Source organism: Bos indicus, chromosome 9 (assembly GCF_029378745.1).
Source record: "Bos indicus isolate NIAB-ARS_2022 breed Sahiwal x Tharparkar chromosome 9, NIAB-ARS_B.indTharparkar_mat_pri_1.0, whole genome shotgun sequence".
In the NCBI taxonomy this organism is placed as follows: Eukaryota; Metazoa; Chordata; class Mammalia; order Artiodactyla; family Bovidae; genus Bos; species Bos indicus.
The window spans coordinates 95,770,877-95,828,840 of NC_091768.1; the positions used below are offsets into that span (position 1 = coordinate 95,770,877).

General features: G+C 42.6%; 1 protein-coding gene and 1 pseudogene across 4 annotated transcripts; one reads left to right on the forward strand and one right to left on the reverse strand.

Annotated features, from left to right (window-relative positions):
* Positions 1 to 6,147: 6,147 nt before the first annotated feature.
* Positions 6,148 to 47,654, reverse strand: RSPH3 (radial spoke head 3). Of its 4 annotated transcripts, none has more exons than XR_011568557.1 (10): positions 46,721 to 47,654; positions 44,183 to 44,270; positions 41,374 to 41,515; positions 38,852 to 38,997; positions 37,595 to 37,798; positions 33,045 to 33,207; positions 32,256 to 32,342; positions 31,369 to 31,728; positions 7,401 to 7,524; positions 6,148 to 6,316 (listed from the first exon to the last, which is right to left on the reverse strand). XR_011568557.1 is itself a non-coding variant. In XM_070796465.1 (9 exons), the coding sequence occupies exons 1-8, from the start codon at positions 47,395 to 47,397 to the stop codon at positions 31,415 to 31,417; spliced, it is 1,821 nt and encodes a 606-aa protein (XP_070652566.1). In that variant the 5' UTR covers positions 47,398 to 47,654; the 3' UTR covers positions 6,148 to 6,316; positions 31,369 to 31,414. The 4 variants fall into 4 exon arrangements, 2 of the variants coding, with proteins under 2 accessions (XP_070652566.1, XP_019826825.2); XR_011568558.1 differs by having other exon boundaries at positions 7,079 to 7,524; XM_070796465.1 differs by lacking the exon at positions 7,401 to 7,524.
* A 124-nt stretch (positions 47,655 to 47,778) lies between these two features.
* LOC109564091 (small ribosomal subunit protein uS8-like) lies at positions 47,779 to 57,560 on the forward strand (annotated as a pseudogene).
* The last annotated feature ends 404 nt before the right edge of the window (positions 57,561 to 57,964 follow it).

The following is a 57,964-nucleotide window of genomic DNA, read 5'->3' on the forward strand; positions in this document are numbered from 1 at the left end:
ATTATCAATATTTAGCCATAAACAAATTTTGCCATTTGAAACAACATGGATGGACCTAAGAATAATGCTAAGTGAAATAACTCAGATGAAGACAAATACCTTATGAGTTATATGTAGAGTCTAAAAACAAAACAAAAATAAAAACCAAGCTCATACATACAGACAAAAGGTTAGTGGTTTCTAGGTGCAGGTGGGAGGGAGGTGTTGGACAAAATGGATGAAGGGCATCAAAAGTTACAAACTTTCAGTTATGAAATAATTAATGGGGATGTAATAAACAATCTGGCCACTACAGTGAACAATATTATATTGCATAATTGAAGGTTGCAGAGTGTGCTGTGTGCTCAGTCATGTCCAACTCTTTGCAACCCCATGGACTGTAGCCCACCAGGTTCCTCTGTCCATGGAATTCTCCAGGCAAGAATACTGGAGTGGCTTGCCATTTCCTCCTCCAGGGGACCTTCCCAACCCAGGGAACAAACCCACATTTCTTGCGTCTCCTGCATTGGCAGGCAGATTCTTTACCACTCCACCACCTGAGAAGCCTGGCTGCCGAGAGAGTAGACCTTCAAAGTTATCAGTACAAGAAAAAAATTCTGTAAGTACATTTGGTAAGACATTGACTAGATTTATTGTGATGATCATTCCTCAATATATACAATTATCAAATCATGTTGTGCAGGTGAAACTAATAAAATGTCATGTGTCAGTTATACCTCAATAAAAAAAGAAATTTAACACTGATACAGTTTCGTCTAAAATCTATATTCAGATTTTCCTACTGATGTCTTTGCTTGAATCTTTTATACTTTTCCCTTATCTCAGACCCATCCGGGGTCACATCTTGCGTTTCATTGTTACATCTCTTTTAGTTTTCATTATTTTGAAATGTTGCCTCCACTTCCGTTTTCATAACATTGGCAAACTTTGACTAGTATGAGGCACTTGTACAGGTTTCTCAATTTGAGTTTGACTGTTTGATTAGCATAAGGTTACGTTTATTTGGCAGAAATACTGGAGAACTAACTGATCTTGTGTCCTCCTCAGGGCATCGCTGAGGAGGCACAAAATTTCAAAGTCACACTTTCAGTGATGTTTCTTTTGGTCACGTGGTGAGAGCAGAACTGGCTAGATTTCTCCTGTGCTCTGGTTATTTCTGAATGAGTGCCAGACATTATGCATGAAAGTTGTGGTGAAAACTGGAGATGCTGTATTGATGTTATTTTCCTACAGAGAAGATTTGCTTTTGCTTTTGGCCAACAGCTGGGCTGGGGTACATCACTGGATTCTTGTCAGAGCTGGAGAAGGCTTCCCACTTCTTTCACATCTTAGCTCTAAAGGAACCCACTGCCTTGGGAGAGCTCCGATGACTTCAAATCTACGTTTATGTTTTGTTCAGATTTTCTAATTGTCCTTGGTAGGAGTGCTGGTCCAAAAACAATCCAGTTTTGTTAAAAACGATGATCAATCTCACCTAAATTACACTGGCTGCCTGGGAAATCCAAGGTAAGTTCACCTTATGTAGTGAATGCACTTAAAAAGGTAATGGTGCATCAAACACAATGAAAAACCAGTGGACATATGAAAACTGAGCTTCTGAAACTTAAAATTTAAGTGAAATATTCTTCAGGGGAAGCAAACGCATTTTATTTGACCTTTTATATACCTTTATTAATTTATTTGACTGCCACTACCTAATTAATAAAGATACATAAATCAGGGATTTTGTCTGCACACTGGAATTGCATTTCATAAGTGTGGACTGTTCTTTTACTTTTCTCATGAAGCAGAAAACCCACAATTACTTTTTTTTTTAATCCAATGAGAGTGTTTCTTGTTCTAAGCTTTAGCAGCATTAAATTAACTGTGAGTCAGGAGAGAGAAAAAAAAATAGCCCTCGTTTTTTTGTGTGTCCTGTTAAGAGCTCAGTACCTGTACGGTATAAAATTCATAAAAGTTTAGATTTTCCTGTATAGTAAAACCATTGGATTTTCCAGGAAAACCCCCTTTAAAAATACTGTGTCATATTGTCTGACCACCCAGCGGAGAATGCGATCATGGAGGGTACGTAATCTTTTTTTTTTTTTTTTGAGTTTTCCTCCATGTATTATAGCTGATTATAGTCAATAGCATTTTGCATTAACAATTCAGAAGGACAAAATGTGATTTTCCATTAGTATTCAGAGTCCTCCGCTGACATCATTGCCCAAGAATGTGCTCTGCCACTAATGACAGGAGAAGGACAGGCAGTTGGGAGTGTTCAAACCTCGTCTAAAGAATGGACTGAAAACCTCATTTATATTTCTGCACTTCACTTTTGGTTTCAGTTACTAATACAAGAGCAGCAACCTTCTTTACCAAAAGTCTATTGACTATTTTTATTCCGTACCAGAAACAGCAAGAACTCAAACTTTTTTCTTTAATGGTACATTTATAAAATTTCTGTAAAACAAAGTCAAGGATTAGACTGTCTTATTGGTAGGTCAGTAAAATTGATTCTATTATTTTTTAAATCTGGAGAGGCTCAAGTATTTATCAGAGCTTTATTGCATCATTTCAGAACCCTTGGTCCCAAGGATTCAATGCTGGCAGCAGTAAGGCTCAGTTATCTGTGTTCCTTAAGCTGCCACGCCCCGGGACCCTTTGTCTAACATCCTAGGTCCTTAGTCTATGATCTCTGTGATGAAGCGAGTAACTTACGCTAGTTCTTTTGTTAACCTTGCTCTGTACACAAAATTGAATTCAACTGAATAATCCATCTGAGGCTTCCTTCTCAGAATCTCCGAGGCTCTGCTAATGGGTTCAGGGTTGAACAGCTTATGGCGTCAGCCTAGCTGCTCTGCTTCCGGGCACTGTTGGGTCCTCCGGAGGCAGTCTCTGGGGTCTGAAACAGCTAATGTGTCGGTCTTAGCACCCTGTTCCCAGGGAGTGTTTGGTGCAGTCTTAAGTGACCATCAGAACATTTTAGCAGGCAGTTTATAGCATCTCTTAACACTGGTTCTTGAGTCAGTGAACCCACTGAAACTGATGAAAGAACATGGGTGAAATACGATGTCTCCTCTCACTAAGCTCCAGGGAGTATCGGGTTGTGGGTAATGCCATCAACACCCACAATATTTCTGAACACCATAAAGAATGCTTTCCTACACCTGCTTATCTCCTAAACAGCACAGTGCCTCAAAGAACTAACCTCCTCTCCCTTTCTAAGTGCCATTAGTTTCAGCTATTTAAAGTGTAGTTTGGATTTTACAAAGAGTCTTTCCATTTGTTTGACCCCAGATGGACAATACTGCCAAATTAAAACTCTTTCCACTGTTACTTCATTTCTCTGGGCTAGACATTGGCTAAATCCCTGTCTGGACCCTGCTTCTGGTGTTGCTGGGCACGCTGGCATACTCTCTTCTGCAGGAAAACAAAACTGAAGTAGTCCAAGCTCGGGAACGGAAGGGAGGGACCCTGTCTGTCTTGTTCATCCTTGTACCTCACAAACCCAGGAGGGTGATAAATGTCTGCTGAAGGAATGAATGAATGAATGAGGAAGAGATATTAGTGTTCTCTGACAAATCCTAACATATCCTAGAGGTTTTTTTTTTTTAATTTTATTTTATTTTTAAACTTTACAATATTGTATTAGTTTTGCCAAATATCGAAATGAATCCGCCACAGGTATACCCGCATTCCCCATCCTGAACCCTCCTCCCTCCTCCCCCCACCACCCTCCCTCTGGGTCGTCCCAGTGCACCAGCCCCAAGCATCCAGTATCGTGCATCGAACCTGGACTGGCGACTCGTTTCATACATGATATTATACATGTTTCAATGCTATTCTCCCAAATCTCCCCACCCTCTCCCTCTCCCACAGTGTCCATAAGACTGATCTATACATCAGTGTCTCTTTTGCTGTCTCGTACACAGGGTTATTGTTACCATCTTTCTAAATTCCATATATATGTGTTAGTATACTGTATTGGTGTTTTTCTTTCTGGCTTACTTCACTCTGTATAATAGGTTCCAGTTTTATCCATCTCATTATTCTAGAGGTTTTTATTGACTCATATTCTCCCCTTTGCTCACCCAGGCAGTAACTTAAAATGTAAACTCAGTTTTGCGTCATTTGGAAGCTCTTGGAGTGTAGGGACTCTATTAAAAAAATTTTTTTTCCCCCTGTTCTTTGGTTGCATGAAGCATGTGGGATCCTAGTTCCTCAACCTGAGACCAAACCCTTGCCCCTTGCGGTAGAAGCATGGTGTCCCAATCACGGGTCAGCCAGGGAAGTCCCAAGATTCTATTTTTAAAAGTACTGTATGGGCTTCCCTCGTTGCTCAGTTGGTAAAGAATGCGCCTGCAATGCAGGAGACCCCAGTTTGATCCCTGGGTTGGGAAGATCCGCTGGAGAAGGGATAGGCTACCCACTCCAGTATGCTTGGGCTTCCCTTGTGGCTCAGCTGGTAAAGAATCTGCCTGCAATGTGGGAGACCTGGATTTGACCCCTGGGTTTGGAAGATCCCCTGGAGAAGGGAAGGGTACCCACTCCAGTACTCTGGCCTGGAGAATTCCATGGACTGTATAGTCCATGGGGTCCCAAAGAGTTGGACTCGACTCTCGACTCTTTCACTTCACTTCACATGCTGCATGGAGTATGTCCCGGGGCTTATGGATCAGCTTTAAGAGAACATTTTAAGAGGTTTTCAGTCAATAAGTTACAAGTCAGGATTTTGAGACCACACTGCGCTTATTGTGAAGATTTCCCATCCTGCGAGGTTTATCACAGTTTACGGTATATTATCAACCTAAACCATAAGCCACCGTTAATTAAATTACATTGTCAACCAAAGCCAGTTACAGGACATGAAAGCACTGTAAGAATTATGTGTGTGTGTGTGTGTGTGTGTGTGTGTGTAATCACATCAAGTAACTGATCAGTTAAAACAGATAACTCCAATTTAAACTTGAAACGTTACTACTTCATTGATTTTTATTATGTAATGCTATTTTAATATTGTAGTATTCACTCTGGCCAATAGTCCCTGAAAATAAACCCCTATGTTCTTTAAACCTAAATACCAGATACCTAGATACTGCCTAAATTTCTGAGTAAAAGGCAATAGATGGTTTTTACATAATTTTATAAGTTGCTTTTGCCACTCACGAAAGTAAGCAGGATACAATTTGGTTATGGTCATTTAATTATAAGACAGACATATTTCTGGCATTTTCCCCCAGTGGGCCCGGACTCTCACCCACGCTTCTAACCGAACACTCTGTACCAGGTGGCTAAGGAGGGCGGCTGGGGTCAGTGAAACCGTATCCCCTCAGCACTGTGTTTATGGCCCACACCCCTCGCCCCCCTCAGCCTCTGTTCCTTGGGGGCTGAGAGGCTGGCCAGCATGGTGAGGGTCCAGCCATGCCGTAATTCACTGGCTCCAACTCTACTTTTTCTGGAACACTGGGAAGTACATTCTGGGTCAAACGAGACTAAAGAAACCACCGCTGAGGCAAGAGCCCAGGGAAGAAACAATGCTGAGAGGTTTTCAACTTTTCAGCAGGGCATGTGGCTGTACATCCCACTAACTTTCGGGAGCTTTAAAAAAAACGATACCCAGGCCCCGCCCAGACCAGCTGAATCACAATGTACATTCACTGAAGAAAGTGCAGTTTGAAAACGTGCTTTGAGGTGTATCTCAGAATGATCATAGTGGAATGATCATAGCGTTGCTGATAGAGGCGGGGGTTGGGGGGGGCGGTGGCGGGGGGGACAGAATTTTATTTGTTTCCAGGAGATTCGGAGTTAGGGTAGCCACTTTCTCTGATTGCTCACCATTGTGTTCGTCATCACAAAGAAAGAGCCTGATACACAGTAGGGACTGGATAAATATTTGCTGAATAAATAAATGACACAGTAGAAAGATTAACTCTGTTTTCTCCCCGTGGTACAGCCGTGCACTCTCAATTCTTCCCTCAAATGTGCAGCTGAATCCTCTCTGATCATTCTACAAATAAGCTGTCATCTGTCTGACAGGCCATACTTATGCCTTTTCTTATTGAATGCTATCTTTTTACGTTGGCTTTTTGTTTACAAGGGAAAGGAGTAGATAGTGGTTTCTGTTTTTTTTCTGACTCACTAGAGAAAACAACAGTGTCAAGAAAAGGTTTTATGAATAATTTATATTGAAGAAATGAACCAACCACAAAATAGAAATGTTCATATTTTCATTTATCCCTTCTTCCTCCATCCAAAAAATGAAAACAGATGATTCAAAATGTTGTGGCCAAAATCTTCTTGATGCAAAGGATGAAGAGTGATCTTGGATAAAGATCTGTGAAATTACATACACATATTATATACAAACACATAAAAATCACACTTAATATAAGACAGTTCTCTCATTGAAAAAACCCAGAACCCTCATCCAACAATATGATTTTCCATGGGGCCCATTTTTCAGAAGGAAGCATGACCCAACTGACAGAGTCCAGAGGAGACTGTTAGCTGACACGGCCCCCAATAGAAAAAAATGCATGATGCTTTAAGAATTTACATGAACGTTATATTAAAGGAATGACCAACACTTTATACGTGAATAATGCTGAAGCATCTGTAACACTGTGATCTCTAGATCTACTGAAATTATCTTATAATTTATGTAGCTATACCACCTAAACATATTTTACTTACTTGGACTTTGTTAGGAATCATTTTAGCATGCATACTACACAAGAAAGGAAGAGTATTAGAAAAGAACAGACTTGTGTATTTATGAGTCCTCTGTACAGTCTGTTCTTAAGGTGCCTTAGACAGCTTTTGTTTGCCATTAAACTTTAAAAAAATTTCCTAAATTGAAGAAGTAAGATTTTTAAAAAATTGACTAGAAGTAAGATGAGTCATTTCATTTCAGGGATATTTTGTTGTCCGTAGTAACTGAAGAAGGGGAGCCTGAACTTTAAAAAAAAAAATTAAACAATAACTTTTCATTAGAATTGGGGGCATGTTTGTTTACCAATATCTCTAGGGAAAAAAACCCCATGCATAGCAACTTATTGGACATGCCAAGAAAAAAGAAAACAAGCAGCACACGCACACATTAACCACGCTGCCCCCTCCGGACTTCTCGGAAGACGCTGTTCCAGTGTCGCGCCAACTGCTACTCCATTGTCTTCGTTTACGTGGGCGAGCTCTGTCATTAAGTAAATCCCATGTGCAATGTGAAGACAGTCACTTTTTTAAAGTGATGCAAACTTTTTGAGCTTCTATATGGTTTAAATATGGCCAGAAAAGTAGCACTGGATGAAAATGCAGCTGCTAATACACCTTTTTTTTAAAAAGCAACAGCAAGTCTCTCTGGAAAGTCAGCAGGTAAACTGAGTTTCTAGAGGTGGCTTCCTATTCGCTAGTGCACTTACACGGTTAACTGTGGAGCTGGAACTGCCCGGCCTAGCGGAGGCGGTGTGGGGAGGGGCCTCTGGAGCCAGCCGGCTGGGTGTGAGTCTGGGCCAAATCCCTCAGCGTCAGTGGTCTTACTTCCCCCTGGATCAAGGGAACAATGACAGGACTCACTGGGTCTGGGGCGCCTGGGGGCTGCAGCTCCATGCTCAGCGTGGCTCTGAGTCTTACCCACCAGCTCTTAGTCTCCATGCTGACAAAGCCTCACATGCTCTTGGCTGTCTTTTTCTTGGAGCACTTGGGACCCTTAAATGTCTGTTACAAATGTCTATGACTGCAGCAGCCAGGAGTGGGCTGTGAAGAAAGCTGAGCGCCGAAGAATTGATGCTTTTGAACTGTGGTGTTGGAGAAGACTCTTGAGAGTCCCCTGGACTCCAAGGAGATCCAACCGGTCCATCCTAAAGGAGATCAGTCCTGAATATTCATTGGAAGGACTGATGCTGAAGCGGAAACTCCAATACTTTGGCCACCTCATGCAAAGAGCTGACTCATTGGAAAAGACTCTGATGCTGGGAGGGATTGGGGGCAGGAGGAGAAGGGGACGACAGAGGATGAGATGGCTGGATGGCATCACTGACTCAATGGATGTGAGTCTGAGTGAACTCCAGGAGTTGGTGATGGACAGGGAGGCCTGGCGTGCTGCGATTCATGGGGTCGCAGAGTCGGACACAACTGAGTGACTGAACTGAACTGAACTGATGCTGTGGCTGGAGCCCTGTTGCACGGTTTGTCCAAGCCCTGCAAAAAAGGCTCCTTGGAGAATGTTCAGGAGGCTCCAGGGAAATGACATTTGTACTGACTTTAAAAGTGGGCACTGGCAGGAGGATCGTGATGAAAGTGGGGGAGGATTTTTGAGACAGTTCTTTTCCATCCACCACTGCCCACGAGGAGTAAATGAGATGTGACGTAAGTAAGTGAGCGTGATGCTGGCATTTCACAGTCACCAGCAATTCAGAAGAGGCTTTGATAGACCATCCAGCTGAAGCCCTTGGTGGACAGATGAAGAGAGTGAAATGAGAGACCCGGAGGGCTTTCCCCTTCCTCGGCCACCAAGCAGGGGCCAGGACAAGAGCCAGCGCTCCTGACGGGGCCTCGTACTGCTCGTTTATTCAACAGATACCTACTGAGCACCCACTCACTGCCTGCAAGGCTGTCTGGACAACTTGGGATGGTCCAGGGAGCAACCACTGACCTGGTGCTTGCTGGCGCCAGCATTTTCTACATTATAATGGGTGAAGTTCTTCCATAGTGATTGAAGGTGGAAAAAGAAAAGGCATCCTATGAATCTGACAAAATGTGAAAAATAAAATAAGTGTCATAAGTGTACAAAATTCTCCTGGAGAGGACTTGATGGTGGCCAGCATTATGCCAACAGCAGGACAGCAGGCATGGCAATTATCAGTGCACTCTAGAGCACTGGTTTGTCTTGGCTTTTAGACAGTTTACTCAGGCCATCTCTGCAGTGTGAGGAATTGTGAAAATTTACTCATCTGACTTCTCTTCCACTAACGACATTTACTGTGTGTATTTGCTTCCTATTGCTGCCGTAACAGATGACCATGTAGCAACTCCAGAACAGCACACGTTTATTATCTCAGTTCTGAGGCATTGGCAGGGCTGGTTCCTACTGGAGGCTCCACAGAAGCAAATTATTTATTTTTTTCCCAGCTTTTAGAGGCTGTCCACATTCCTTGGCTTGTGGCCGCTCATCACTACTTCTATTGTCACATCACTTCTCTGACTCTGCTCAATACTGCTAATTACTAGAGAAATGCAAATCAAAACTACAGTGAGGTACCCCCTCACACCACTCAGGATGGCCATCACTGAAAAGTCTACAAACAACAAATGCTGGGGAGATCGTGGAGAAAAGGGAGCCCTCCTATCCTATTGGTGGGAATGTCGATCGGTAGATAACAGTATGTGCTGCTGCTAAGTCGCTTCAGTTGTGTCCGACTCTGTGCGACCCCATAGACAGCAGCCCACCAGGCTCCCCCATCCCTGGGATTCTCCAAGCAAGAAAGATAACAGTATGAAGTTGTTTCAAAAAACTAAAAATAGAATTGCCATATGATCTAGCAATCCCACTCCTGGGCATATATTCAGACAAAACTATAATTTGAAAAGATATATGCGCCTCTATTTTTGTACTAATTATGATAGCCAAGACATGGAGACAACCTAGATGTCCATTGACAGATGAATGGATATAGGAGAAGTGGTACATATACACAACGGAATATTACTCAGCCACGAAAACAATGAAAGAATGCCATTTGTGGCTACATGGATAGACCTAGAAATGATCATATGAGCGCAGTAAGTCAGAGAGAAACACAAGTGTCATCTGAAATCACTCACAGGGAAATCTAAAACGTGACGCAAGTGAACCTTCTATGACACAGAAGCAGACTCACAGAACAAACTTATGGCTGCCAAAGGAGATGGGGGAGAGATAAATTAGGAGTTTGGGATTAAAATGTACACACTACTATTTATGAAACAGATAACCAACAAGGACCTACTGTCTAGAACAGGGAACTATACTCAATATCTTGCAGTTACCTATAATGGAAGAGAAGGTAATAAAAGAATATATGTACACGTGCATAACTTAATCATCTTGTTGTACACCTGAAACTAACACAACATAGTAAATCAAGTATATTTCAAAAAAATTTTTTAAAACTCCATTTCAATTTTCTGATAGATTAAAAAAAAAAACACAGGTAACTGGATATATCTCTTTGAAGATAAATATCAAGAGCTCTCTCAAAAAAGTTGATTCAGTTCAGCATTGTGCAACATGGTTTGGATTCTGTCATTACAAAAAACTTTTAAAAGAACTCTTCCTAAAGGAATCAGAATAAAAGATGTGAAGTCACTGCCTGATACCTTCTACTGATTACAGTGGCTTCCGTTACAATTCAGGCACCTGCTGAAACCCTGCCGGCAGGGCAAACCCTTGGTAAACTACCCAATTCACCAAGGCAAGCCGGCAACCTGGTTTACGTCTGCTTAGAAACGCAATCCTCTATAAATGCATGTGTTTGCATTCCCTTTGTGTTACGTTTAGAGAAAGAGAAATGATTGTGAAATGGAACAAAAGAACCTACACAGGCTGGCAGTGTCTGAGAAGTTGACCTTCATAGCAGGTAATGAATACCTTCTACTCCTACACAGTGTAAGCGGATTATTGAGCAAGCTGGTCTCGAGGCGGGGCAGGCAGAACACAAGCTCATTCTCCTTCCACTGGCTGGCTAAGCCCACTCTGTGGACTCTTGTATGAAAAGCTTCTTGGATGAAATCTTGGGCAGATTTTAGACCTTTTCTGGTCACTCTTAATATACTTAAACCTCCAGAATAATTAACAATTGGGACTTCCCAAGGGCTTCGCTGATAGCTCAGTTCTGGTTCAATTCCTGGGTCAGGAAGATCCTCTGGAGAAGGGATAGGCTCCCCACTCCAGTGTTCTTGGGCTTCCCTTGTGGCTCAGCTGGTGAAGAATCCATCTGCAATGTGGGAGACCTGGGTTTGATCCCTGGGTTGAGAAGATCCCCTGGAGAAGGGAAAGGCTACCCACTCCAGTATTCTGGCCTGGAGAATTCCATGGACTGTACAGGCCATGGGGTGGAAAAGAGTCAACATGACTGAGTGACTTTCACTTTGGTGGTCCAGCGGTTAAGATTCCGAGCTCCCAATGCAGGGGGCCTGGGTTCAAACCCTGGTCAGAGGACTAAGATCCTACACGTCACAGCTAAGTCCTGGTGCAGCAAAAACAAAAGAAAGACAAGTTTAAGAAAGTTTAATAATTGAGTCGTGCTGTTGTTCAATCGCTAAGTTGTGTCCAACTCTCATCTGGGAGGAAGCGCTTTCCCTTCTGAGACTCAGCCAGCTTCAGGTTTGGTGGTCTGCGGGCTGGGGCTGGTGTGCCAGGCTCTTCCTCTCTTTTCCCAATTTCCCCAACTTGCCGTGAATGCCTGTTTCTGACTCCTCAGCGCTGGGTCAGGGCGAGGGCGGCCCTGCCAAGGCAGGCAGCTGTGGCCTGCCATAAGGGGGCCCCTTGGACCATGAGTGTAAGACCTTGGCTCTTTCTTTCAAAGAGAGCTTTTGGGAGTTCCTCAAAGACCCCGAGAGGGAGGTGGCTGCGGTTCCTGTGACCTGCACACTGATGAAACAGTGTGTGCGCTGACCTCAGCCACCAGGAAGGCTCTGAGGGATGGCAGGGAGGTGCCACCTGCAGCGGCGGCTGGCGCTTCCGCCTGCAGGATGCTCGGCGCCCGAGGGCACTTCCGCCCGCAGGATGCTCAAGTCACCGGGCTGTTGGTCAGCAGGGCAGACGGGCACACGGGGCAGGTAGGTCCTGCCCTGAAATGTCCTGAAGGGACTCTGAACGCACCTGTCATTTCTGACAGGCCGTGTAAATCCATTCTTGCCGGGAGCCGGCATATTGCATATTGAGTGCATATTGCATATTGAGTGCAGCACTTTTCAGGATCTGGAATAGCTCAACTGGAATTCTATCACTGCCGGTAGCCAGCGTGAGGAACTCCGTCCATGACAAAGGTCATGAGGAAGGAGGCTCGGCATACGCAAAGGCGGGATCGAGCTTCAGGAGTCCCCCTGGAAATACTCGAGCATATACCCCCAAAACCAGAGTCTGCCTACTTTCTGCTTTGTGCTTTCACCTACACCTCTGACTTTACGGGGGGCTGTCCCCCACTACCTCTCTGAAAAAAGAGTTAGCTTACAGCTCCAGTTAATAATTCCTGGGTGTGACAGTGTTTAACCTACAAACTCCTTTGGAAATCCTCTAGCCTGCCTGAATAGGTTTTTCCGGCCTCATGTGATTGCTCAGAGCCTCCCAACTGTGAGAGGCAGGAGATGTTCTAAACTGTCTAAACACAGATTCTTTTGAGTAGTTAAAAGATTGATTAGAAATTGTATTGGTGAAGGGATTTTCACTTGTTGGGCCAATGTTTGCTGCTAAGTCTCCATATCCCTTACCTGCTGTGTCCCTGGCAGTGTATTGGTTAATATAATTGGTGTAAATAGTAGCTTTAATGTTTGTAACCTGGGACCCTTGAGTTAATTCTTTTTCTTGTTGTAGCCCACCACACCTTTGCTCTGTAGGAATGCAACTTTATCTAATGCTTTTGGAGGGTGGCTCCTGACCAATCACCTTTAGAGAAAAATAAGTTTTCTGAAGAAAAGGTCTTAAAATGTTAACAGGCCTCCGGGCCAGAAGATGATGCAAATCACCTAAGCTTTTGCATATGATAAGTTTGCAGGAAGAAAGCCTGGTTTGCTGCAAGACTCTACCCCTTCCCCCATTATCCTCTGTGCATAACTTAAGGTATAAAAACTACTTTGAAAAATAAAGTGCGGGCCTTGTTCACCAAAACTTGGTCTCACCATGTCGTTCTTTCTCTTACCTTCTGGCTGAATTATTCAGCCTCTTTTCTACACTGAATTTCCTCACTGAGCTATCCTTATTTCAGCCTCTTTTCTTCACTGAATTTTACTGAGCTATCCTCATTCTATTACTCTTTATATCCTTAATTAACATTTGATTAAGCAATTGTTTCCTGATCCTCGCCGACGCCGTCCCCGCTTCGAATACCCTGGATCAGCCGGGGCTGGTCCCCGGCACATTCTTTATTATTTGGTGACACTTCTTTAAAGTTTGCTACAAACTCTTCAGTTCAGTTCAGTTGCTCAGTCATGTCCAGCTCTTTGCGACCCCATGGAGGGGTAGCACGCCAGGCTTCCCTGTCCATCACCAACTCCTGAAGCTTGATGAAACTCATGTCCATCCAGTCGGTGATGTCATCCAACCATCTCATCTGCTGTCATTCCCTTCTCCTCCCACCTTCAGTCTTTCCCAGCATCAGGGACTTTTCCAGTGAGTCAGTTCTTCCCATCAGGTGGCCAGAGTATTGGAGCTTCAGCTTCAGCATCAGTCCTTCCAATGAATTATATTCAGGGTTGATTTCCTTTAGGATGGACTGGTTTGATCTCCTTGCAGTCCAAGGGACTCTCAAGAGTCCTCTCCAACACCACAGTTCAAAAGCACCACAGTTCAAAAGCACCACAGTTCATAAGTGCTTCAAAGGCAATTAATTCCAACTCTGGGGATCACATGTCAAACTCCTACGTGGTTCCCTGGGAGTGTCTTTACTGCCTAGACACTGCACAGCGCACCTGTCGCCCCCACAGGAGCCTCCCTCTGAGGTACTTGGCTCCCTGCAACCTTGAAGGGCGGTGGCAGCCCCTCTGAGCCCTGCACTGGGTGCCTCTCCTCTCCAGGCACCTCCTGCCTCCTCCTCAGCGGCCTCAGCTGAACCCCTGAGAAAGGACCCTGTTCTCCATTCTGCGGGGTGATTGTATTAGAGAGAACACAGATACCCAACCACATGGATGATTCAGTTTACCTTTAAAGCACGGAACCCCTTAGTTTTATCCAACAAGGTAACTAACAAAAATGAGGTGCTTAATTAACTTAACCGCCAAAATTATTTCTGAAATGAGTTTTTGAGGTGATGTTAGTAACAGCAACTGAAATAGTACATCTTAATGATTCATCTTATTTTAAAAAGGGATCAGATATTAGAAATTTAGGGGGGGAAAACCAGAGTCATGGGAGGCATGAAAACTAGGTTGATAAAAAAATATCACTAGTTGGGAGTAAAAAAAGAAAAATCACTAGCTATATGGAAAAGCGAACACGGCACGGGTTATTCGGGCAAGCACTGTTTATACACTACAAGCGTGATGGCCGTGTGGAGGTGAACTAACTACTGGCAAACCAGGGGGATCAGAAAAACACAGAAAACAATGAAACAAACTGAGCTTGATGTAATAGCTTTGTTCAAGTTTAAGCCAGACGAATGCTGACTCGGTTTTGTCCATGCGGTGGACACTGGTTGATGCCCACAAGGTGGACAACGAAAATTCAAACACAAAGCACATCTTGGTCCTCGGGCAGCTCAGTCTGGTGGTTGAAACTGGCCGATGAACAGTGGTCATGCTGTGTACCTGGGGCTAGGTCTGGGGTAGGACTACCACCAGCAATGGACCTCAGTTCTTGGGGCTGAGCAGGCCAGGCTCCATCTGCCAGGAAGACAGCGGTGCCACGGGGGTGCTGGAGAGCAATGCTGCTGACCGTGGTGAGTCTGTCCTCACGGCATCGCTATGATTGCCGCCAGGGAAAGCGGCCACTGACCAACTGACCCCCAGGAGCACACGTGGCATCGTCCAGACCGTCATTCTTCAGCCCCAGGGTGAGTGAGCTATCTTCCTGGGATGCTGGAGTAGGTCGGTGGGAGCTCGGAGACACCACAGTTTCTCAGGTGGCTTCATTCTTGACTGGGGGTAACTGAACCGACAATGATACCGGTCTGTCAGCTGTGTTTGGTCAAAGAGCCAGTGAGATTTCCCAAGGCACAGAGATTCAGCAGACTGGCTGCCTCCTTGGCCGGGGGGCTCTAGATAAGAGGACCGTGCCTGACTTTCTGCTGGCTTGCCAGTGCATCGTGTTGTATGTGGTTCAACACAGATGGTGAGTTAGAAGCGTCAGTCTCTCATATACAAGGATGAGAAGGATGGCTGTTTACAGTGATAGGCCTGGCTACATCAATTTGTGGGCTTGTGCAAAATAAAAATGTGGGGTCCTTGTTCAAAAATTATTAAAAATGTCAAGATAGTGACAACAGAACATTAAATCAAGCTTGAGCCCCATAAAAGCTGTGGGACACAGGGCCACATCCGTGATGTTGGCTCTGATCTTGTGACCTCTTCTCTTCCCTGGATCGGACCTGATGGCCGCTAGTCTGTTCTGCATTGCCTTTTCAGAGTCCGTCAAGGCCTGGCCTCTTGGTCCTCATGGGTGAAAAGTGAAGTGAAAGTGAAGGTCTCTCAGTCGTGTCTGACTCTTTGAGACCCCATGGACTATACAGTTCATGGAATTTTCTAGGCCAGAATACTAGAGTGGGTAGCCTTTCCCTTCTCCGGGGGGATCTTCCTGACTCAGGGATTGAACCCAGGTCTCCCACGTTGCAGGCAGATTCTTTACCAGCTGAGCCACAAGGGAAGCCCAAGAATACTGGAGTGGGTAGCTTATCCCTTCTCCAGCGGATCTTCCCAACCCAGGGATTGAACCGGGGTCTCCTGCATTGCAGACGGATTCTTTACCAACTGAGCTATGAGGGAAGCCCCCATGGGTGAAAGGGTATGAGATACTGATGGAACAGGGCTTCCCAGGTGGCTTAGCAGTAAAGAATCTTCTGCCAATGCAGGAAATGTGGGTCCGATCCTTGGGTTGGGAGGATCCCTTGAAGCAGGAAATGACAACCTACTCCAGTATTCTTGCCTGGAAAAATCCCATGGACAGGGGAGCCTAGCGGGCTACAGTCCATGGAGTTGCAAAGAGTCAGACATGACTGAGCACGCACGCACTGCTTCCTTACTGCCTACTGATGGAACAAGGAATGGGACAGCCTATGGATGAAGGAAGGTGGACCGTGAAGTAGGGGTCTACTGTCCAGGTCTCTTCCTCGGCAGCACTGGCCTTTCAGAGCTGGAGCTGCCTTTCCATGGAACAGGACCACTGCGGTGTTCCATCTGCTGTAAGGAAATGGATCATCGCCAAGTGCTTAAGGCTGTGTAGTCAGGCCTGATGGAATGCTGAGTGGCAGATCACAGCTGGAAATCATGGGTCCCCCATGTTACTCAGCTGCCATTACCACGCCTGGTTCCTAGACCCTGACCGTGCTAGAAGAGGGCTTGGGACTCACCCTGTTGTGCAGCTGATCATTGGGGCTGAGGGTTCTCTCCTGGAGTCAAATTCTAGCTCTGCTCAGCCCCAGTCAGCGCTGCCCCCTGCCCCCCACAACCTCACTATGATGGAGAATGGGGAAGTGGCTCGTCCCTGCTCCTGTTTCTAAGGTTTCCTCCCATGAGTACTATTCAGGCCTGGTACGTGCGCTATCACTGGCATCCCAAGGAAGGCCGAGTGGGAACACTTAAGCTGAGAACTGAAGGATGAGAAGTTTGCTAAACGGGCAAATGGTGTGTCTGTGTGTATGTCCGTGTGTGTGTCTGTGTGTGTGTGGTGCAGTTGTTGGAGGAGGTTCATAGGCAAGATGAACAACAGGTGCAAAAGCAGAGAAGCCAACCAGAGGAAATAAAAATCAGGAAACCGTTAGTAATTTGGTTTGGTGAGAACAAAGGGTACGTGTACGAGAGTCACAGGAAACGTGCTTGGAGAGTCAGGGGCCAGATCACAGACAGCTTAAGGAGTCTGGACTTTATACTTTGTACACAGTGGTAAGACAATGAAGGATTTTCAGGAAGAAAGTGATACAATCAGATCTAAAGTTCTGATGGACTGCCAGAGTAAACGTGAGAGGACGGTAAGACTGGAGGCAGGTGGCTGCAATGGTCTAGAAGACAACAGAAGAGGGAACCTTGCTGAATCGAAGGACTCCACGTACGATTAAGCCAAGGAGACCCTGAAGCCACAGGATCACGGGGCCACAAGACAGGAACAGCCTGGATATTTATTTTGTTTTGCTAGGGAGCTTCTCAGGAGAGTCACCATCCCAGGAATATCTGAACTGGGTTTTACATGAGAGTAACATAAAATTTTGTTGTGCTTAAGCCATCGAGATTTTTGCATTTCTTTACAAGTATTTTTTCAGCTTTAAGCCCATATTGACACACGGAAGTCAGGAAATCAATGGTGGGTAGCACTATTAATTCAATATAGTGAAGACAGAAAGGAAACAGTTCAGAAAATGATGATGGATTTGTTTAACGATGTCTTGAATTTGAGACGCCAGTGTGATGGCAAAATGAAACTTGAAACAACTCTCCAAGGGTTTCTGCCCATCTTGACAGCAAGGCATGAACTGCCCTTTGTCTCATAATTTCTTTTCAGGGATGTTTGTACAGCAAACAATCTTTGAAGAAAACCTGAATAATCTCTGAAGAAAAAGACAGTGTCTCCCTCTGGAGCCAAGAGCAGGCACGCTTGCTGCCCACTACGAAAGACTGGAGCTCTCTGAGCTCAGGGTTCCTCTCTCCTAAGGCCACTCACCGCATGGGCAAGTTCCGTCCGGTCTTCTTCACTTTGCCTTGAGGCAACGAGGGCTCCAGAACCAGCACAAAAATGCTGATATTCCGGGTACTGCTACCACTGTGAGTTACACATAACCCCATGTCTCTGACTCAGGAGTCTTACGTCAAAATTTACCAGCACTCATGAATCTCTGGAGGCTAACTCGATAACTTGGAAGTAGATAAAATCTGAGGCTCTTCATAGTTCTGGACAGAGAGGTCCAGAGATGGTTAGAGATAACAGATTTAGAGCCCAGGGCTGAGTCTCACCAGAGTGTGGGGGCGTTGAGTAGTGGGCAATGATGAGATTACCTAGGATTGGCGGTGTTGGGCGGGGTGCAGTTTCTGAGCCCTAAGTGAGAGACAAGAAAGATGAGAAAGAAGAGAACCTGACTACTAATGGAGAACACTGACAACAGAGAAAGGAAGGAAGAAGGGCACACGGAGCAGACCAAGACACAGACAGCTTCGGAGAAACAGCTTCGGCTTCACCCAGGAGGGCTGAGGAATGTTAATTACTGCGAAAGTCAGTGAGATAAGCAGGTCTGGATCTGAAACTTGAGAAGTCACTGGAGACTTTCGAATGACCAGCTTCAGGGGAGTGATGAAGACAAAATCCAGACTACCAAGCAAGGGTTTGAAAACAGTAGGAGGTTTAAGAATGGAAGGACAACGCAGTCCATGTTTCAAGAAGCAGGTGTGAAGGGGACTTCTCTGGTGGCTCAGGGTTGTAAAGAATCTGACTGCCAACGTAGGAAACACGGGTTCGATCCCTGATTTGGGAAGACCCCATATGCTGAGGAGTGACTTTAAGTCTGTGCGCCACAACTACTGAGCCTGTGCTCTGGAGCCTGGGGGCTGAAACTACCGAAGCCCATGTGCCCTAGAGCCTGTGTTCCCTGAGAAAAGCGACAGCGACGAGAAGCCTGAGCACCGCAACTAGAGAGCAGCCCCCACTCACTGCAGCTGGAGAAAAGCCTCTGCAGCAATGAAGACCCACCACGGCCAAACATAAATACATAAAATTATTATTTAAAATAAAGTCATGCCCACTGCCTAGACAGCCACATCCCATTAAAAAAAAGAGATGTGTAAAGGAGAGAGGATTATACTAGTGAGGTGTCTAAGGTTTTAAAAAATGCCTCTGATATGATTTTATACATACCTATAATACACACACACACACGACTATACCTTAATCCTGGTAAATCTAAGCTTTTCCATCCTTTTAAACTGTACAAATCAGTGCAACAATGACCACTACTTAAATTTTAGAACATTTTCCTTACTTAATACCCATTAGCAGGTATTTCAGTTACACCCTCTTCAGCCTCTGGCAACTGGACATTTCATATAAATAAACTGATATAATGTGATTTATGTCTGGGTTCTTTCCATAGTATAATTTATTTTCAAGGTTCATCCATGTCATAGCACATAAATAGCACTTCATTCTTTTTACTGCCAAATAATATTGCATTGTTAGGACAGCCTAGTTTTTATTTATTCTTTGATGGGCATTTAGATTCTTCCTATGTTTTGACTTTTCTGAATAATGTTGCTATGAACATTCATGCACACATTTCTGTATGGATGTGTTTTTATTTCTCCTGGGTGGAGAAATGGAATACCTAGGAGTGGAACTGCGGGATAAACATGTAATTGTATTCTTGCTGGGAGACTCCCATGGACAGAGGAGCCTGGTGGGCTAGTCCATAGGGTCTCACAGAGTTGGACATAACTGAAGTGACTTATGTAACTGTATGTTTAACATTTTAAGAAACTGACAAACTGTTTTCCAAAGTGGCTGTACCATCTTACAATCCGATCAGTAGTGAATGAGATTTCTCCTTCCAACTTCTCTTCCAATCCTCATCATCTTTTGCTGCTGACTTTGATTTTAACCATCTTAGTAGTGGGTATGAAGCTGTGCAATAATGTGACTTTGATTTGTATTTCCTTGTGGACTAATGATGTGGAATACATTTCATGTGCTCATTGGCCATTTGTTTAAAAAAATATCTATTCAAATCCTGGGCTGATTTTAAAATTGGGTTGTTGTTTTATTGTTGTTTGGGAAAAACCTGAATGAACTTTTTGGCCAACTCAGTATTTAAGTCTTTAATTTCTTTCATCAGTTTTGTTGTTTTCATTATGTACGTTTTACACCTCTTTGATTAAATTAGTACTTAAGTATTTTATCCAACCAGTCCATCCTAAAAGGAGATTAGTCCTGGGTGTTCATTGGAAGGACTGATGCTGAGGCTGAAACTCCAATACTTTGGCCACCTGATTCGAAGAGCTGACTCATTTGAAAAGACCCTGATGCTGGGAAAGATTGAGGGCAGGAGAAGGGGACGACAGAGGATGAGATGGTTGGATGGCATCACTGATGCAATGGACATGGGTTTGGGTGGACTCCGGGAGCTGGTGATGGACAGGGAGGCCTGGCGTGCTGCAGTTCATGGGGTCGCAAAGAGTCAGACACGACTGAGCGACTGAACTGAACTAAGTATTTTATCTCTTTTGGTGCTATTATAAATAAAATTACTTTAATTTCCTTTCAGACTGTTAACTGTCAATATGTAGAAATATAACTGACTTTTGCATACTATTGATTTTATAGGCTGAAAACTTGTTGAACTCTGTTAATTCTAGTATTCTTTTTGTCCATTTTTAAAGTTTCTATACACAAGGCTTCCCCCGTGGCACCATGGTAAAGACTGTACCTGCCAGGACACGTGGGAGATGCAGGTTTGATCCCTGGGTTGGGAAGATCCCCTGGAAGAGGAAATGCCAATCCACTCCGGTAGTCATGCCTGGGAGATCCCATGGACAGAGGAGCCTGGTAGGCTACAGTCTGTGAGGTCTCAGAGTCAGACATGACTGAGGACGCATGAATGAATACACAAGGCATTGTCTTCTGCAGTTAAGAGTTTTACTTTTCCTTTCCAATCCGGATGTTAGATGCATTTATTTTTCCTGCCAAACTGCCATTGCCAGAACTTCCAGTACAATGCTGAATAGAAGTGGCAACAATAGATATTTTTGTTTCTGATCTTAGGGGGAAAAAGCATTCAGTCTTTCACATTAGGTTATGATGTTAGCTGTGGGGTTTTCCTAAATGCCTCTTATAGGGCTGAGGGAGGTCTCTGCTATTCCCAGCGTGGTTGGCTTGTTGCTGTTCAGTTGCTCAGGCACATCCAACTCTTTGCGACCCCATGAACTACAGCACGCCAGGCCTCCCTGTCCATCACCACCTTCCGGTGCTTGCTCAAACTCATGTCCATCAAGTCGGTGATGCCATCCAACCATCTGATCCTGTGTCATCCCCTTCTCCTCCTGCCTTCAATCTTTCCCAGCATCAGGGTCTTTTCCAATGAGTTGGCTCTTCACATCAGGTGGCCAAAGTATTGGAGTTTCAGCTTTAGCATCTGTCCTTCCAATGAATATTCAGGACTGATTTCCTTTAGGATGGACTGGTTTGATCTCCTTGCTGTCCAAGGAACTCTCAAGAGTCTTCTCCAGTACCACTGTTCAAAAGCATCAGTTCTTTGGTGCTCAGCCTTCTTTATGGTCCAATCCTCGCATAATGCCCACTGTGTTTTGACCCTTCAATATTGTATTGGCTTTTCTGGGTCTTTTGCTTCTCCACATCATCAGTTTGTTGATATCTGTAAGCTCATTAGCTGGGATTTTGATTGGGATTGCACTGAATCTATAGATCAAGTTGGGAAGAACTGACATTTTGACAATCTTGAGTCGCCCTATTCATCAACATGAAATGTTTCTCCACTTAGTTTGATTTCATTCATCAGTTTTGTAGTTTTCCTCATATAAATCTTATACACATTTTGTTAGACTTATAACTAAGTATTTCATTTTGGGGAGGTTCTAATGTTAGTGATTTTAATTTTAAATTCCTTTGTCAATTGCTGGTATATAGAAAAGCGATGAATGTTTATATTAATCTTCCATTTTGCCACCTTACTACTAGTTTCAGGAATCTTTTTGGTGATTCTTTGGGATTTTCTACATCGACAATCATGTCGTCTGAAAACAAATAGTTTTATTTCTTCATTGTCAATCTATATACTTGTTATTTCCTTGGTTTACTGCATTACCTGGGACTCAGTATATTGAAAAGGAACGGTCAGAGGACATCCTTGCTTTATAACTGATCCTAGTGGGAAAGCTTCTAGTTTGTCACCATGGTGTTAGCCCTAACGTGACTTTGTTTTGCTGCAGATTTTTCCAACTAGGTTCATGAGAGATACTGGTCTATAATTTTCTTGCAAGGTCTAATTTTGGTATTTAATGTTGGTCTTATAGAGTAGGTTAGGAAGTATTCCTTCTATTTTTATCATGTGAAAGAAACTGTAGAGAATGGGTATAATTTGTTAAATGGTGTCTGGTAGAATTCCCCAGAGAACTCATGTGGACCTGGTGTTTTCTGTTTTGTAAGGTTGTTAATTCAATATATTTAATAAAGACTGCAGATGGTGATTGCAGCCATGAAATTAAAAGACGCTTACTCCTTGGAAGGAAAGTTATGACCAACCTAGATAGCATATTCAAAAGCAAAGATATTACTTTGCCAACAAAGGTCCATCTAGTCAAGGCTATGGTTTTTCCAGTGGTCGTGTATGGATATGAAAGTTGGACCGTGAAGAAAGCTGAGCACCAAAAAATTGATGCTTTTGAACTGTGTTGTTGGAGAATACTCTTGAGAGTCCCTTGGACTGCAAGGAGCTCCAACCAGTCCATCCTAAAGGAGATCAGTCCTGGGTGTTCATTGGAAGGACTGATGCTGATGCTGAAACTCCGATACTTTGGCCACTTCATGAGAAGAGCTGACTCATTGGAAAAGACCCTGATGCTGGGAGGGATTGGGGGCAGGAGGAGGAAGGGGACAACAGAGGATAAGATGGCTGGATGGCATCACAGACTCGATGGACATGAGTTTGAGTGAAGTCTGGGAGTTGGTGATGGACAGGGAGGCCTGGTGTGCTGCAATTCATGGGGTTGCAAAGAGTCAGACACGACTGAGCGACTGAACTGAACTGAACTGAATAGATATAGGCTTATTCAGATTGCCTACTTCCTCCTGCATTTTTAAGAACAGTTTTGTTGGATATAAAATTCCTGAATGGCATCTTTTTTCTTTTAGCACTTTTGAGTATATCATTTCATTGCCTTCTGACCTCTATGGTGTCTGAATAAAAATAAGTTGATAATATTGAGGAGTCTTTGTATATGATGAGCTATTCTTGTCTTGCTGCTGTTGAGGCCCAAGGCATGCTGCACCCAAATATGCCTCAGTGGGATACTGATGGTTTTGAATTAAAGTTACTTGAGAAACAGTCAATGAAAAACAAAAAACAAAAAACAAAAAAACAGCATATAAAAAACCCACTGTGCCCCCAACTCCTTACTTCTTAAAGAGTGGGAAATAAATCTCCCATGTGAAGAAGGTATCCTCCCTACACCAGGAGGGTAGAAAGCATCCTTAACAAGACAGTTAGGGATTCAAGGCTAAGAAAGCTGTGTGAAGAAATACTGTTACTTCATTTCTTTGCTGCTCTAAGCACAAGCCCCTTTGTTTTGTTAACATTTACAAATAATTGTTTCGTTGTCTAAAAATGATATTCAAACAATTTGTTTTGGTGACTTTGGGGGTCCTATTTCTATGAGACCTCTGTTCATTGATTTTTTTTTTTTCTCCTGTTAATCTGTCCTGTGGCAATTTAATGATTAGACATTAGAGCAGCCAGAAGAACTCAAGATGGGTGGGGTGGAATATCCCCCTCCCCAACACTGTCTCACAACTGTCTGTCTCTCAGCAATTGTGGATCTCTTTGAGTTTATTATACATGAAATTCACTGAACTTCTTGGGTGTAAATATTAACTTTTTTTTTTTTTGCATCCCATTGACATTTTCAGCCATGGTTTCTTCAAATGTTCTTTTTGTTCCTTTCCTTCCCCCTCTTCTGGGATCTGTACTGTGTACCTGTTGGTATTCTTATAGTGTCTCAGTATAGGGCATGCTTAGTCCCTCCAGTGGCTGAGGTCTCTGAGGCTCTTTTCATTTTTCTTCATTTCAGAGTAGATAATATCAGTTTGATTTAACATTATGGCTTCTTTCTTCTAACAGTTCACATCTGAGACCCTGTGGTTAATTGTTCATTTCAGTTATATTTTTCAACACCAGAATTTCTATTTGGTTCCTTTTTATGATTTCTATCTCTTGATATTCACTTTTTGGTGAGAATCATTCTCATACTTTATTTATACATGGTTTCCTTTAGTTCTTTGTACATATTTACAATTGCTGATTAATGTCTGTCAAGTAGATTCAAAATATGAACTTTCTCAGGGACAGTTTCTATCAACTGTTTTTTTTGTTTTTTTTTTTTTTGCTTCTGCACAGGCCATACTTTATTTTTTGCATGTCTTATATTTTTTGGTTGAAATCCAGACATTTCAGAGAGTCAAAATGTGGTAACTCTGGATATCAGATTCTTGCTCTACCTCTTCAACTTGGGTTTTTTGTTGGTGTTTGTCTGTTTGATGGCCTTCGTGAACAAATTCTGTAAAGCCTGTATTCTTTGCACTGCCCCTGAAGTCTGCTCAGCTAGCTTAGTGGGTAGCTAATGATTAAAGAGATTTCTTAAATGTCCTGAATCAGTAAGTCTTACACTTTGTGCTGAGGGGTTCTCTGTGTGTTAAGACATGGCTCCAATATTTTAGCAGTTTACAACTCTGACTTTGCTCTCAGCTTCTGCTTGTGTAGATCCTCGATGTCAGCCTGAGATGAGAGATGAGGGCCTTCCCAGGTCTTTCCTGGGCTGTAAACAGCCCTACAAAGTACCCTATACTTACAGATTCCTGGGAATATGTTGAAACTTTTCAAAACCCCCTACGGACCTCTCATTCCTCAGATTTCCTTTTCAAGTATTCTGGTCAGCCTCCTGTTTGCTCCAACTCGCATTTCCACCCCGGGTAGCTGTGATGTTAGACTATTGCTGCTGATTGCTGATTTTCTATTTTTAAACAAATGCCCTGCTGCTGGGACTTTCCTCACCAAGCAAGCTCTGAGTCAGGTCAAATAAAGATAAGCCCTTAAAAGAACTTATCCAGGGAGCTGCCAGACAGGTCACATACTGACAGATTTCTGGGGATGTGGCTTTTCTGGGGAGCTCTAGGCATGTTTAGCCCCTCCAGTGGCTGACAGGCTGCTGGTTTTCTCAGTTACCATGGTTTTGAGTCTGTTGGTTTTCAAGGTTATTGTGGAGCTGGGAAGAATGGGATGGGAATAGGGCAAATTTAAATGCCACAAAGCTGACTCTTTGGAGATTCAGCCACTTTTCTTGAATAAATGCTCTTCACTGTTCCAAGCCTTTGGTTAATTTCCAGAATTTTAAAAATGTTATTTTTGACAAAAAAAAATTTTTTTTTTTGGCCTGTGTTCTTGTTGCTTTTATGGAAGAGCTGATTTTCAGAGGTCCCTATGCTACCAATTCCAGAGTCCTTCTTCCATAAACACTAATTTCTGTCCTGTGTTGTAAAGTAATCATGTATTCAAGACCTGCTGGGCGATATTCAACTTTGGCCCCAGACTGCTATGCCTTTTGAGCTATCGATTTTCCCTGCTTTTCCATGTACCTTTTTCCCTAAGAAGTTTTAGCCTACAGTCTTCCCATAGTGGTCCCCATCTCCTTGTTAATATGCTACTTCTAATATGCTGTGGGGCTAAAAAACAGCCACACTGGGTAGCGATGCTGGAATAGCTTTGGATGGTCCATGGCAAAATGGCAACTCAGAAGTCACTTTGGCCTTCTCTCTCTTATGCTCTGAAAACGAGGTTTCTAGACACCTGAATTTAGAGGAAGTGAGTTGGTAATATCCAAATCAGGGGAGACAACGTTTCACAATACTCCTTGCTAAGTTTGATTATATCTATAGTAGTATACCTAATTCTGGGAAACATGTTTTAAGATGACTTTGACCAAACAGAAATTTCAAGGTAATAGTAACCAGGATGGAGAGTGGCCAAGTTCTGAAACTATTCTCTATGAGGAGTAGTTGGAATGACTGGTGGTACTTCATTGGGAGAAAGAAAAATCTGGGGAAAAAAAAGAAAAAAAACAAAAACAAAAACCCAAACTGTTGGAGTATAGGATAGGGCTGGTATGTAAACAAAATTATTCTGTCTCTCTCCACCATAATCATGCCAGTTGATTACAGGTTATAAACCAAAAGGCATAGGTTATAATGGGACAGGGGCTTCCCAGGTGGCACTTTTCCAGGTGGCAGGAGGTAAAGAACCCTCCTGCCAATGCAGGGGACATAAGAGATGTGGGTTTGATCCCTGGGTCGGGAAGATCCTCTGGAGGAGGGAGGGCATGGCGATCCACTCTAGTATTCTTGCTTGGAGGATCCTACGGACAGAGGAGCCTGGTGGGCTACAGTCCGTAAGGTTGCAAACAGTCAGATATGATTGAGGCGACTTAGCACGCATAACGGGACAGATTTTGACTCAGTGTAAAAGAAATTTCTAATAATGAGGATTGTGCAACAATGTACTTGAGTATTTACCATGTCTTGATCCTGGGGAGACAAAACTATGTGAGAATTGCTGTTCTAGGGCAGCTTATATAGGGAAAGCCCCATCCTCAGTGACTAAACAAAGACCAAGTGACCACCTGTTAAGGATACTGTATTGGATAGGAGGCTGGATTATACGACAGCTAAGGTCTATTCTGACACTACCATTTTAAGGGTCTGAGATCTAGGGTGGAGTCCACTGCTACCCCTGTAGAGCTGGCAGATACCTGGGGCAAGATAAAATACTCAGTGTGAGTCTAGCTTCTCCAAGGAGTACAATATATTTTTGAACTCTTTTCTCTACCAAGGTCTCTTTATGGTCATTAAATTATGTTTGAAGTGGGAAGCAGGTTAATTTTGCTTTAGGGATTTACTGACACCTAGTGGTAAAACATAGGTACCAATATAATGTTAGGTATCCAATGCTAAGTCGCTTCAGTCGTGTCGGACTCTGTGCGACCCCATAGACGGCAGCCCACCAGGCTCCCCCGTCCCTGGGATTCTCCAGGCAAGAACACTGGAGTGGGTTGCCATTTCCTTCTCCAATGCATGAAAGTGAAAAGTGAAAGGGAAGTCGCTCAGTCGTGTCCGACTCTTAGCGACCCCCTGGACTGCAGCCTACCAGGCTCCTCTGTCCATGGGATTTTCCAGGCAAGAGTACTGGAGTGGGGTGCCATTGCCTTCTCCAATAGGTATCCAATAGGTATCCAAAATGTTAGAAGACCATCATATATAATCATTATCAAAAATAAAAATATATAACAATAAAATACATAATTTATGTTATAAATGCATATGGTAATAAAAATGTATTAGTATTTCAAATTTTATTTTCAAAAAGAATTTAAAATTCTTTAAATGTTATATTTTTATACTGAAATTTCAAACTTCAATATCTTGACTGATTTTATTTATAAGCAAACCTATAACCATTACTGTATCTTTTGTGTGTGTGCCTGTGTGCTCAGTTGTATCTGACTCTCTGCAGCCTCATAGACTGTAGCCTGGCAGGCTCTTCTCTGCATGGAATTTTCTAGGCAAGAATACTGGAGCAGGTGGCCATTTCCTCCTCCAGGGGTTCTTCCAGACCCAGGGATCGAATCTGCATCTCTTGTGTCTCCTGATTGGCAGGTGGATTCTTTACCACCAGCCGCCACCTGGGAAGCCAGTAATACCATATCTTTTAAGTCATATATTTCATTAATTATATTTTCAAGATTTAAGAAAAACAGAAAGTATTATCTAAATTATCAGTTTATTAAATTTTAATTTGTAAGTTGAAAGCACTAAAACAAAAAGGTAAATAGTTCCAATTCAAAGGGAGAATTATAGACATCAATCCAACAGCATTAACAGTAGTTTTTCATGATAGTGACACCTGATCTATAACATTTTTGTTTGGGTCTCTGACTGTGAACAAACTTGGAAAAGGTTGGTTCTGGTTAGATCTTGGAGCTACGGCAAAAAAACAATAGGTACTAACTGGTCTATGGGGAAATTAAATGCATATTTGGGCTTTTTCAGAATGCCTTTATTTTTAAAATTTTATTTTTTTGGCCACATTGTGTGGTATATGGGATCTTAGTTCTCCAACCAGGGGTGGAACCTATGGCCCTGCACTGGGAGCTTGGAGTCTTAACCACTGGACGGCAAGGGAAGCCCCCAGAATGCTTTTACGCTAAATAAACTGAGATAAATGGCTATGGCTTTTGAGCTCGAGAATACATTAAAATTTATACAAATTTATAGCAATTTATAAAAATTGCTGTGATTCACCTACAAACAAAAGAAAAAAGGAGAATGTATCAGATTTTGCATAGTAAATAAAGCATATGAAAGCTATATCTAAAAGTTGTAGATTAAAAACTTAGCTGATATGATTGATACGTTTTAACAACATTGACAAGTAAATGAAAGTTTTAAGGTGAGAAGAAATGAGCACGATTAACCTTCTGATGATTATACCATAGCGTTTTGCTATGCTATGCCACTTCTCCCACACCCGTTACAAGTTTTAGAGGAATTATCATCTCCAAATACGACTTCTTTCTGCAAGACCTCCGCTCTCCCATCTGCTTTCAAAATAAACCAGTTCTTTTCCCTAACTAAAGGGGCAACCTCCTTGCATGTGGTGAACTCAAGACCAGCTGGTCTGGCTCTGGTGTCTGCTGCTGACCATGCCGTACTGCTGAGTGACTTCCCAGGCCACACCAGCATTCCTCAGCTCTTAGTGTTAGCTGAAGACAGAAAGGACCAGAACTCCTAAGAAGAACATGAGCAAATGTGAGCACAGATAATTCAGTTTCCACTCAATATTTTTCTTTTTCTACAGATAATGTATCACCAGCTTCTCCACGTTTTTTTTCACAGGGACAGTGTCCTAACCTCTTGATTATTTCTGTTTCTCTCTAGGATGGAATAGGCAGTTAAGCTTAACTAGCTTCAGTATGGGGGTCTACAGACTTAGGTTTCTTTAATAAACTGAATTAACTTATGGAATTATGGAACTCAGAATGAGAAGTTTAGCAAAGTATCTGCAAAGTGTTACTGTGAAGGAGGATTAGAATTGTAGAAGATAGTCAACCTTCACTCCATTTTGAAAGCATTCTTAAAATTAAAAAAAAAAAAATTCCTGGTCTTATCACCAAAATTAGTATCTTATAAATCTTAGGATGATCCACCGAGGCTTCCCTGGTGGCTCAGTGGTAAAGAATCCACCTGCCAATGCAGGAGATGGGGATTGGATCCCTGGACTGGGAAGATCCCCTGGAGGAGGGCATGGCAACTCACTCTAGTATTTCCTGCCTGGGAAATCCCATGCAGAGAGAAGCCTGGCGGGCTCCAGTCCAAAGAGTTGGACACAACTGAGCAACTAAACAACAGCAGCAACAAATTTTAGGATAATCACAGACTGTTTAAGAAGATGGAACTAACTCAGCAATGAAAGGGGACAGATTGCATTTTTTAAAATGCTGTTAATTCAATAATTTATTTATTCTTTGTACCTCACAAAAGTGCAAGGTTGTTGAGAAGAAAAGGATAGTAGATTGGAAGGAAGGGGATCTGGGCTCCAGCTTTCATCCCATCACTTGCTAGGCTAGTCACTTTACCGAAAACCCCTTAGAATCCCTGAGCTGTGGTTTGTTCTCTCAGCCCTGCTTCGTTCAGCTCCACCGTGAGGCTGTAACTGCAGCCTCCTCGTGGTGCTCAGCACACAGCAGGCACTCAGTTAACACTTGCTGACTGAACAGACCAATGACTGATTGAAAACGAAAATAGAAACATCGTCACATCTACCTCAGAAGGGCTGCTCTGCCGTTAAAATGACGTAGGGATATAAAACGTGGGCAATTAGTTTGAGAATCATGAGAAGTGCTACCGAGACATACAGCACACTTCTTTTTACAAATGGAGAAAGATGTTCTTATGTATTTTTAATGCCACGTTTAAAAAGAAACTAAGGTAAATGTGTTAATGACTGCAAGCTATTTCAAACCAATACAGCTTATATATTTATAAATATTCTGAGAAAAATAGACTGTATCTATCTGAAGCCTCAGAAGACATCACTGATTAGAGATTAATATAACTTTCAGTTCAGTTCAGTCGCTCAGTCGTGTCTCTTTGCGACCCCATGGACTGCAGCATGCCAGGCCTCCCTGTCCATCACCACCTCCCGGAGCTTGCTCAAACACACGTCCATTGAGTTGGTGATGCCATCCTCTGTTGTTCCCCTTCTCCTCCTGCCTTCAATCTTTCCCAGCATCAGGGTCTTTTCAATGAGGCAGTTCTTTGCATCAGGTGGCCAAAGTATTGGAGCTTCAGCTTCAGCATCAGTCCTTCCAATGAATATTCAGGACTGATTTCCTTTAGGATTGACTAGTTGGATCTCCTTGCAGTCCAAGGGACTCTCAAGAGTGTTCTCCAGCACCACAGTTCAAAAGCATCAATTCTTCGGCACTCAGCTTTCTTTATTGTCCAACTCTCACATCCATATGTGACTAATGGAAAAACCAGAGCTTTGACTAGACGGACCTTTGTTGGCAAAGTAATATCTCTGCTTTTAATACACTACCTAGGTTGGTCATAGCTTTTCTTCCAAGGAGCAAGCGTCTTTTAATTTCATGGCTGCAGTCACCATCTGCAGTGATTTTGGAGCCCAAGAGAATAAAGTCTGTCACTATTTCCATTGTTTCCCCATCTATTTGCCATGAAGTGATACGATCAGATGCCATGATCTTAGTTTTTTGAACGTTGAGTTTTAAGCCAGAGTTTTATATCTCTAATATAACTTTAGAGGCAAAAAATATCTATGATTTTCAATTCACCAAACAAGTTCAGATTAAAAAATCAAATGGCAATTACCTATAATACAGTTGTATCTGACCACATTCAAAAAAAAACATTTATATGTACTGATGTTGAAAAGTCTAAGATAGACTGTTAGGTGAAAATGCAAGGACTATAACCCATATATTGCCAGATGTTCAAATCTTTATCTCCAGAAATATCTTTAAAAAGGCCTGGAGGGTACATAGAATGGATGGATGGATGACACAGGCTATCTGAGGAGGGATCTTTAGCTTCATTGGTATTGCCTGAAATTTTTTAATAGCAGGAATGTGAACAAAGAGATGAGAGCTTTACTTGAATACTGAAGATGGAACAGGTAAGTGTTTAACTTTATACAGACGAGGGTATATTTCTTGGTATTTGCAAGGAGAGAGCACTGTGGCTTTCAGGAACCCAACCTTGAGGGATTCCTGCTTGGGGTAAATTAAACAGTTTTTCTACAGAGAAGAAAAGCTCAGTGGCTAACAGAACTGGTATCTAACATTAAATATCATACTTACTGAAAAAAGAGAAAGAAACTACAAAACTAAAGAAAAATGTATTAAGGATATGTAGTGGTCATGGGACAACTAAGGAAAAATATATTGGTTACATAGTGGTGATGGAAGGAGTAAGGAAACAAATATTAGTTATATATACTGGTAATAGGAAGCTTGAAATTAGACATAACTCTCATTAGAGTTACAGTATAGCTCCTAAAGAGTCTACTATTAAATAAATAAGGTTTCATTTAAAAAATTAGTTTTATTATTTCAACATATTTGATTTGCCCAGTCCATGAGACAAAAAGACACGCTGACTAAACACAACATAATTTCCATGAGCTGAGGGGACTCATGCATCATTACCTGATTGGCTGCAGTGCTGACTGGCTCCATGGCGCTGAGGCTCCCTCTACTGTGACAGCTCCTCCCTCTTGGAGGATTTCCTCATTTCTGTCAGTTCGTCATTTTCTTCTGCGAGCCGCCTCTCCTGGGACGACACTCTCTCCGCGTACCTTGCGTCGTACGGCGTTCTCTGTAGGGAGTCTCTGTCTGGAAGGGGTCTCTGGGCCTGGGATGCACCCTGATCCTGGGATTCAAAACCCACCAGAGGCTCTCTTGTTCCTCCGGGACCACCGAGTCCGTTCTCAGGCCTCACAGAGGCGTGCCTGCCCTCCTTCTGCTCATAGAGATTCAGTCTTCTCTCAACCACCTCACGAATCAACACTGAAAATTGTACGTACAGAAATCACTATGACTTTTCATATTTTAGGAGTTATAACACTTGCTTATAGATGAGTGTAAAATATTCACTAGGCCTTGTCCCTTCCCTGTATCATGACCTTTTATACAAAGTCAGCAATACATACCTTCTGTGCCACTTAATATGAATTCTATTCAATGCCTGTTTTAACAGAATATGATTTATAAAGTAATACAGAAGATGTTAATTCTGATCAAATTATAAAAGAACCAAAAATAATACTGAAGGTAAAAATAGGTACCTTTGTTAAATGGCACCCCACTCCAATACCCTTGCCTGGAAAAATCCATGGATGGAGGAGCCTGGTATGCTACAGCCCATGGGGTCGCAAAGAGTCGGACACGACTGAGCGACTTCACTTCACTTTGTTAATAGAATTGATATACTGAAAATTTAAGAACCAAAACTGTAAAATTAACATCCTTTTTCTGTATGTTCTTTTTACTGGAAAATTTCAGAGATGACTTTTCAATAATATAAAAGAACTTACTGTCAAGCACCGTTCTTCCCACCATGCTGGACTCCATGGTTTTGTCAACTTCATTCATTAGCCATGGGAGGAATCCTATCTCAATATCTGTAATTTAAAAAGTTAATTTCATTAAGTGATTTTTATGAATCATTACAAACGGGAAGAATCTGTGCTTTCCCCTAACGTTACAGATATATCAGCCTTGTTTTCTTATTATAAAATGTCAAACAGACTTGTACAGTATCACTTGTGCTGTCCAGTGTTCTCTCTATGTGGTCTGGTCCATTACGTTTCTATGAAGTATAAATGGTATTCGCAAAATTATGAGGCCTTCCCTGGAGTCAAAGCCTTCAGAACTGACTGTATAGGCACTGCGTGAGATGAAAGGAGCTGGGGTTATGGAGGATATCCATATGGGGATATCCAGTCCATATTTCTTTCTACTCTCCAATGTGGTTTCTCAGTAAACATTCTAAAATCTTTGTAACACACCTCTTATTAGTAACGGTACTTTCTTAAAACAACTATAATTGATTTTAAAATTTGGCCCAGAGATAGAAAGATTCCCTGATAGCTCAGTTGGGAAAGAATCTGCCTTCGAAGCAGGAGATCCTAGTCTGATTCCTGGGTCAGGAAGTTCCGCTGGAGAAGGGACAGGCTACCCACTCCAGTATTCTTGGGCTTCCTGTGTGGCTTAGCTGGGAAAGAAAGATTCCAAGTCAAAATAAAAATGGGCACAACATGAACTCAAACCATTAGCAGGATGCTTATTGTAACAGTTAATCTAACAAAAGACCTCCAACAAACCTCTTTCAACGGGATCATAAAAGTAGCCACCATCCCGAAGGCTGTCAAAAACTGATGGGAGGAGGTCGGCCAGGTAACGCTGTGCAAATGCTCGGGCCGCGATCTTCTGCGAAGTCTCGTTATGCTTGTGAACCACCTGCCATTGCTGCTGCTTCCGACGTTCCTGCCCAGAGGAAAACACCATCACAGGTGGCTGTTCAGCTTTATGTCTTCCCCAGATACCGATTCTTATGAGTGGGAGAATCTGTACTTATATTTGTATCCAAAAATGGACAGCAAGGTGTCTATGATCAGTTCGTATTTTTCACTAAGATTTTAATGAATTTCAACAGCTAAGTAGGTATTGAATTGAGAGGAGATGATGCTTAAGGTAAAATTCATTTCCTGATCCATTTTCAAGTAAAGTAATTTCAGGATATACATGTCTGACTAAAATCAAAGAATAATAATAGTTATCTGTATTTTTAATTAGTATTATAAAGTATTGCTGATATGAAAATTATAGTTGCTTAGACATCTTTGATTAAAAAACTCGGGCCAATAAATTGTCTCATTTATAATGATTCTTTGAATTTGTAAAGTTCTGAAAATTATAAAACCTTTTTGTTGCTGTTGCTATTTATAGATCATATGAAATCTGTGAAGCTAATGAACTACCTTCTCTACTCCCATGCAGAAATGGGAACATTAATATATTTTCTAATTAGTCTACTTTCAAAGTTGAAGTAAATATAAATCTAGATGACTTGTATTCTTTGTTTTTTCATATTTCCTAATCAGATCAGATCAGATCAGTTGCTCAGTCGTGTCCGACTCTTTGTGACCCCATGAACCGCAGCACGCCAGGCCTCCCTGTACATCACCAACTCCCGGACTTCACTCAGACTCACGTCCATCGAGTCAGTGATGCCATCCAGCCATCTCATCCTCTGTCGTCCCCTTCTCCTCCTGCCTCCAATGCCTCCCAGCATCAGAGTCTTTTCCAATGAGTCAACTCTTCGCATGAGGTGGCCAAAGTACTGGAGTTTCAGCTTTAGCATCATTCCTTCCAAAGAAATCCCAGGGCTGATCTCCTTCAGAATGGACTGGTTGGATCTCCTTGCAGTCCAAGGGATTCTTAAGAGTCTTCTCGAACACCACAGTTCAAAAGCATCAATTCTTTGGCACTCAGCCTTCTTCACGGTCCAACTCTCACATCCATACATGACCACTGGAAAAACTATAGCCTTGACTAGACGAACCTTTGTTGGCAAAGTAATGTCTCTGCTTTTGAATATGCTATCTAGGTTGGTCATAACTTTCCTTCCAAGGAGTAAGCATCTTTTGATTTCATGGCTGCAGTCACCATCTGTAGTGATTTTGGAACCTCCCAAAATAAAGTCTGACACTGTTTCCACTGTTTCCCCATCTATTTCCCATGAAGTGGTGGGACTGGATGCCATCATCTTCGTTTTCTGAATGTTTAACTTTAAGTCAACTTTTTCACTCTCCACTTTCACTTTCATCAAGAGGCTTTTGAGTTCCTCTTCACTTTCTGCCATAAGGGTGGTGTCATCTGTATATCTGAGGTTATTGATATTTCTCCCGGCAATCTTGATTCCAACTTGTGTTTCTCCCAGTCCAGCATTTCTCATGATGTACTCTGCATATAAGTTAAATAAACAGGGTGACAATATACAGCCTTGACGAACTCCTTTTCCTATTTGGAACCAGTCTGTTGTTCCATGTCCAGTTCTAACTGTTGCTTCCTAACCTGCATACAAATTTCTCAAGAGGCAGATCAGGTGGTCTGGTATTCCCATGTCTTTCAGAATTTTCCACAGTTTATTGTGATCCACACAGTCAAAGGCTTTGGCATAGTCAGTAAAGCAGAAATAGATGTTTTTCTGGAACTCTCTTGCTTTTTCCATGATCCAGCGGATGTTGGCAATTTGATCTCTGGTTCCTCTGCCTTTTCTAAAACCAGCTTGAACGTCAGGAAGTTCACGGTTCATGTATTGCTGAAGCCTGGCTTGGAGAATTTTGAGCATTACTTTACTAGGGTGTGAGATGAGTGCAATTGTGCGGTAGTTTGAGCATTCTTCGGCATTGCCTTTCTTTGGGATTGGAATGAAAACTGACCTTTTCCAGTCCTGTGGCCACTGCTGAGTTTTCCAAATTTGCTGGCATATTGAGTGCAGCACTTTCACAGCATCATCTTTCAGGATTTGGAATAGCTCAACTGTAATTCTATCACCTCCACTAGCTTTGTTTGTAGTGATGCTTTCTAAGGCCCACTTGACTTCACATTCCAGGATGTCTGGCTCTAGGTCAGTGATCACACCATTGTGATTATCTGGGTCGTGAAGATCTTTTTTGTACAGTTCTTCTGTGTATTCTTGCCACCTCTTCTGAATATCTTCTGCTTCTGTTAGGTCCATACCATTTCTGTCCTTTATCGAGCTCATCTTTGCATGAAATGTTCCTTTGGTACCTCTGATTTTCTTGAAGAGATCCCTAGTCTTTCCCATTCTGTTGTTTTCCTCTATTTCTTTGCATTGATCGCTGAAGAAGGCTTTCTTATCTCTTCTTGCTATTCTTTGGAACTCTGCATTCAGATGCTTATATCTTTCCTTTTCTCCTTTGCTTTTTGCTTCTCTTCTTTTCACAGCTATTTGTAAGTAAGACGGTAGGTGTTCCAAGAGGGAATCAGAGGGCAAACACACTGAAACCATACTCACAGAAAACTAGTCAATCTAATCACACTAGGACCACAGCCTTGTCTAACTCAATGAAACTAAGCCATGCCTGTGGGGCAACCCAAGACGGGTGGGTCATGGTGGAGAGATTTGACAGAATGTGGTCCACTGGAGAAGGGAATGGCAAACCACTTCAGTATTCTTGCCTTGAGAACTCCATGAACAGTATGAAAAGGCAAAATATTTCCTAATAGTAAGTAATATATATTATAAAAAATGAAGAATACAAGTCATTAAGATTTATATTTGCTTAAACTTTGAAAATATTTCCTAATAGTAAGTAAGGGCTTCCCAGGTGGCTCAGTGGTAAAGAATCTAACTGATCGGCAGGAGACGTGGGTTCAATTCCTGGGTCAGGAAGGTCCCCTGGAGGAGGAAATGGCAACCCACTCCAGTACTCTTGCCTGAGATATTCCATGGACAAAGGACCCTGACAGGCTGCAGTCCAAGTAAGACACGACTGAGCACGCACACACCACCAAACAGTAAATAAACAAATTTAACTTTTCTTTGATAAAAACTTCACCAATTATTTCAACAAAGCTGATTTTGTTAGGATTCACCTTATCCTTGTGAATATACAATCGTGCATTTGCACAATCCTTATCAACAGACCCGTGCTCTTTACAAAGTTACTCATTTTGGAGGAAAACTGAAAGTCCATCTGACTAGGTTTGGAGTAGAATGTTCTGACAACTCAGCTATTCGTGTGGGAAGGTAGACTCTGAGCCCTTTCAGGTGTTTGGAAACCCTTTATCATTTATCCACAGACTTGCCTGGTGGCTCAGACAGCGTCTGTCTACAATGCGGGAGACCTGGGTTTGATCCCTGGGTTGGGAAGATCCCCTGGAGAAGGAAACAGCAACCCACTCCAGTACTCTTGCCTGGAAAATCCCATGGACGGAGAATCCTGGTAGGCTACTGTCCGTGGGGTCGCAAAGAGCCGGACAGGACTGAGCGACTTCACTTTCACTTTATCATTTATCATCCAGTGTTTAACGCAGGGTGAGTTATTGCCATCCCCAGACAGATTCTTATTAAACTGTACCGAGCCTAGTGCTTCCTAACCAGAGGTTTGTGGTGTATTTAATGATTGGATTCTACAACTTTTCTTATTAAAGGTTCTAAAAACCTTATAATCTGAAGAAATATTCTGTAAAGACTCAGATAGTAGGTGTATTTGTAAGGGTGTGGAGCAGAGCCAGCCACTGAGAAAAAGACCCAGAATTCTTTCCAGATCCTCTTTCTTACTCGCCATCTACCCAAATACACTCCACTTTTTCCTGCCACCTTTTCTGCCATTGATTTTTGGCAAACTGATGTTATTTCTTCTCCAGGACTCTTGATATTTAAGAGTGCCTTTCATTGGGACATATGTAATTTAAATTGTGACCTGTAGGAATTTTGGGGAACTCTATTTAGGTTGTTGGTGTTATTTAGTCCGACTCTTTGCAACCCCATAGACTGTAGCCTGCCAGGCCTCCTCTCTCCATGGGATTTCCCAGGGAAGAATATTGGAGTGGGCTGCCATTTCCTTCTCTAGGAGTAGAACCTCGGTTGCCTGCACTGGCAGGCAGATTCTTTACTGCTGAGCCACCTGGGAAGTCCATCTCTATTTAGATACATCTATGTAAACTGGAATTTTAAAAACGTAATTGTTCATGAAAGATCGGTGATCTATAGGAGAGACCTGAACAACAAACATGTCTTTTCTAACAAGTTTGCCAAGACCTCTTAGCTCTACATGTGATTTTGAACATAATCTGTTAAGTAACCGAAATCTGTCTGAGAGAGAAAACGAAAATTCTCTACTTTTTCCTCCCGGTGTCGCCTCTCCTGCTCTTCAAGTCGCTGGACTTCAGCAAGCTCGATGTTGCGAAGCTCTTCATATGCGTACTGACTGGCCCGCAGGTTCGCCAACTCTTCTTCTTCCATCACTTCCAGAAGAGACTGCTCGATGGTCTTTCCCACCAAAACTTCTAACATTGGTTTAACTTCAAGATCAAAGTCAAACAGCTTAAACACACAAAACAAATTTAAAATTTTAATCATGGACCAAAGGCTCAATGAAAAAAATATCCCATAAGAGCAGCAATAAATAACAGGATACTACTTGTTGAGGGTCTTCTGTGTGCCAGACAATGAGCTGGTACTTTACCGTTTCTAACCTTCAAGACAGCCCAAAAGGCACAGGGGCTCTTTACAGGCAAAAACTGATAGGAGCAAAGTTATAAAAAGATCTATTCAATCATCAGAATGAACCTTCATTCTCAATGATTTTCCAATAAAACTCTAAACCCAAGGGAAATATCTTTGTCTGTCTTGTTCTCCGTCTTTTCTGCTTGATTTTTATTGGTTGTTTTGATAACAGTTTGGAGAACAAAGGAACAAGAATGATGGATACTTTGGTGATTCATCTCTAGGATTTAGAGGCAAAGATCGTCTTCTGTATAGATTATGAAGACTAATTTTATTTCCTAATTCAATGACAGTACTTTCGAATTCCTTCGCATTTTAAATCTCACTTAAGTCATTATGCACACTGCCTTCTCTTCTTCAGTTTCGTAAACTGGCCTGTATTCATGTATTCCACACTGATATAAAAATTAATTATTTTAGGACTTTTTTCCTAACACAGAGAATTATCTTCATAAAACTTATATAATCAACAAGCAACTAGCAGTGGAACCTTTCACACCAGAGATATTATTTTTCCTCATTTGGTACAAATCTACCTTATGTTCATCCATTAAGCAAGTATGCAAACACACAAAAATTAAATATATAAATATTCTAAACACATTTCTAAAATTTTTTATTTCTGATCAGCAAAGAGGGAAAATCAGATCATGGCATTTAATTTTTTTTTTAAAGACTAAAAAGTAAAAGATCATGATATTTAAAAACATTTCTGGGTAGCTCAGGATAAAACCATACACCATTTGGAAGGAAATGCAGTAAGTATTTAGAATCTTCCTGACTATGAAGTGGTTTGCACTTATGTTAAGGTTTTAATTAAACCTCACTCTTTATAAAGAAGACAGAGAGAAGTCTAATAATGTACTATACCTCTCCTTCTAGAATTTCGGTGGCCACATCTTTGCCAGTTTTGGCAGGAATAAAGAGCGGTGTTGGTGGTTTGTCCAAAAACGCATCTGTCTGGCACTCCATATCAACTTCTACTATGCGGTCGGCAATTTCTTCAAGGTATAGTTCTAAGAGAACACCATATACATTGAGTTTGAAATTCTGGTCTTTTTCAAGAATTTGAAACTACAGCCCCTTCAAAACAGAAATGAATGGATCAGAATATAAGTCTTGAAATAAAGGTGCTCAAATGTGGGGTTCAATCCACATAGTGTACTAAGCATTTTTATATATTTGGAAGACCACAGAGTCAGTCAGGCTAGAACATTTACTAAATGTTGAGAGATCACCGAGCTTTGTATTTGAAACGGGCTTCCCTGTGGCTCAGCTGGTGAAGAACCTGCCTGCAATGCGGGAGACCTGGGCTTGATCCCTGGGTTGGAAAGATCCCCTGGAGAAGGGAAAGGCTACCCACTCCAGTATTCTGTCCTGGAAAATTCCATGGACAGCCCATGGGGTCGCAAAGAGTCAAACATGACTGAGCGACTTTAACTTTGTATTTGAAAACAGAACTAAAGAATGTGAACCTATAGATGTATATACAACACAAAACATAACATGGGATGGAAAGTTGACGAGCCAGCCATGTGACAAGTCTTAAGATAATCAATGTTCAAAGGTTTGAAAATTCCTGGACATGTAAAAAAACTACGCATCACATCATTGTGTTATGGACGTTCTCTCTAGCCTACATATCATAAACAGATATAGGAAAACAAATTTCACCTTGGGAATAATTTACATGAGGCAAGGGCAGTATGGCATCATGCAAAGAACATGAGAACTGGAGTCAGCTGTTGAACATAGGACCTAGCGATTACATCCTCTTTGGGTCTTGGTTTCTTTATCTGCAAAAGGGATCATGGTTATCAGTCACCTACAGTCTGCATAATAAAGGAGACACAGGTAAAGGACCTGTGTCTCTGAGACACAGGAAGTACTCAACAAAAAGTGGCTGCTATTCTATCACTTCATATTCTGACGGTATAAGTAAAGACTAAAATTTAGCTCTTACAGAATTACAACTATATTGGCTAATCACAGACATGTACTTATTCTAGACTTGGTCTCAAGGTAGGAAAAAGCTTGGAATGGTCCTCAACCTTTTGTCCTTACTATCCAGAAATATCTCTGGTTATGTCCAAGGAAAACATCAAGTATTGCTTGACGACCAAGAGTCTGTCAACAACACAGCTGGACCTTATGGGTCCAGGTAAACCCCCACAGCTGACGACAGTCAGGTAAGTAGGAAAAGCCTGGCACTAGCCTAGGAACGGAGAAGGCAATGGCACCCCACTCCAGTACTTCTGCCTAGAAAATCCCATGGACGGAGGAGCCTGGTAGGCTGCAGTCCAGGGGGTCGCTAAAGTCGGACATGACTGAGCGACTTCCCTTTCACTTTTCATTTTCATGCATTGGAGAAGGAAATGGCAATCCATTCCAGTGTTCTTGCCTGGAGAATCCCAGGGACGGGGGAGCCTAGTGGGCTGCCATCTATGGGGTCGCACAGAGTCGGACACAACTGAAGCGACTTAGCAGCAGCAGCAGCAGCCTAGGAGAGCCTATGTGGCCCTGGGGAGGATGCAAGGGAATGGAGAACAAAAGGAGCTAGAAGAGGCCATGGTGAGAGAGGTGGGGGACTCAGATCTAAACAGGTTTGTGCTGTGCTGTGCTTAGTCACTCAGTCGTGTCCGACTCTTTGCGACCCATGGACTGTAGCCTGCCAGGCTCCTCTGTCCACGGGAATTCTCCAGGCAGGAATACTGGAGTGGGTTGCCATGCCCTCCTCCAGGGGATCTTCCCAACCCAGGTATCAAACACAGGTCTCCTGCGTTGCAGGTGGATTCTTTACAATCTGAGCCACCAGCGAAGCCCAAGAATACTGGAATGGGTAGCCTATCCCTTCTCCAGGGGAACTTCTGGATCCAGGAATCGAAGTGGAGTCTCCTGCTTTGCAGGCGGATTCTTTACCAGCTGAGCTACCCAGGAAGCCCCGGGATTAGTAAAGCTTGGACTAATAACCCACATTTTCAGATATGCAGTTTTCAGATATTCAGTAAATGGGTTTACTTCTCTCAAAAGACAGAATACCAAAATAAAACTATACTGCTCTCCACCTTCCACGAGTCCAAGAGTGATTCATCTTGGGCTATGAAAAGCAGGAAATACTCCCAGTTGGAGAACAGCATTTGTGAAAAGGGCTGAGAGAATTAATTTGGTCCTTATATTCTTTTTTAAAAAAATCGCCATGTCACATTTTCAGCCGTACCCAATATAATAACAATATTCAGTCTATGAGTTTGTTTACTAAACGGACTTCTTCTACCACGTGACAGGGAAATACTAGATGGCATAACAGATACGTTAATATGAAAGTCAAACAAAATGAACTGACTCAGAAAACCATACACTCTGAGGAGCCACCAAGCCGTGGGCCCACATACCTGTCTGCACGTCCACATGTTTCCTGCCTTCCACAGGTTCGGGTGTACGCGGTCTGAGCTGTTCTTGGGCTTGTTTTCTGGCAAAAGCCCTCCTCCTAGCCTGCTGCTGTCTCTGAATCTCTACAGGATCAGGCTGCCCAGGCTGAATGACAGAAAAGGCTTATAAAACTTAGGAAATATTTCTCAAGGTGTATAGGAGTGCTTCTCCAAACCAATTCCTGGGTGGCATGAAGGCACCCGTCACAGAGCACGTCCTGCTCATCGGTGACTTGGTGATTAAAAATTCACCTGAAATTTGTCAGGCAATTACAAAGGTATCTGGTAAAACACATAAAAGTAACTTCAAAGTATGACCATTAACCAGAATAAAATGGGTGCAGAATCCCAAATAATAAACTGTTTTTCCTCATTCAAGGATTTTTTTTACCATGAACTCCTCTGATGCCTAGTAAACTGAGGTAACCATTCAGTCACAATAGATTTTAATGTGTAGTTAAGAAATTGAAAACCACTTGAATTTTTTTTTAGCCTAATTTCATGACAGAATTTCCATAAAAAATACATTAGCTCACAAAGAAAACAACTTTAGTCCGAACAAAGCCTGTTCAAGTATACAAACAACAGATGACTAAGGGATTAAAGGAGGCAAAGGGCAAAGGAGAAAAGGAAAGATATACCCATTGGAATGCAGAGTTCCAAAGAACAGCAAGGAGAGGTAAGAAAGCCTTCCTCGGTGATCAATGCAAAGAAATAGAGGAAAACAATAGAATGGGAAAGGCAGAGACCTCTTCAAGAAATTAGACATACCAACAGAACATTTCATGCAAAGATGGGCACAATAAAGGACAGAAAAGGTATCGACCTAACAGAAGCAGAAGATATTCAGAAGAGGTGGCAAGAATACACAGAAGAACTGTACAAAAAAGATCTTCATGACCCAGATAACCATGATGGTGTGATCACTCACCTAGAGCCAGACATCCTGGAATGCGAAGTCAAGTGGACCTTAGGAAGCATCACTACAATCAAAACTAGTAGAGGTGATGGAATTCCAGTTGAGCTAATTCAAATCCTAAAAGATGATGGTGTGAAAGTGCTGCACTCAATATGCCAGGAAATTTGGAAAACTCAGCAGTGGCCACAGGACTGGAAAAGGTCAGTTTTCATTCCAATCCCAAAGAAAGGCAATGCTAAAGAATGTTCAAACTACTGCACAATTACACTCATCTCATGCTAGCAAATGCTCAAAACTCTCCAAGCCAGGCTTCAAAAGTACATGAACTGTAAACTTTCAGATGTTCAAGTTGGATTCAGAAAAGGCAGAGGAACCAGAGATCAAATTGCCAACATGCACTGATCATCAAAAAAGCAAGAGAGTTCCAGAAAAACATCTACTTCTGCTTTACTGACTATGCCAAAGGCTTTGACTGTGTGGTTCACAACAAACTGGGAAATTCTGAAAGAGATGGGAATACCAGATCACCTGACCTGACTCCTGAGAAATCTATATGCAGGTCAAGAAGCAACAGTTAGAACTGGACATGGAACAACAGACTGGTTCCAAATCGGGAAAGGAGTACATCAAAGTGGTATACTGTCACCCTGCTAATTTAATTTATATGCAAAGTACATCATGCGAAATGCCAGGCTGGATGAAGCACAAGCTGGAATCAAGATTGCCAGGAGAAATATCAATAACCTCAGATATGCAGATGACACCACCCTTATGGTAGAAAGTGAAGATGAACTAAAGAGCCTATTAATGAAAGTGAAAGAGGAGAGTGAAAAAGTTTGCTTAAAACTCAACATTCAGAAAACTAAGATCATGGCATCCGGTCCCATCACTTCAAGGCAAATAGATGGGGAAACAATGTAAACAGTGACAGACTTTACCTTTTTGGGCTCCAAAATCACTGCAGATGGTGACTGCAGCCATGAAATTAGAAGACACTTGCTCCTTGGAAGAAAAGGTATGACCAACCTAGATGGTATATTAAAAAGCAGAGACATTACTTTGCCAACAAAGGTCCATCTAGTCAAAGCTATGGTTTTTCCAGTAGTCATGTGTATGGATGTGAGAGTTGGACTATAAAGAAAGCTGAGTGAAAAGAATTGATGCTTTTGAACTGTGGTGCTGGAGAAGACTCTTGAGAGTCCCAAGGAGATCCAACCAGTCAATCCTAAAGGAAATCAGTCCCTAATATTCACTGGAAGGGCTGATGCTGAAGCTCCAATACTTTGGCCATCTGATGCAAAGAACTGACTTATTGGAAAAGACCCTGATCATGGGAAAAATTGAAGGCGGGAGGAGAAGGGGATGACAGAGGATGAGATGGTTGGATGGCATCACCAACTCTATGGACATGAGTTTGAGTAAGCTCCAGGATTTGGTGATGGACAGGGAAGCCTGGCATGGTGCAGTCCATGGGATTGCAGTGAGTTGGACACGACTGAGTGACTGAACTGAACCAAACCACTTTTCAGTGCACAGTTCAGGGGCATTAAGTACACTCACGTTGCGCAACCACTACCACCGTTCATCTCCAGAACTTTTTTCATTCTGTGAAACTGAAACTCCGTACTCATTAAATAATACTTCTCTATTCCTCCATTCCCTGCCAACCACTATCTGGCTTATATTTTGCATACATTTTTTTCCCCTTTCATTTTTCTAGCAATCCATCCTTATTTTATTTCATAAATGTTTTAGTCTGTAACAGATTAGAAATTTAAAGACAGAAACAAAAATTGCTCCTTCACCACAGGTAGTCTGGAGTACTCTGTGTCAGACAATTCGAACTGTACTTACCAGTGGTACTGACTGCAGGGCGTACGTGTTGCCTCGGATCACCCTTCTGTCATACATTATGTTTCCGTAATGCACAGGTTCTTCAGGTCTGTAAAAAAGTAAATTCTAAATTATGAGTGTAATGGAGCATTGGTATCTAAAAGTCAACTTTTCATTTTCAAAAATTAAAGTATATTTGATTTACAATATTGAGTTACTTTCAGGTATACAGCAAAGTATATCAATTATACATATATAATATATATTTTCAGATTCTTTTCCAGTATAAGTTATTATAAGATACTGAAAATATCTGTGCTATATAGTAGGTCCTTGCTATCTATTTTATATATAGTAGTGTGTATCTGTTAACCTCAGATTTCCACTTTATTCCTCATCCCCTTTCTTCTTTGGTAACCATAAGTTACTATGTCTGTGAATCTATTTCCATTTTGTAAATAAAAATTCTATTACTTTGGTAGATTCCACATGGAAGTGATATCATATGATATTTGTCTTTGGGGCCAACTCATTTTTAATAGGATTTAGACTAAGGTGAAACTATTTTAAGAAAATAGATTTTTTTTTAGCACCGTTGATAAAGTAGGGAAGTTCCACAATTAGGTGAGAGAAGGAAGATGTTGAGAATTATGTATGCTACATTGTTATGAAGAAGACAAAGGCCGTGCAGATGTGTATCTGTATGTATATATTTGTATTCATACATGTGTACATAAACATGGGTGTCTGGAGAAAAGTACCAAAGTATTCATTCAAAGTCATTAATGTGGTTTGGAGGCAGGAGAGGGACAGCATGTTTGCAAGAGAAGGGGCTAGAGAATAAGGCTGTACTAAGAATACCCACAGGCATGAATGAGTACATATATTTAAAAATTAGATCTGTGTGTGAATGTATACAGAAAGAAATTTGGGGAAAAAAGGAATTAGTTTATAAAAAAGTGGAGGAGAAAAAAAGTAGAGGGAGCCAAGTGCAGATTAATATGGAGAAAGAAATGGCAACCCACTCCAGTGTTCTTGCCTGGAGAATCCCAGGGACGGGGGAGCCTGGTGGGCTGCCGTCTGTGGGGTCGCACAGAGTCGGACACGACTGAAGCGACTCAGCAGCAGCAGTATGATTCCATTTCGGAAACAAAACCTTCCATATACACGTACATATGCTCCTCTTTGTGCACAAGCAAGAAGCTGTGGAAGAATAAGACTTAAGTTTGCTTACAACAGAGAAGCAGGAGTAGAGATGGGTGAGAGACAATTAACTTTGCCTTTATTACTCCTTATTTGTAATTTCCATTGGCTTCACAAGAATGTATTACTTTTATAAATTTGTAAACTGAAAAATCTAACAGACACATCCAAAAGAACTCCTCTCAAAGGCTTGATTCAGATTGCTTCAATATACCAATCAACTAATTCTCTAAAAAGAGAAATTGTTTCCAAGGAACCACCAATGATTCTTCTGTCATCTCTTGGTGTGATTTAATAGGAAGGATTTGTAAGCAACCACTTCAAGGCACTAGGAAATATTTCTCCAAGGAGTCCCTTTTAAAACTGAATTTAAAACTTTTATAATTTAAATGTTCTTATTTTGGTTTTCTTAAAGTGATAGGCATTTCTTATTAACACATGTCTTTATTGTCAGAATAAGATAATTATGATTTTAGACTCAGCTTGAAATAAGCATCAAGAACTCATGTTCAGTCTTTAATTCAACAATCTGTGTTGAGTGCTAACTATCTGTCAGGTAGATCTTTAGTGAATAAAAGTCATAAAGGGTCTTGCTTCCATGGAGCCTGCATTCTTGGAAAGTTCTGCTGATTCCAAAATTTGAAGCATACAGAAAGAACTTTAAGAGAACCATAATATTTAACGCCCTTTCCAAATATGGATACCTGAATATTTGCAACACTGATGAAGTAAAAGTACAATTTGCAGTCCAACATGGAAGGAGAACCTGATTCCTGTGAAGAGATTTACGTGGCTCCCGTTATGGACACGCTATTGTGAGGTACACCTTTGTATCCCAGTTTCTTGTTATGCATAATACATAATATAAAACTAACTTCACAGCACTGGAGAGTAGGTAAGAAAATGTATGTTGGTGCTCCTAGAAGGTGCCTGCTTGGCACACAGTCGGCCAATAACCACCTGTTGACTGAATAATAAGTCGTTTCCCTGCACATGTTATCAATCATGCCAGCATCATGACCACTAAAAAGTTAACTAATTCCCTTTATTGCTTCAGTCCTCCACAACACAGGAGAGTTTCTTGTGCTGCTGCTAAGTCGCTTCAGTTGTGTCCGACTCCGTGCAACCCCCTAGACGGCAGCCCACCAGCCTCCTCTGTCCTTGTGATCCTCCAGGCAGGAATATTGGAGTGGGTTGCCATTTCCTTCTCCAGTAGAGTTCCTTAGGGAGAGAATTTATTTCTCAGAGAGCAAGGAAGGGAAAGCAGCATAGGCAGGTTCTGCCAGGGCGAAAGGATCAAGATCCCGCGGCCCCAGGATGAGGAGAGACCCCACAGAGGCCGGTTTGCTCACTCACTGCTGCATCAGGTCGTCCCGGTAACGGCGGCGCTGGCAGGGCAGGGCCCGGGGCCGGCTGGTGTAGGTGTAGGTGGCCATGGCCGGGGAGGCGCGCTCAGCCAACGTGGAGGTCGCGCTCGGGGTCGGCCCGCTTCCCTTTTGATGAAGCTTGGCTTCGAAGCAGGTGGGCACTAGAGTGTCGTGGGAGCCGGAGAGGTGCACGTAGTGCCAAGGGCAGGGATTCCGTGATGCGAGGAGGGGCGGCAAGAAGGGAGGCGGGCGGGCCGGGAGACTGCCGGGGCAGGAAGTAGGAGCTACACAGGGACGGTTCTGGGCACCACCGAACCCTCCCGCGGCGCCCGCGCCGGTTGCCCAGCAACCCAGCGTTCCGTCGAGGGGCGGAGCCTCGGGGCTGTTCTGGCTGGCGGGCTTCCGGGGAAGGTTGCCAGTGCGCCCGAGCACTTCCGGTTCTTGACTCTGCCCACCCGCGTCTTCCTGGTCAACGAGCCTGCGCATGAAGGAGGCGTGCCCGGCGGCCCCAGCAGAGGCCTGAGGAGGGCGGCGATGGTCCCCGGCCCCACTCTCGAGGGGCTCTCGGCGGGGCCTGGGTTGGCGCTGTTCACGCAGAGCCCGCTCCTCGGGGACCGCCCTTGGCCGTTTCTCCCGCGCCTGCCGCCGCGCCTCTGATCGGGCCATCCCCCTACGACCGCACACGCCTGCCGCCCAGCCTCCTATCTCTTGTTACGTGCCAGGGCCGGGCTGGGGGGCTTCCCCGTTGTCTCCGAGCACCGCCACCTCTCCCGCCCCAGGGTCCGCTTGCGTAGCTGGTCTGCCTTTTTCTTCTTTCCTTCCCTGCTTACCGTTCTGCTGCTAGTCCTTCAGGGGGCGGTCCTTAGGCGTGGAGGGCCTCCCCACAGACATCTTTTTGGTAAAGGGCCACTCCAGTATTCTTGCCTGGAAAATCCCATGGACAGAGGAGCCTGGTAGGCTGCAGTCCATGGGGTCGCTAAGAGTCGGACACGACTGAGCGACTTCCCTTTCACTTTTCACCTTCATGCATTGGAGAAGGAAATGGCAACCCACTCCAGTGTTGTTGCCTGGAGAATCCCAGGGACAGAGGAGCCTAGTGGGCTGCCGTCTATGGGATCACACAGAGTCGGACAAGACTGAAGCGACTGAGCAGCAGCAGCAGCAGGGCGTCTTCTTGAGTCTTTTAGGGTCTCCTCTTGCCCTAAAAATGAAGCGTCAAGGGACGGGTCTGTCCTTAGAAACAGCAAATGCACTGGTTTTAGTGTTGGCGATGTGAAAGTACTGGGTTTGTGTAAGTGAAGCTTATGCTTCCCTGAGTGAACTGTGCTGTTGGAGAAGACTCTTTAGAGTCCCTTGGATTGCAGGGAGATCCAGCCAGTCCATCCTAATGGAAATCAGTCCTGAATGTTCATTGGAAGGACTGATGCTGAAGCTGAAACTCCAATACTTTGGCCACCTGATGCAAAGAACTGACTTATTTGAAAAGACCCTGATGCTGGGAAAGATTGAAGACAGGAGGAGAAGGGGAATGACAGAGGATGAGTTGGTCGGATGGCATCACCAATGCAACAATGGACATGAGTTTGAGTGAACTCTGGGAGTTGGTGATGTACAGGGAGGCCTGGTGTGCTGCAGTCCATGGGGTCGCAAAGAGTCGGACATGACTGAGCAACTGAACTGAACTGAGTGATAACAGTTGTTTGCCTTTGCGTTTGCATTCAGTTAAGTAGTGTGTGGATTTAAATCTGAATTCAGCACTGTACTAGCCCCATATTTTCTGGCGAAGTAATGTTTTTGTGTTTCATATTGCAGATGTGCAAAAACAATCATTTAATGTCATTTCCTGAGATGCAGCCGATTGGGTGGAAGTTCTTGTGGGCATTTTTCATTCTGAAATGCTTGGAGTATCAAATGGACGTGTCACACTGCTGGTTTAGACGTGTGTCTGGAGTTCGGTGGAAAGGTTGGAGCTAGAGATAAGAATTTGGTACTGGTGAGAGTTCAGAGGGTTTTAGAGACATTAAAAGTAAAAAGGAAAGAGTGTGGTCTTGGTGAAACCAAAAGTTTCAGGAGCAGTGGAGTCACCCTGGTTATTATGTAAGAAGTTATGTAAGATGAGAACTGAGAAGTAACCGTTGGGTTTGCCAGCATGGAAGTTGTCTGTGAACTTCACAAAAATAGCAGTTTCTGTGAAGTGGTGGGAACTGAGCCCAAGTGGAACAAAGGGAGGACAGTTTTAGTTGTGAGATGCAGAGTCTGTAACCACAGATTATTCTTTCCAGATGTTTTGCTATTGTCTTAACTACTTAGTGAAGTGCGTGAGGCCTTTGGACGGTAGCAGCTCATGAATTAATAAGTTTTTGCCACAAGGTGTCACTAATTCTTCATTAGCTTTTTCTGGCAAATAGAATAATTGGAGCACAAGCATACCTGTATTAAGGAAATACTATTTTTTTAAATCACATTTTAAAAATAGATCTACTAGAAGGTAATTGTTTACATTGTATAAAGTTTTCTGTTTAAGTTCTCTCTAGAATATTTGAATAACTGACTTATTGGAAAAGACCCTCGTGCTGGGAAAGATTGAAGGCAGGAGGAGAAGTGGACCACAGAGAATGAGATGGCTGGATGGCATCACAGACTGGATGAACATGAGTTTGAATGAGCGAGCTTTGGGAGTTGGTGATGGACAGGGAAGCCTGGCGTGTTGCAGTCCATGGGGTCCAAAGAGTTGGACACGACTGAGCAACTAACTGAACAAAGAATATTTGACATCTGTGCACAGGCCTAAAAGGACATATTGAATGCAAGGCTGGGAATCAGCAGGCTAGGGTTCTGGATTTAGAGCTCTGGATTGGGAGTTAGAAGACTGGGGTTCAACTCCAGTTTTACACTCACTAGCTGTGTGACCTCAGGCAAAATTTAAGTGATTTTTCATCTTACTGATTTTTTTAAATCTTTCATTATTATTTTAAAGTAACAGTAAATGCCACTTTACTCATCTCACTCAATTATTTGTACATGTCAAAACAGATGTGTATAACAGATGTTTAGAAAATGGTTAAGTGTGATGTAAATACAAGAGTTAAAACAACTTTTATAAAAATCACCTGTGCCCAAGTTTGTAGCAGTATAGGTACAATATTAAGCAGTTGTATTAGTGAAGATTATCATTTGCAATGGTAAGAATCCAGTTTCTTGCTTGGCTAGAAGGGCATGTTTTGAAGTTTATAAGGGGAGTTCAGGTGACTTCAGGAATGGCAGTGCTACAGGATGGAAGGGCTATGATTCAAATTTGATTAAAATCCCTGGAATCAGGGATTTGGATGACAGCAAAGTGAGCAGCCCTAACTTCCCTCTGTTTTTCCATCTGATCTTTATCTCTTTGGTTCCAGCTTGCTTTCTCCACTTAATAGGGAACATTGTGATGTTATGAAGGTTGTAGGACATCCACAGTACAGCATCCTGTAGCTTGAGAAGGTGAGAAGATGGAGCTGAAGGAGAAGATGCTATGAATTATCTTGATTTTGATGAGGAGAATATGAATTTCAAATTGATGAAAGCCAATGTCAACTAATACTGACTTTCAAATTAAAGAAAAAATAAAAAGCAAATGTTTTGGATGACCATCAGCAGATGAATGGATAAGAAAGCTCTGGTACATATACACAATGGAGTATTACTCAGCCTATTAAAAAGAATACATTTGAATCAGTTCTAATGAGGTGGATGAAACTGGAGCCTATTATACAGAGTGAAAATATCAAAAGATATTTGAAAATAACACACATATTTTCAAGTGCAATGTGACATGTACTAAGATCTTTGACTTAACCATTGAAAGCCTCAATAAAGTTAGGAGACTGAAAAAACCCAGAGGGTGATTGCAGAGAAGAAAGCATTTAAATGAGAAATTGATATCAAAATAAGAAAATGAAAGATACTTTTAAACATCCCATGTATTTGGAAATTAAATGCCCATTTTTAAGTGATGGGTGTATCTAAGGAGCCATAACAGGGAAGATTAGAAAATGTAATAGAATAAAAATGGAAAGAGAATTTACCAGGATTTGTTGCATGCAGCTGAAGCTGCTCAATGCAATTAAATACAATGTGGAGTCTTGAATAAGACATGAAATCAAATAATGGACACTAGCATAAAATTTTGTGAAATTTGAACAAAATCTGTATCACGTTAATTTCCTGTTTTTTTTTTTTTTGCAGCATAGTATTTCTTTATATTCTCAGAATTGGATTATATATGCCTTTGAACTATGCCTTTGAATAGTCAGAGGAAGCTGAATCTCTAGAAGTGAGACTGTTCGGCATCCCTAAAAACACTGGCACTACCTATGAATAAGACAGGAAACCACAAGAAAAAGAATACTTGAAAGACAGCTAGATGCGACTGAAAGGGAGTGATACTACAGGCAAAAGAGCTTTCTGAGTGCCAGCGATGGTGCTGGGGCGCCGAGAAAAGGACGGTGAGTACAGCTGTCCTCACGGGTCTCGTGCGGTAACCAGGGGGGCAGAAACTTAAAACATTGTGTGAGACGTGTGATAACAGGGTGGGACCGGGTGCTGTAGGAGCTCAGGGACCCCTCACCCACGCTGGGGGTCATGGCAAGCTTCCTGCGTGAAAGGACACTGGAAATCAGGTCGTGTGAACTTGCAGGAGTTTGCTGGATGAAATGAGGGGGGAAGAACACCACGTGTGAAGCCCAAGAGGTGAGAGAACGCCTAGAACCTTGAGGCTCTGAGAGCTTGCTGTGCCTGAATCAACACGAAGTAGGGGGGATTAAGAAATATGTGATTCAAAGGAGATTGATGATGCAATAACAATTCAAATCCACATTATGGAGAAGGTTGTTGAGTATCACATCAGTGATTTAGAGAACCATCCTGAAAAATGTTCCCAGAACTAGAGGAAAGGATTAAAAATATTGACCCTATTGGGGCTTCCCAGATGGCTCAGACAGTAAAGAATCAACCTGCAATGCAGGAGACCTGGGTCGGGAGGATCCCCTGGAGAAAGGAGTGGCTAGCCACTCCAGTATTCTTAACTGGGGAAATCCCATGGACAGAAGAGCCTGGTGGGCTATGGTCCATGGAGTCACAACTGAGTGGCTGAGATAGATGATTGATATATAGCAGAGCAGATAATTCAATCTAAGCCTGCTATTCCTATGGTGCAATAGAAGTAACAACTAGACTTAATTTAACAACTGTTTCCTGAGTTAAGTATTAGTACTTGAATACACATCAAGAGGGTTCCCCACAATCCAAGAAAAACTAATGGCAACGTTTTTACATTACAAGGACATAGAGGACAGATCTTATGACAATTCAGGCAAAAAGAAGCAAATCCCCTTGCAAAAATGAAAATCCCACTGACCTTAGGCTTTTCTGTAACACTCAAGATCAGAAGACAATTAAACAACGTCTATTAGAGTTTTCAGGGAAAATGCTGGGAACAACCTCACACTCAAAAAGTCCACTATTTTTCAAGGCAATGGCATTTACTTTCAGATTTGCAGCCTTGCACCAGACATTCCTGAAAGAAATGAAAGTGAAAGTCACTCAGTCATGCCCAACTCTTTGCCACCCCATGGACTGTATAGTCTATGGAATTCTCCAGGCCAGAATACTGGAGTGGGTAGCCTTTCCCTTCTCCAGGGGATCTTCCCAACCCAGGGATCAAACCCAGGTCTCCCACACTGCAGGTGGACTCTACCAACTGAGCTATCAGGTAAGCCCATTGACCATCCTGTCCCTCATTAAAAAAAAAAAAAACAACTCACAAAAACACTAACAAAAGAGAAGTCAAAATGAGAGCTCAGTAATGAGGGAACCATGATTCAGAAGGACTCATGAGACCAGCCTTACTTTGGACCACAATGTAGCTACTTGGTTGACCTCCGTGTGGTCTGGTCAGTTCTGGGGGCTGAGAGTGAAACTTGGCCTGCAAAGCTTCCCTGAACTGTTCCTCCTGAGGTAACTCCCATTTCCCAGAAAATATATTTCTCTTCCCACATGCTTTACCCCTTGTTTCAGAAGGAATGTCAAGTTTGATGACTGCTTAAAACTGATTCGGTTTCCAACATCTGGTAATATTGTCTTAGCTACTTACCTGGTTGAAATACAATGTCGAGAGGAACTGAACACTCCTTTTCTCAGAACAGATCTGAATGCAGCGTACTGATTGGTTTCACGTCCAAGAGCCTCTTATGCTTTCTGCATCTTTCAAACTCGGATGCTTGCCTGGCTTGTGGTACTCTGAATTGGGCGAGACGAGCAAACCGTGTATTAGCAGCCATTGCAGCCTGAAGCTTTGCTTTATCTCATCTGGGACTTGTGAGTATCCCCTTGTTAACCTATGGTTGGAACCAGCACGTTCATTATATACATATGATGCTGATGTTTAGAAATGTAGCTTATCTCTTTTTCTATTTCTTAAAGAAAATCTCAGAAGCAGATACACAATTTATCATTTCCTTTTCATCAAGGAAGTTAGTGACTCAGTTCAGCAGGAGTGATATTCATAAAGGAACAGGAAAAGGACTGAGAATCATAACATTTCTAGTTACTGTTGCTGTGTAACCGGTTCCCCCAGAGACGAGCGTCTTCAGTAATAACCATTTTCTCAGGGTCCCACATCCTTTGGGCTAGGAATTGGAAAAGGGTGCAGTGGGGGTGGTTTGTGTTTATCCCGTGAAGCCTGGAACCTCAGTTGGTAAGACTGAGTCTCCAGTTAGAGGCTGGAAACTTCTGGAAGTTCTTCCACTCTCCTGTCTGGTGCCTGGGTTGTGATGACTTGAGTGCTAGGGCCACTGCTCAAAGCAGTTGCTAACTTGCCCAGACTCAAGAAAAGGGTCCATAGATCCCACTTTCAGTAGGAGGAGTGTCAAAAAGAAACGCTAAACTGAGAAGGGGATGGCACCGCACTCCAGTACTCTCGCCTGGAAAACCCCATGGATGGAGGAACCTGGTAGGCTGCAGCCCATGGGGTCGTGAAGAGTTGGACACGACTGAGCGACTTCCCTTTCACTTTTCACTTTCATGCATTGGAGAAGGAAATGGCAACCCACTCCAGTGTTCTTGCCTGGAGAATCCCAGGGATGGGGAGCCTGGTGGGCTGCCGTCTGTGGGGTCACACAGAGTCGGACACGACTTAGCAGCAGCAGCAGCAAACTGCTTCCCTGGTGGCTCAGACGTCTGCCTGCAATGCGGGAGACCCAGGTTCGTTCCCTGGGTCAGGAAGATCCTCTGGAGAAGGAAATGGCAACCCACTCCAGTACTCTTGCCTGGAAAATCCCATGGATGGAGGAGCCTGGTAGGTTATAGTCCATGGGGTCGCAAAGAGTCAGGCATGACTGAGAGACTTCACTTCAAACTGCTAATATTGGTTTTCTTTGGCTCATGGAACGGTGTTATGGATTGAATTTTCTCCCCTCCCCTGCAAATCATGTTAAAGTCCTAACCTTCAGAACCTTGGAGATAGGGTCTTTGCAGGTAGAGTTAGTTGAATTAGAACTATGTCATATTGGAATATAGTGGACTCCTAGTCCAATATGATTGGTGTCATTTTAAGAAGGGGAATTTAGGCACAGACCCCTCCAAGCAGGAAGCCCCATGAAGATAAAGACAGTGGTGTGGTGTTTCTGCAAGCCAAGGGAGCTACCAGAAGCTAGGGGAGAAGCCAGGAGAGACTTCCTTACTGCCTCAGAAGGACCCAGCCTGAGTCACACCGTGATCTTGTACTTCTAGATCCCATAGCTAGGAGACCATCAATTCCTGGTGTGTAAGCCGCCCACTTTGTTATAGCAGTCCTAGAAAACTAATTCAGATGTGTTTTAGTTTGTTTATAATTTTTAATATTTTTCATATTTTTGACAAGGAACGTATGTTTCTTTAAAAATGGGGAAAATACATTTATTTAATATAATAATTTCAATGTCTAACTTCCATAAAACATGGAAATATACCAAAAGCTTAACTACGGTTTTATCTGTGTAATACAAGTATTGTTGTTCAGTCGCTCAGTTGTGTCCAACTCTTTGCAACCACATGGACTGCAGCCCACCAGCCTTCCCTGTCCGTCATGGTCTCCTAGAGTTTGCTCAAACTCATGTCCATTGAGTCAGTGATGCTATCCAACCATCTCATCCGCTGCCGCTGTCTTCTCCTTTTGCCTTCAATCTTTCCCAGCATCAGGGTCTTTTCCAATAAGTTGCGTCTTTGCATCATGTAGCCAAAGTCCTGGAGCTTCAGCTTCACCATCAATCCTTCCAATGAATATTCGTGGTTGATTTCCTTTAGGATTGATGGGTTCGATCTCTCTGAAGTTCAAGGGACTCTCAAGAGTCTTCTCTAGCACCACAGTTCAAAAGCATCAATTCTTCAGCACTCAGCCTTCTTTATGACCCAGCTCTCACATCCATACATGACTACTGGAAAAATCATAGCTTTGACTACGTGGACCTTTGTCAGCAAAATGATGTCTCTGTTTTTTTTAATACACTGACTAGGTTTGTCATAGCTTTTCTTCCAAGGAGCAAGCGTCTTTTAATTTCATTGCTTCAGTCACTGTAATTACAGTATAGGTATTTACAATTATAAACCATTACAAGTATAGGTAATTAAAAAAATTCCTTCTATTTCTCTGTGCTGAAAATGTTTTCTGTTATAAGTGTGTGTCACTTTGTTATGGGAGGGAAAAGAGACCTCAGGAAGCAGCCATTACAGTAGAAAGAGTAAGGGCTTCAGGGAGCTGGCCCTGGGTCCTGCTGTGCTACTTAGTAATTCTCAGCCTGCTTCCTTATCTGAACATGGGAGGAATATTTCTGTGTTGCTGTGATGTGTCAAGGAATGAACATACCTGAAGCACCTAACGTGGTGCCTTATGAGCTCAGCCTTCACTCTCTATAACTTAACTGATAACTTCTGTGACTGTGATTATGGGGTAGGTACAAGACTGAAGTAATTCAAGAGCCATGAATGATTTTCCCTGATAGTGAAAGACTAAGGATGTGAAAAGCTAGGACATGGAGGGGTGGCTCTTACTGAGAAGCAAAGGCCATTTGAGCTAAGAGCCTCTACTTACCCAGGTTCCCCCTAAGGTTTTAGGAAGGATCAGGGCAAAAATGGATCAAATGGTCATGTGGCTTTGAAAAAATTTGCAAAAGATATTTTAAAATGCAATCAGTTAAGACTGCTGTCTCCTTCCACTCTGACCCCCACACCCACCCTGCCCTTGGATGGCCATGGAGTGGCCATGGGGCTTTGGGGGTTGGGATATGGGAAATGGATGCATTTACTTCGGTGAGGTGTATTTATGCAGGGTGCTGTCACCTTCTTGAATAGATAAGCCATTGATAGCTGATCTGGGGTACTAGGGCCTTGCAGAGAAATTCCCACTGACCACTATGCCTGCTCACCCAGCTTGAGATGAATAAGAACACATATAAGAACAGTTAAAAAAATTGTTTATTTGAGTTTTGGCTATGCTGGGTCTTCGTCCCTTTGCACGGGCTTTCTCTAGTTGCTGCAAGGAGGGGCTACTCTTGATTGCGGGGCTTGTCTTGCTGTGGAGCGCAGGCTCTAGGCACTCGGGTTCAGTAGTTGTGGCTCGCAGGCTGTAGAGTGTGGGCTCACTGGTTGTGGTGAACAGGCTTAGTTGCTCTGTGGCATGTGGAATCTTCCTGGACCAGGGATTGAACCCGTGTCCGCTGCATTTGCAGGCAGAGTATTATCCACTGAGCCATCAGGGAAGTCCCTGTAAGAACACTTTTTACAGGGCCTTGTGCTGACAGTATGTGGGTACGTGAGGAGAAAAAAGGTTTGAAATATACGGAGCCAGAAAGTGTCTGTGGAAAGATTTTCCAGATTTTCCAGCCTCTATATGAAAGAAACGATCGAGATCCTCTTTCCGCCATCTTTCCGTGCCGCCAGAATGGTGCGCATGAATGTCCTGGCCGATGCTCTCAAGAGTATCAACAATGCCGAAAAGAGGCAAACGCCAGGTCCTTATTAGGCCGTGCTCCAAAGTCATCGTCAGGTTTCTAACAGTGATGATGAAGCATGGTTATATTGGCGAATTTGAAATCATTGATGATCACAGGGCTGGGAAAATTGTTGTGAACCTCACAGTCAGGCTAAGTAAGTGTGGAGTGATCAGCCCTAGATTTGATGTGCAACTCAAAAGATCTAGAAAAATGGCAGAATAATCTGCTCCCATCCCGTCAGCTTGGTTTCATTGTACTGACAACCTCAGCTGGCATCATAGACCATGAAGAAGCAAGACGAAAACATACAGGAGGGAAAATCCTTGGATCCTTTTTCTAGGGATGTAATACATACAAATAAAATGCCTCAGAGGACAAAAAAAAAAAAAAAAAAAGAAACGATCGAAATCTCTCTAAATTTGACAAAAACCCTAAAAATGTACTTGACATGACTGAGTTGAGAAGCTGAAAAAAGTATTCTAAACTATTAATGTTGATGAGAACACCATTTTAATAAAGTAAGCTAAAAAACCCAGATATAACTTTTATTCTTTCTGCAGAAAATGTTTATTTTATATAAATGTTTGTTTATTTTACAAAATCTTTATTTATAGGAAGAAGCAATTTAAAAGGGTGTGTAGACAAAATCCTATTAAAAAGTGATTAAAAAGGATATGCAGAAAAAGGAACATTAATGAAATGTGTCTAGAGGTTGTTAATCACAATATTATGTAATTTTGAGAGGGGGATTTTGTTTGTTGTCAAACCACTGCTTCATTCAAATGATAACTTATCTAATGTGAACATTAAATTTATAATTTGTGATTTGTTTCTCTCCATATTTTTGTTTGCTTTTAAGTTTGTGTTTGTGAGTTTGCATCCTTGTTCTCCAAAATGATGGAAGGCCCCTCAATACCTGGGTCTGACTTAAGAGAGCCCAGCTTTCAGATTAATCCTTGTTCTTCTCAGAAGTTGTTATTGAATCTGATGCTAATACTGAGTATTGAGCTTCTGTTCCATCTCCTACAGAAGAACTGAAAATTGGAGCAGCTATTTACCGATCATTTCCTTTTGATCTGGAAGGTTTCAGTGGGTCTGTCTAGTAAGACCTTGAGGATGCTGTTCACCTAGTCAGAGTAAAACCATGACTCAGAGTGTGAGAAAATGGCTCTCAGTTTCCTAGGATGTTTTAAATATAAAAACATGCTGTGCTTTTGAATAAAAAGTAC

What these genes read in the sequence shown, in the direction of transcription:
- RSPH3 (XM_070796465.1), bottom strand. Translation starts at nt 47,397, where the DNA reads ATGGCCCGATCAGAGGCGCGGCGGCAGGCGCGGGAGAAACGGCCAAGG. An exon ending in GGCGACACCGGGAGGAAAAA is followed by an intron (nt 33,208 to 37,594) that starts GTAGAGAATTTT and finishes TCCTCTGGGCAG; the next exon opens with GAACGTCGGAAGCAGCAGCA. An exon ending in TTATGATCCCGTTGAAAGAG is followed by an intron (nt 32,343 to 33,044) that starts GTTTGTTGGAGG and finishes TTTAAATTACAG; the next exon opens with ATATTGAGATAGGATTCCTC.